This window comes from Oryzias latipes, chromosome 6 (assembly GCF_053564925.1).
Source record: "Oryzias latipes strain Hd-rR chromosome 6, Olatipes_Hd-rR_3.1".
Taxonomy (NCBI): Eukaryota; Metazoa; Chordata; class Actinopteri; order Beloniformes; family Adrianichthyidae; genus Oryzias; species Oryzias latipes.
Genome location: NC_136242.1, coordinates 14,118,220 through 14,190,308, shown reverse-complemented (window position 1 = coordinate 14,190,308; position 72,089 = coordinate 14,118,220). Strand labels below are relative to the sequence as shown.

Below are 72,089 nucleotides of genomic sequence, written 5' to 3'. Positions count from 1 at the left end.
ATGGACCCGTGGACTGATTTGATAAGGTAAACATATACCAACAAATTTCATGAGCATTAACCCGTTGCCAACTTGGATTTAAAACCCACTCCAATCATCTTTTGATCTATTCCAAAAGTGTTCCCAGTGGTCTTTGAATTATGATTAGGCCGTTTTCTGGCAAAGGTCGGACAAAGAAAACGAAGCCGTACATGGACCTATATTTGTCTGCTCCTATTTCACTATAATTTGAGTAAAGGAATGCTCAGAAATTTAATTTTACATTTCTTTGTTTATGTCCGCCATTGTGAGAAAAATGCCACAAGAACATGTTAAAACAACAGTGGGTCTATAAATTCAAGACTCAACTTATTTATTATCACCTTGAAAGGAAATACATTCAAGCAAGATGGGGTTAAATTAAGCAGAGGTTTTTAGGGAAAAAAATAAATCTGCCCTTTGAGTGTTTTTCATAGCCTTTCATTTAAAAATGGCTGTAGAGGAGGAGTGAATGTCAAATACATCTTGGTGCTTATGCTAGCATCTTGGGGGATTTTCAGTTGTGACCTACGCTGACCTCGGAAAAAGTCAAACCGTACCACAGTGGGTCCTGAAACCAGCCAAGAGAAGCAGGTTGGTGGGTCGGTCAGCACTTCTGCCTCACAGCGAGAAGAGAATCCTGGGTTGGATGTGGGCGACAGTTTGCATGTTTTGCACATACCTCGTAGGGCTTTTCTCAGGGTGCTCTAATTCCCTCACAGAGTCCAAAAACAAGCATTTTGGGATTATTGGAAATGTAAAATTGATCATTTTCCTTTTTTCCACCTACCTTGAGATTCTCTGTGGAAAAAAAGAAAGAGATACAGGGTCTGCCTCTTACTTGAAAATGGCTGGACTAGTTTAAAGCCTCACAATGACTCCAATGACTTAATTATTAATGTTAGTTAATTTATTAAAGGATAAATGGAACAACCTATATACATTTTATATTAAAATCAAAGCATTTCTGTTGTTTTTGCGTTATTATCTTTGGGATAATTGAGATTTTACATATAATAATATTGCAATAAAAGGTAAAAGTGCGGAGTTACTTTACTTTCATTTTTCAAAAAGAATAATATAAACACCATAATTTACCTTAGTAGCGTATTTATGGTTATTAAGGCCATTTTATTTAGTTCTGTATTTTTTGCACTATAAAACTATAAGGTGTACACTGTCTTTTTTTGAAAGAAAATTAAGGATTTAACGTGGCCTTATAGTGAAAATACAGTAAATCTGATGAATCATTTGATAAAGTGCACCTAAATTAAAAGATCCATGCGCGTTATTGTCAAAAAATGCAGAAAAACATGTTGCACCACATCTAAAAGCCTATCTGTGTTTGTCAAGCATGTGGCTGTTTCAGGCAGAATGCAGGGAACATGCATGCAATTTGGTGCATCATATGTGCTTGATCAGGACTGCAGATGCTGTTTTGCACCGATGTATTGCACGTTTTGAAAGGGATGCTGGAACAAACTGGCAAAACTTTACACGTCTGTAGCCAATTTTAAGGAGGAGACATTTTTGGTTAATTGTAGTAGTTTTTTTTTGCCTCTCATGGAAGCCCCAAAGTGCTTTTAGTCACAGTTTTATTCACTTATGCACACACACATCATTCACACACTGATGATGGCTCTGCTGCCAAACACTGGCAACAACCTATAACCACCAGGAGCAATAATGGAACAAATTCACACTAGGAGAGCACATCTTTTCTGCTCATTCAAACATTTACGATTCCTTAGGCCAAGAATAATACGGTGCCATATATCTAGCTTTGCATAGCTGCATGGTGGTGCAGGGGTTAGTGCTCTTGCCTCACAGGCCCTGGTTCAAATCCTGGGCTGCTGCACTCTGGGGAAGCAGACTTTGAGAGGTTTCATCAGTGCCTGTACCTCATTTTTATCTCTCTCATTATTGACCATCATTAGCTTTATATTGTACAAGTAAAACAGTTAAGTACACTTCTTTTTAACAGTAAAAAAAACGGCTTTAATTTTGCAGCCTATACATGCAAGTATGAGCTTTACTTATATATAATTCAAATAACTTCTTTGTGTCAGCTAACACTGAAACTGTAGGAATAAGTGAAACTGTTAAGAACATTTTCAATCTTAGAAAAAAAGTTCCTTTATGTTTCTTTTATACGAAAAACAAATACATAGGAACTAAAAATAAATGTGTTTAAAAAGTTTCCTTTCCTTCAGGTATTAGTGAGATGGTCACATATGTAGACTATAATTACATAGTTTTTGACACATGGAATTTTTTGCTTGGAGCAAAACTTGAGGAATAGTATTGTGTCTCCATGACTTGATGCTTTGACTACTTGTGTTAACTTGGCAGTCAAACATGTGGGGGCAACTTTGGACAACAGTCAAGTTTTAGAAAAAAGATTGCCCAATTTGTCAAAACAAGCTTTTTATCCTAAAAATATATTTATATATTTTGTCTTCACGAAATTGAAAATGTATATCCAGTTTGACTCATAAGATCTGCATCAAATTAATCATTATACAAACATTTTGTAAGCTACTTTTTTATGTCTGCTTAAATATTTTTCAGGCTAACATTGCAGCTCAGATAAAAATGTCAAAAACGCCAATGCAGACGGCTTTTGAACTTATTGGAATTCCAACAGCAGCCATGGATTCAAGCTGCAGAGACAGGCCCACAGGTCCTGACTGAATACAAATTAGCACCCAAAAAATTAAATAAACAAAAAGAAAAAAGCAATCAAAGTAAGATGGGTGCTGTTGGGTCCTTGAGTAAACTTCTAGAAACAGGATTTGGCACATCCCAATCCATTCCACTCATCATTCAAGAGGTGGGTCCTGCAAAAAAACGGCAGAGTACTCACTTCTTTTTAAGCTCACAGCAACTATAAAACCTCTGTTTTACTGCAGAAATAACCTAAAAAGCACAGCGTGCAATAAACCTGCATGCATAGTAAAGATGCCTCTGCACTCTGACAGAATTACTTTGACAAATAAACACGCCATGAGGAAGCATTCTCTGGACTCATAATGGCATCTTTGTTGATTCTTCGATGATTCTTTTCGAATTGTGAGTTTTTCAAAACAAAACAAGGATGTAATCAGAAAACAGCATTTAGATATAAGACATATCTCTCAAAAAGCACTTACCAGACATGAGTCATGGACATGTTTACAGGCAAAAATAATCTCTGTATCAAGTAGTGAGGATGTCATTATGGTCTATTATGAGGTTAAGAAATCTGTTTATGTTTTTAGATACCATCTGCAAATTTAAGTTAATCAATATTTAGAAATTTTAGGAAAGGTACACAGAGGATTGTGAGGGAGGTGAACCATGCAGAATAGAGCCTCCATGGAATACTGCGGACCAGATCAGTTCACCCTAAAATATAACCCTGGACATTCTCATTAGACCAACCAGCACCTACAAAACCATGGCACTAAAAAAAGACAGTTTCTAATCTGAGATCAAAGCAAAAGCCAGAAATGAGGGAATCTGTGGGGCAGAATACTCCAGCGCAATGCCCCAATGGATGCACCACCCTTGGGTGAGCTCAAACTGCAAAATGCATGGCAGATTTAGGAAAACCACTGTAAGAAACTCTCAAGAAAAATAGGAAAAACAGTTTGAATTAAAGTCTTAAGCCAAAGGCCTCACTTAACACATTTTTTCAGTGAAAAAGTAAACATAATGTATGAAAACCAGTGCAACTACCTGAAAACAATACTATTAAGAGTCTTGTTTTTCCAACTGGGATTTAGAAGTGAGAAGGAAAAAAAAACCTCATATAGTGGACGGCTGTGGTAGCAAGGGCTTATATCCACATTTTGTTAAAGGAATCAGAACTGTTGGGACGGGCTATTTAATGTGGATTCAAGCCTGAAAATATGTGGTGCTGCTCTTGGAGATGGTTGAGTCCGCTGCTTCAGGAATACTGAATTGATCTGTGTCTGCCACTTTTTCAGACCATAGAGAAGAAGAAGTCCATGCAGAGGCAACCATGAAGCTCTTCTTTTCCACTAACATTATTCTACAGATGAAGAACGAAGGAAAACAACTTTTTAGACCCGCTGTTTTCTTTCTTTTATTTGAACCTTTTAACTGTGGAACGAAATGGCAGTATTTTTCCACATCCTGCATGATCTAACTTTGTCGTTGCTTTTCAATGATCCCTGTCGTTTCTGGATCATTCGGTATCCCAAAAACTCAGAAAAGTACTTCACTGAAAAGTCCAGTAGACTTTTCTCCCCCTGGTCTTATTCTCTGTCACCTTAAGTCACAGTAAAGGTCAAATTACTTTTAAAAATATTTGTTCCGACTTGTTTGTAATTATTTTTTTTAATGCCCACTTTGATGATTATTGTGTTTTTCCTGTTTTTAACATGTTCTTGTGGCGTTTTTTGATGATGGATGACATATAGTAATAAAAATTAAGCTAAAAATTCCCATTTCTGAGATGTTCTTAATTCAAATCATTAGCTGCAGTTACATGGACAAAAGTAATTGAAATAAACGGCGGGTCAGAATAAGAATACGTTATGTAAACACGCCATTCAGAATAGTCTGCCCGATCAGACATGTTCAGATCATGATTTCCTTCCGATCGAGCTTGGTGGGTTATGCTGATTGTTGATTCAATCGTGGTGCATATAAACAGTTTATTCCGATTGTGAGTCACTACTGCGCTGGTTTAGCTCATGCGTAAACGTTGTGGCACTCCAGAGGAAGCTTTGGAGTGCAAACATGACTAGCCGGCTACTCCACGCGAGCAAACCACGTCTCTGAGCAGAGCACTCGGTCATGCAGCCCGCTGGCCGCCGGACTCAAGAGAACCATTTTTCCCCCAAAAACCATGTCTGCAACCAGAGGAGCGACTTTGAGACGGTGTGTGAGCAAACGGAGGCGGCTTTTCAAGGCAGAAATGCCACTTATCGCAGTCCTGAGAAATCATGTAAACAATCATGTGAATTCATGTTTCCAATCGTGTCCAGAGAAAATAATGCTGATGATATTTCCATATATTTAAGTGCAGCCAAGATGCACTTTGAGGAATTGACCGCATGGATTTTTTTAACTACATCCACGGCTAAATGTTGTTGGCACCTGTTAGCCTAATTCTAATCCTTCTTCTGGCTCCGTTATGCCAAGGAAAAAACACTGGCTGCACTCATAAAAAAACAAAAAAAGTATGAGCACCTAATAATAATCATAAAAATGATAAAAGCACGTTTAGAACATCATCTCGCTCTATGCCGCAGCTTTGTTTGTTTACAACAGAACTCGCTATTTAACGGCCGTTTCAGGTATTTTTAGAGTGATTTATTCCGACTGACAGTCTGGCATATTTAAACGTTTTTTATAATTGGATGAAGTTTTCTGGGCCCGTGTCCAAAGTTGAATGTTCGAATGCAATCTTTGATCCGATCAAAGATATTTTGCACATGTAAGTGCAGCTACTCTAAGTCAGGAGCAGATGAAAAGAGGCCATCGGAAAAAGCATTTAGTTGTGACATAGAAGTTACTATGGCAGGCCACAGGCTCCCTGCTCCGCTCTATTCTAATGCTTCCACTTGCAAACAAATGGATTCACATACACCTTCATTTTTCTCATCTAAGCTGGCATCTGGCTCTAAACTGTACGAAACTGTACGGCTGGTTAGCTCCACCATTTTTGTTGCCTCAGAAATGTTAGGTGGGGGCTGTGAGGGGTTGTAAGCTAGTGGGAGAGACTTTAAACAAAGGAAGGAGCAGGCTTACATCACACAAACTGTCCTACCTGCAACTCAGTGGTGAATTTCCGTATGAATCACTGCAGCTCGGAAGAAGCTATGTCCTAGAAAATGAGTGTTTTTTCCGCCTTGAAGCTGCACGATCATGGATAAAATTTTACTGGGAAAAACCTTAGAACAGATCAAAAGATGATCGGAGTGGGTCTTTACGTGACGGAAAGAAAGACAGGAGTCTTCCAACATGGCCGAGCCTGGTCGGGCCATATTTATAACATCCCTTGTGGGCCGCCCTTTTTTCCCCGGGGTTCCCCCCTCCTGGGCGGGGGCGGCGGGCCCCTGCCTTGCTCCTACCTGGACCAACCGTGGGCCGGGTGGGTGGCTGCCTGGAGTGCGGAGCGGGTCTCCCTTGGGGGGTCCTGGCTCGTACCTGGGGTCGGGGCGGGGGGATGCCCGGAACTCCTGGGTGGTGGTGGGGTGCTCGTCTGGGGCTGCGGGCGTCCCTCTCCGGTGGGGCCCTGCGTTGGGCTCTTCCGGCGCGGCGGGGGGCTGCTTTCCTGGCTGGGCTGGGGCGGCGCTCTCTTTCCCTCTGCGCCTCCCTGCTCTCTGGCTCTGGGGGCCTCGTGGCGGTCCGGCTGGCCCTGGCCTGGGTGGCGGTCTTGGTCGCCCGGGGGGCGGTTGTTCCCTGCCTGTTCCCGTGTGGCGTTGGGGGAATTCCGGCTGCCGCTGCTGCTGCGGCGGGGGTATGGGTGTGGGGGTGGCTGGGCGCTCCTCCTCCTTCTTTTCACATTCCACCATCCATTTTAGAAGAACATAAACACTCACCTGAGCACAGGTGTTAGCTCACCTTTGCACTAATAGTTTGCATGATTGAATGAATGAAAGATTTCACACTAGTTGGTTTAAAGGCATAGGTATGCGTTCGTGAACACTATCTGTTTTGTGTGCATGTTGACATGTGGACATTTTTGCGGCTAGCAGGTGTGTTGATAATTTTTGAGTGTGTGTGAACAGGCCCCGCCCTTTTTGTACTACATTTGAACCGTACCGTAACGATAAACAACCAGTAAACCTGTCTGCTCTATGCTGCTTCATGGTCTTACCCCCCTTCCCCTCCTATTATCACCCTCCTACCCCCCCCTCTCTCTAACGTCCCTCTCTCTTCTTCCCCTCTTTCCTTTTCCGTCCGGTCCAACACCAAAGATTTTCAAACATGATTGAAATTAATAAATTTTGGCCTCAATTACAAAAGGGGTTTATTCAGACATACCTTTGGTTTGTCTGAAGATGAATAACCCCTCTTGTTAAAATAAAATATGTCCAACACAAGAGGCCCTCAGCTCTCATCTGTTTGCCCAGCTGTTGGACAGGACAAGTTAAAAAAAAAAAAAAAAAAAGAAAGACAGGAGTCTGATTAACACTGTTTGTGAATTTGAATTTAGCAAAGTCATGTGACCACCCAGAATGTTCTAATAATTTGGATAATTGTGATGTGGAAAAACAACAGTGGGCAGAACTTTACGAAACTAAAATGTGAATGGATTTGACATTAATTCTGGTTTACTTGTTTCTTTGTAAACAAATTTAATTTATACTTGATTATTTTGCAAGAAATATAAGGAATCGGAAACAATTCATCTGCACTGTTCAGTATCAGGTATTTATCTCTGAGTCACACTGGCTGAAGTTTTGGCAAAAGATGTCCTGGATCGATTATAGATCAGTTAGTCGAATCAAATTGGATCATTCAAAATGAAAGAATTGTATCAGCAACCACAATTTATTCTATAAATCGCACCGTTACACCCATAATAATTGTTTTTAATGAATATAATGTGACTTGAAGCATTCCTGCTAAAAAGTCTATTTATGATTATGAGCAATTACATCATCTAGAAGATGGCATCATCTTATTTTATCTTTTTTTTTCTGTATTTTCTAATCAATGGATCACTTTATATTTGAAGTGGGTTTGATATATTTGTGTTTTGCAATTTTTTTACTATAACATTCAACTATTTAGAAGGCTTGAAATAAATCAATAAAATAGGATCAAAGTTCTTGGTGTTTCACAAGCAGCATCGTCTGGCTTTGCCCATGTTTTTTTTTGTGGACATGCTGGTTTGTCCTCAATATGTCACTTTCTGTACCATCAGTGGCACAGCAAACCATGTGGACCAGACCCAGTGTTGTGGGTTTTCTTTCAGTAGAAATCATGCAAATTTGAAGAAACACATCGTTCAAATAGCATTGTATTTATAGTATTTTGCATTGATAAAAGTCTGCTTTCGTTATTTTGTTTTTTTTCTGTTACCATTTTCAAAAGTGGTCGTAAATTGAATTAGTTAACTCTCTGAACACTTGCTGTGCAAGTTGGCCATATTACACTTCAACTCACCCTTATTGGAGTTAGAATTTAATCCGGTCAACAGGAAACATGGGCGTCAGAAAATGCTCTGTGGAGTTTTGCACTGCAGTCTGTCCTCAAAACCTCATCTATTTTAGAAAAACACACCAAAAAACACAGTCACATTTAAAACTGGGAGTAAAAGAGCCTTCATTTTGCTTTGGAATGAAAAGAAATACTCTTTTCTATAGTTCATTAACAACAAGTTGAAGTTTGACGCACGCATATGTACATGTGATGTATGCATTATCAGTTAAGACCACAGAAGGAGTCTGTTTTCCAGTCTATTGTCCGCAGAAGTCTGTTTGAGTTACTGGTGCTATGTCTTTGGTGGGTGGGCAGCATTTTTGCAGACCTGGCCGTGTGCCAACTTTTGGTTCCAGTCATTATCTGGGCTTGTGTCTGTTGATGGCCACATGCTTGTAATGAATAGGCAGCTCTTTTCCATTAAAATAATACCCTCATCAAGTGAGCTCCTGTCAGCGGAGCCGCAACTGTGCCCAGCTGAGCTCCAGGCCTGAAAGCAGTCCACAGACTGTGGGGCCAAAGACAGGAATCTTTCATTGTTTCACAGAAATCAGCTCGTTAAGAAACTCAAAGAGGCAGAAAGATGTCTGAAATAAAGACCTGATTGGTAGAAATGAGTTAGACAGTGTTGTACTATTCTGTATTTTTTACTAATGAACTAAGAGTGGAAAAAAACAAATAAAAAAATAAAAACAAAGGCCTCCTGGCTGAAAGAAAAAAGGGTTAATGGGTGCTACTGAAAGAAAATATGCATCATTTTCATTCTTGAGGGGATTAGACATTTTCTCCATATCAACCTGGGGATGACTTCTGGAGATTGACTTTTGACACAAGACGCTGGCATTTCTGTGTGTTATGTCTGTTTGGAGGGCATCATCATCAATTTGGACATTAGAAAAGTTAAAAAGTGTGACTACTATCACAATGATTCATTTTAAGTCCCACAGTCCCACAGTCATTTCAAGTCCCACTGTGATCACTTTTTGATCTATTTTGGAAGTGTTCCCTGTGGTCTTTTAATTTTGATTGTGCCGATTTTAGCCAAAATGAAAAAAATCTTTCTTTTACTAATAGTAATAATATTATTAATAATATTTTTCGATTTATAAGAATAATGGGACTATTGACAAGGAGTAATCCTGCTCCCATTCCCCATCTGTTTCCTGCTAGCTCACAACCCCAACCTACCGACAAGCGTTTTCTAACTTTGTCTGCTCCTTATTCACAACAGTTTGAATTACAAAAACTCATTAATGCAATTTTGTGCCAAGTTTTCTTTATAAATTTGTTTAAATGTATCAGAAAAACACCACAAGAACATGTTAAAAACTCGATTTTCATGGAGTGGGCCTTGGTTGCTGCATCAATTTTCTTTAAACGTATGGCAAGGCTCTGAAAGATAAGAAAGGTTTAAGAGGAGGTCAGGAAAACCTTAGCTCAGATCTTTATTAAATCCACCGACAAATCCTGAGATTAGCCCAGTCCCTTGTTTTCCAGAAGTCTGCTCCCACCGAGTGAGAATGCAGGAGGCAGATTCAGGAACTTTGCCAGAGTTCCAAGCCACTGAGCTGAATGGCAGAGGGGGCACGTGCATTCACGTGTGTTTGTGCAAGTGTGGCTCCACGTGCTCGTGCGTCTGTGTCAGTGCCTGCAGGAGTGGATGACACAGTAACGGAGGGGCTGTTAGGAAGTCTGGAGCTCACAAATGCTGAGTTCTGACCAAAACATTCCAATGGTCGCTCAGGACTTTCTCGCCACCAAAATGCAGGCCACTTTCCCACTGTGACCCCTCCATACATAATATATACTTTGGAAGCGGTCGTCCCTGGTGGGTTTATTAAACCTCTTTTGATATTTACATGGCGTGCCGAGTTGCTCCGTACACAGAGTCAGTATGGTCAGAATGTGATATTCCCTCCCTAGAATAAACACTGCAAAGTCACTTGACCACAAATGAAGTCAATGGCATTTGATATGGAGTTATGGTAAAAACATTTGAGGATAGAAATTAAAGTCAGTGGAGTGTGACTAAGAAATTCAATTATGACATTTTGACAGAACCTTTTCCATTCTCCATGCTCCCCTCCTCCTCTACCTGTTGCTCTCATGAAGTGTCTTTAACGCTGTGCTTCCTGTGCTATTCACCCTGGGGGAAATGGGGCATCGGAGTGATGACAGTGAGCAAGAATCACAGGGAATGCTGGGACAGCGCTGAATCTGTGTGAGCACACTCCTGCGCCCATTTAAAGAAGGCTTCTTTCAACTCTGAAACCAGGATCACGGAGAGAAAACACATTAGCAAAATAGGCAGAAAGTCGAGACACAAAAGGCAAATGATTTATTATAGCTTTCAGCAGAAATACCAGTGTTGGAGTGCAGGCCCTCAGGTGCTTTCCTGGCAGTGTAGAAGAACATAATAGAGTTAGTGCTGAGAGATGCACTGGAATGAGGTTCCTGGGAGTCTTTGGCAGAAGGTAAGCAGAGAGCTTGTTGTTAGCCCTCCTCGCAGGTGGGAATTTCATGCAAAGTTGGAGGGAAGGTACAACAACCAAACTGCCAAGAGTGCTCCGTTTGTTTCACTAAGCATTACGTATTCAAGGCCTACAGGCTGCAGCTTTTTTGGCTCTTTCCCAATATCAGACTGCCATCTTTACAATACAATTCTATCACTTGAGGGGAAAATAAAGGGTGAGAGATTGTCCACTCAAAAAGTTCCCCACGATCTCTTAAATATAATGCATTGGTAGGTTTTCTTTGTGTTCCAAGATCAGATCAGCAAAACAAATTCAAGAAAGTTAAACATTTATAAAACTGGCAAAAGATATATGATGAATCAGCAAACCCAAAAGTATTTAAAAATTAAGATTTTGTGGCATTCACTATAACCTTGAGGCTACAAGTGTGAGCTACATGTTTGTAACAACGATTCAATTCATCTAATTTGTGGTTGCCGATACGATTCATAATCAAAATCAAAATAGATTCAGTTTGAGCGTTCGGTTTGATCTGATTCACTGACTTAAAATTGATTCAGGACATCTTTAGCCAAAACATCAACCAGTGTGACTCAGAGACAAAAACCTGGTACTGAACAGAAGAGGGTGAGGTTTTCCAGAATATTTGTATTTCTTGCAAGATAATCAAGTGTAAATTAAATATGTCTACAAACAAAGAATTAATGTCAAATTCATTCACATTTTAGTTTCCTGAAGTTCAGCCCACTGTTGTTTTTTCACATCACAATAATACAACAAACTCTAGAAAAAAGTACAAGATGGAATAAGGTAATATCAAAAACAACAAAAAAGTGGTGTATTTTAGTGCACACATCATCATAAACTCTTTTTTTTTAACTTTTGTCATAAATAGGGAGCACTGAACTATAACATGCATTAAGCCAAAGAGCAAAAGAGTCAGATAAGTCCATCTGTCAGTCAGAATATTAATGGCGTTCACATTCATTCTTGAACTAGTTTGTATCCAGCTACACTCTAGCCATGTTACAGGTGCTAGCTGCATTCGTGTATTCACAATACTGCGACCACGCTAACTCCCAACCTTGTTAAAAACACATAAAAAAATACAGTCTGATCTAACATCTACATGTTAGCCAAGTTAGTGCATTTACATTACCTGTAACTCCCAATCTTGTTTGCAACCTGGAAAAAAAAGGACAGACTGACATTTTGACAGAGTGCCATGTACCTCTCAAAATCACTATGTGCTGAGCATGTGCTTACCAGATGGTGTACACACTGGACTGTCGCAACCCGATACTAGGGCGTGTCCACCACGTACATTTGGAAGAGTCTTGGTGCGAAATGTCAAACTGGTGCAAACCTGGTGAATCTTGTTCCAGGCTTTTTCTTTCACAGCTCTATTCCAATATATGACTGACTTGGTGTCGCAGAATTCCGGTTGGGCACAAAAAACAATTATTAATTTCTCCTCCGTGATCAATTTCCAGTTGTCCACTTCTGTGAATTGAGGGGAACGCCATCCATTCATACTTCACTGCCAAATCCAAGTCCCTCATTTGTCAAAGTTCAACCAGGTTCAACCGGGCCCCTGCCTTGCTCCTACCTGGACCAACCCTGGGCCGGGTGGGTGGCTGCCTGGAGTGCGGAGCGGGTCTCCCTTGGGGGGTCCTGGCTCGTACCTGGGGTCGGGGCGGGGGGATGCCCGGAACTCCTGGGTGGTGGTGGGGTGCTCGTCTGGGGCTGTGGGCGTCCCTCTCCGGTGGGGCCCTGCGTTGGGCTCTTCCGGCGCGGCGGGGGGCTGCTTTCCTGGCTGGGCTGGGGCGGCGCTCTCTTTCCCTCTGCGCCTCCCTGCTCTCTGGCTCTGGGGGCCTCGCGGCGGTCCGGCTGGCCCTGGCCTGGGTGGCGGTCTTGGTCGCCCGGGGGGCGGTTGTTCCCTGCCTGTTCCCGTGTGGCGTTGGGGGAATTCCGGCTGCCGCTGCTGCTGCGGCGGGGGTATGGGTGTGGGGGTGGCTGGGCGCTCCTCCTCCTTCTTTTCACATTCCACCATCCATTTTAGAAGAACATAAACACTCACCTGAGCACAGGTGTTAGCTCACCTTTGCACTAATAGTTTGCATGATTGAATGAATGAAAGATTTCACACTAGTTGGTTTAAAGGCATAGGTATGCGTTCGTGAACACTATCTGTTTTGTGTGCATGTTGACATGTGGACATTTTTGCGGCTAGCAGGTGTGTTGATAATATTTGAGTGTGTGTGAACAGGCCCCGCCCTTTTTGTACTACATTTGAACCGTACCGTAACGATAAACAACCAGTAAACCTGTCTGCTCTATGCTGCTTCATGGTCTTACCCCCCTTCCCCTCCTATTATCACCCTCCTACCCCCCCCTCTCTCTAACGTCCCTCTCTCTTCTTCCCCTCTTTCCTTTTCCGTCCGGTCCAACACCAAAGATTTTCAAACATGATTGAAATTAATTAATTTTGGCCTCAATTACAAAAGGGGTTTATTCAGACATACCTTTGGTTTGTCTGAAGATGAATAACCCCTCTTGTTAAAATAAAATATGTCCAACACAAGAGGCCCTCAGCTCTCATCTGTTTGCCTAGCTGTTGGACAGGACAAGTTAAAAAAAAAAAAAAAAAAAAAAAAAAAAAAAAAAAGTTCAACCAGGTTTAACGTTCAATGTTTTTGTGCCGGGAGCCCGAAAACAGTCGCACAATCTAGCATAGCGACGTTTGAATGCAAGAGTTTGAAATGCTTTTATTGTGTTGCAGCTTGAGAGTTGGGCATTGGAGGAGTCAGAACTCCTTAGAAAGATAATATAAGTGAAACTATAAGATTTAAACAACACTTTATTACTGTTTTTTTAACATTGTGCCATGATTTTTAATTTAAAAAAAAAACTGTAAACATCATTATTATTGTTCTGTACTGTATATTCTTACAGGCCAATGAAATGTTTCTAAGTTGCCTTTTTTTTTACAGTATCACTAAAGCCACATTTAGTGTTTTCTATAGAATGGAAAATGACATCACTTTTTTTGATACAGCCAAGTACAGTTGTCAACAACCCAAATTATTGGTGGGGTTGACTAAACAAACCAGGGCTTTTGTTTGGCTTCTGCCATAGAAGCTCAGATGCCAACTCGTATGTGATGTCTGCAGCTGGGTCTGTGTATTTTCTCAATGTAAATCCCAGAGGGGGTCTGGCTCAGAGAGCGCTGTGATGAAAATAAACAGGACTTTATTTGCTTGCATTTTGTTGTCATCTCATGTTTGGTGAGTGCGTAAGGCTTACAGAGCTTCCCCCTCTAAGTTGCTGCTCATTGACAGGATCACGCATCTCTTCCGTGTATTTATTTTCACGTGTACTTCACTTAAGTCCCGCTACTGTTCTGAGATTTGCAGCTTGAAGGAAAAGCAAATATTTAACTAAAACTTTCAAAATTATTTTCCACCCCTCTTAATGGACCACACACACACACACGCACAGTCACACCGCAACACACACACACACATGCTCTTAGAGTTCTGCTTTTCCTTAAACCACATCCTGAATATCCTTCCTCAGGGGAGAAGATTTACTCTGCGGTTGTCCTTCAGGTAAACCATGAGAGCCTTAAACTGAAGCCTGTACACTCAATTTTGACTTTGTTTACAGAGAGCTAGATACTGTAGAAAAAACAGGTTTGTGTTCAGTCATAAGGTAACATTTGTAATTTTGCAAAAACGTTAGGCTCGAGTTGAAAACACTGCGATTTTTTGTTCTGACACTTTCTTTTTTTAGTACTAAAGACAAACAAAAGGAAATATAGGAGTGATCTAGTGCTCAGGGTGTTCTTACACTGTATATATTTTGGCTGGCTCCGCTGGGGCCTTAGGAAGGGGTTTGTGGGAGCTTCAAGAGCACAACCAAGGCTAGGATACTAGAAGAGGCAACGGGTTAATACAAGCTCTGCACATGATCCATATTAACTGTACCCACTTGGCCTCTGTCATTGTGGCTTGAGTCAGCTGTGCAAGCGGAACGCATGAAGTGAAAAACTAACTCGCACAGCCTTGGTCAGTCGCAATGTTCAATAAAATTGCAGACCATGTCAACAAACTGTACTTACTTTCTATCGACCTCCTGCAATTCAGAGTTTGATTGTGGTTGTATAATTTTAAACTTGCTGGCATGTATCTGGAGGGAACCGGCGGACATGTTTGCCAAAGAAACTGCAAGTCAACACTTTCGGTTTCCTTCAAATTGGCTCTGAATTTCAAAAACTGAATCTTTTCTTTGTTATTTTGAAACAACAGTAGCTGCACAGAAAAACCAAACCCTAGAACATGTCAAGAAAAAAATGTACTTGCCTGATCACACACAGGTTTACTTATACTGTATTCTTCTGAGGCCATCATGGCCAACTAGCAGTTCTACTTTGGTGATTTCTTTTGTCTATTCCATTAAAATTAATCAACCATAAAAGGAAAAATGTTGTTTTTGATTGGAAATTTTTTAATGTAAAACTCCAGATTTAGGTGGTTTGTTTAGTTTTCTTTAAGATCTAATGCTGAGTTCCTTAAATTATTTAAACAGCTTGTTTTTTTGCTTTCAGTTCATTCCCTCATAAAGCTTGTAAGAGTGTGATTTAAATCCTCTATTTGTCACTTTTTGATTTACTGTGTGTCAAAGTCTTGTCTTGCTTGAGTTTTTTTTTAGCTTTAGGCCTGGTTATTTTGTTTTATTTTTACTTACATGTATGCTTTGTTATGAAATTATTGAGGTTTGCCTCGTCAAGCCGTCAAGGGTTCCCTTTAACCATGCAAAATTCTCTATCCATTCATCTGTTTTCTTTACTTTCTGTGTCCCTGTAGTGTTGCTGGAGCCTATCCTGTCAACTGTTGGGCTTAAGGTGGAGTGCACCCTTTAACTCTGCCACTGAGCACACAATCACTAATTTTGAGTACTGAATGAACCCACAAAGCAAGTTTGGCCCAAGTGTTTGGACTGTGAGAGGAAGCAAGAGTGCTCAGAGAAAACCCACGGGGTAAGGTCACAGCTGGGATTTTAGCCAGGGTTTCTCGCTGTGAGGTGTGAACGCTAAGCAGTGCGTCACCTAGCAGCCCCACAAAATCAACCAAAAAACACTCTAACATTATGAAAAAATTGTAAAAACCTCTACAATTTACACCAAAGGAAAAATGAGAGTAACCATTGGATGGGGAGAACATGTCAATTCCACACAGAAAGGTACAAGCCAAGATTTGAACCAGGGCCTTTTCAAGAGAGAGTGCTAACCACTACACCACCATGTAGCCCTCTTTAATGTCCTTAGGTTCCTGGAAATCCTCACATATGTTGAAAATATTAATAAATATCTCAACATATGGTTAATGTTCCATAAACAGTTTTGCTGAAAAACACCACCAAAACATCAGAGCATGCCAAATAAACACTGTTGTTGTTCCTCTGCGCTCTGACCGTCAGCCTCCCACAAAACAGGGCTTCAGGGGTTGCTGAACTTGTGGCCAGGGCCACACTGCACTTTGGTGACCACATGTGTCATAGATCAGCCAGGTCCCCTGATGCTGAAGCGCTGTGTCCAGAAGTGGACTGAAAAAGGAAAGCTTCCTGAGGTCAGGGAAGTGTGGTGCACTGCACTGGCTCTCAAAAAAAACTAGTTTGTTTTTCCTAAAGAAAGGTTGAGGTTTGGAGGTTTCAGTTCGTCACCCCCACATGACACCACCTCCACATTTGTACAATGGAAGCCTTTCGGCTTATGCTTTGTGACCTTTTGGAGTTCAGCACAAGGTGGTGATTGGCAGAAAACAAGTTTCTTCGAGAACTGAGTTTTGATTTGACTGGGAGCTCAGAACCATTGTGAAAAAAGGTTTTAAATTACTAAAAATAATACTGTATTAATAACTCCTTACTGTTATTTCTATATAGTTGGGTAAAGCTGATGCAATGGCACCATCTATTCTTTATTGGTTGTGATCTCATTTGATTTCAGGGCACTTTCTTTCCACTAAACTCTTAAAAGATATAACTAAAACAAATGAACTGTTTAGTCATAAAACATCCATTACTCGTTTCACTTTATGAGGTAGTGGATAACACGCTTCTGGTCGCTATTAAATCTACGACGAGACGTGCAAAAATAAGGCTTAAACTGGGAAGTTTTGCTTCCCAGAATGTAATCTTAGGTGTGAGTGTGCTCTCCTAACCTGGGGAAAGTCTGGTCTTAAAAATAGATAAAACCCGTTGGGTGTAATGGTCAGCAGCGGTCAGTAATGGCCTGTGGTTTGGCACAATCCGCCCCATGTTACACAGCTTTTCCTGTCCACACACACAGCGTATAATAAAAACTTCCTCAACAGATTGGAAACCACTCCTCCCTCTCGTCTCATTCTTTATTTCCTTCTCGCCTTCCTTTCAGCTTTTCCCATTCTCTATCTCAATCCCTCCCTCTGCATACTGACCTTCCCAGACTCGCCTAGGTCTTTATATTTCAGGGTTTGAGGCAACATCTGAAACAAAAGCAAAATTATGGGTCTGGTTTGGCTGGAGAAAAGCGCAGTGACCCCGACATGTGGTTTTCGTAGGCCAGTCTAGAGAGAGGTGAGGTGGGGAGAAGAATTTGTGTAAATCTAGCTACATATTTGGGAGAAAACCTTGACCACGGCTAATTTGAAAGTGTCATTAGTTAAAGGGAGGTGGGGGGATCTAAATTTGTACTGGGATTAAAATCAGATGCTATTGAAGTTTGTTTTGCCTGTTTTGTTGTTCTGCAAACTCACAACTTGTCAGTTTGAACATTTTGTCACCTTCTCCAGTCATCAAAACATTCTTGAACTTTCTATGACTTCAGCAGTTTGCTGCACTGCACTGAAGGATGGCAACATTTGAAATAAATCCAATCATTTGAAGAATCTCTATTTCAAAAATAGGAGGTTCCTAAATACCTGTTTTTAAATGGTAGCACAAACTGCATTTTTAGTGACACAATCATGTTTTTAACCTGTTCTTGTAGCATTGTTCTCACGATGGCGAACATAAATAAAGAAATTAAAGATTAAAACTGTGCAATAGGTTTTGGGAATCAGGACCAGATGAAATAAATGCTGCTGGAAAAAGCCTGTAGTTGTTGCATAAAATCTACAATCAGCGGGCCACAAGCTCCCTGCTCCGCTCGATTCTGACACTTCCGCTTCGCTTGTAGAGCTGGCATATGGCTCAGAACTACCTCCAATATTGCTAGCTATTTTTGTTGCACCACTAATGTTAGATTTGGGTTTTTAGGGGGCTTTAAGCTAGCGGGAGAGAGTGCAAACAATGGGATGATGGGAAATGAAGGCTGGGTGACTCCATGCCAACAGTCCTGCCTACAATGCAGAGGCACATTTTCTAATCACCTACTGCTGCTCTGCAGAACTGACACAGGTTTATGGATTTTGGGAAAAATTTCATAATCATAATTAAAAGACCAATGGGAATGCTTTTACAATATATCAAAATATGATTGGTGTGGGACTTTAAATCAAAGTACATGACATGACACCCTAATGTTGGGGGATTCTCCAGGACAAAGGAGAATGCTATATTTTGAGACATCACACAGACAGATTATTCTAAAACTCACAGTTTCATCCTGTGTGAGACTTTCCTACAGTGGCTATCCTTCACACTGTGTGGTCTGGAACCCTATTTAGAACTAGTGGGTTACCACTGTACAATTAAGTGAGCCATGTTTCACAGCAGCACCAGAAAGTTAAATTCCTGTTGACAGAGCAGACCTTCTCATGTTTACTGCTCCCATACTGCAATCCGTGCAATCACACTAAAGTCACCTTAGGGTTGATTAAATTACACAGAGAACAGAATTACTCATAAGATACAAGTACATTAGCAGAGGACACTTTGTTCCACTGAATATTAGAAACAAAGAAAAATAGTTTCATTTCTTGGCTTGAGACAATTGACACAAGTTAATGAGTGGGATCACTAATAGTTATTTTTCTGTGAACATCTTAATATACATTGATCTGTAGTTATCCTTACTTGAGCTCTAATGTGTATTTCAATACCTTTTAAAAACTTTTACTTAAAAAAAAATCATCCCTCTATTTTCCATACCTTTTAATAAAATTCATTGGAGATTACTTATTTCCAGCTACTGTGATCAGCATATTAAGTGATTTTACTCAGGGTTTTCAGGAAATCCCCTGTTTTTAGGGTTATATGCAAATTTGACATCGAACTATAATACAAAAACTGGACCCAGTCAGAACTTTTGAGCAGGAAGACTTCCAGACAGACAAAAACAAAAGGAGGGCAGGCTGTACAATGGCCAAACTAACCACAAGAGCTTACTGGCAAAAGCAGAGCAGAAAAATCACTATGAAAGCTTGACTGTTTTAATGAAGGAAAACTTGGACAAAAGGCATAGCATAAAAGCATAAATCAGTTGGGTGTCAAATGTGCAGATGTGATGGATTGAGTTAAACTCCCTAGTTTTAGAGTAGCTGTAAAATGTTTTGTCATCACATTAGTCGCCACAAGTCTTAACTAGACCTAATACGTCATGTTTAACTTAACGCGCAAGTTATTAAAGATTTCATATAATAAACAGGATAAATGTCAACAAAGACACATAATTATAATGCAATTTTAATAATTATAGTATAGAAATTTGTATAAAAAACAACTTTTTTTTGTTTAAACTCAAATTGTTTTTGAGGCTAAGCTATATCTTTTATTAATTGTTTTTGTACACATTTCCTGTTGGACCGGATGGAAAAGAGAAAAAGAAGGAGAGAGTGGAGGATAAGGGTACAAAAGAAGGGTGTTGAAAAAGTTGGAGGATAATTAAGAAGTTGGAGGGGCTATAATTACAAAGGAACAACATGCTGGAGGTTTATCATTATTACTGTCATGTGTTGATGCTGGTCAAAAGGGCGGTACATGTCCACAGACACTCACATCTTACAAACACACCTGTTGGTTCCAAAGACCTTTACACACAAACATGCCCACGTGTACACAATACAACTACAACTGTCACACACATACTTATGCATACAAGAAAACACAGATCAAGCATTTGTCATTCCATACATATGTGTGCAAAGGTGAGCTGGCACCTGTGCTCAGGTTAGTGTCCGTGTTGTACTGTGGTGGATGATGTAATGTTAAAAAAAGGGGAGTGCCTTGTCATCCCCACACCAAGACCCCCACCGAAGCAGCACTGGCAGCCAGGGCCCCCAGACACCTGCACCGAGATCGAGGGTGTACGCTTGCTGAACAACCCAGACCAGGGCCAGAAGGACTGCCACAGGGGTCCCCAGCGTCAGAGGGCAGGGAGACAGGGGCATGAAGAGTGCAAGCCCCAGCCAGAGAACAACCAGAGAGCCCAGAACAAGGCTCCACCCTCCGAAGAGCCCCCGCCCCCCCAGCCCCAAATGAGCACCCCAACCCCAGTCATAAACCAGGGCCCCCAAGGGAGACCTGCCTCACACTCCAGCCAATCACCCACCCACCCTGTTCAATTCAATTCAATTCAATTTTATTTGTATAGCCCAAACTCACAACAACAGTCGTTTCGAAGGGCTTCGTATCGGTGATTGAAAAAGTGAAACATGAACTCAAAAGGATCATGAATACATAGAATTCAATAGGAAAATACTAAATTGAACTAACAAACTGACTAAGCTTAACTGGCATCCCTGCCCTTAGACCCCCCTTCGCGGTACCCCGGGGGTAGTCCATAAAATTTAAAGACTACGCTTTTTGTGATAATGAAGACTCTGGGTTACTTTTGCCTATAACTGACTTTGTTTTAACTACCGTCCACTATTACAAGTACTGCTCCTGGTGTTCATTAAGGATAGAATTGAAGCCTGGACATTAAAAGAAATGGGGAAGTTACCTGAAGCAGTGGATCATTGAAACTACAATTGGTTTGATTATGACTGGAGGAAACAGAAAACACCTAAATATAATCTAAACACCACAAAGCCTAACAACAAACCGAGTTAAAATGGCACCAAAGCTTTTTTCTTTTTTTTTCTTCTTTTTTTTTTTTAACTTGTCCTGTCCAACAGCTGGGCAGGCAGATGAGAGCTGAGTGCCTCTTGTGTTGGACATATTTTACTTTAACAATAGGGGTTATTAATCTTCAGACAAACCAAAGGTATGTCTGAATAAACCCCTTTTGTAATTGAGGCCAAACTTTATTAATTTCAACCATGTTTGAAAATCTTTGGTGTTGGACCGGACGGAAAAGGAAAGAAGGGATGAAGAAAGAAGGATTTTAGAGATAGGGGGGGGGGGGGGGGGGGGGGGGTTAGGAGGGTGACGATAGGAGGGGAGGGGGGATAAGACTATGAAGCAGCATAAAGCAAAAAGTTTACTGCTTGTTTATCCTTACGGTAAGGTTCAAATGTAGTACAAAAAGGGCGGGGCCTGTCCACACACACACTCAAAGGTTATCAACACACTAGATGCTAGATGCAAAAATGTCCAAATATCAACATGTACACAAAACAGATAGTGTTCACACACACATACTCATGCCTTAAAACCAACTAGTGTGAAATATTTCATTCATTCTATCACGCAAACTATTAGTGCAAAGGTGAGCTAACACCTGTGCTCAGGTGAGTGTTTATGTTCTTTTAAAATGGATGGAGGAATGTGTAAAGAAGGAAGGAGAGTGCCCAGCCATCCCCACACCAAGACCCCCGCCGCAGGAGCAGCGGCAGCCGGAACCCCCCCAACGCCACATGGGAGCAGCAGGCAGGGAACAACCGCCCCCCCGGGAGACCAAATCCGCCACCCAGGCCAGAGCCAGCAGGACCGCCGCGAGGCCCCCAGAGCCAGAGAGCAGGGAGGCACGGGGGGAAAGAGAGCGCCGCCCCAACCTAACCAGAAGAGCAGCCCCCCGCCGCGCCGGGAGAGCCCAACGCAGGGCCCCACCGGAGAAGGGCGCCCACAGCCCCAGACGAGCACCCCATCACCACCCAGAAGTTCCGGGCACCCCCCGCCCCAACCCCAGGTACGAGCCAGGACCCCCCAAGGGAGACCCGCTCCGCACTCCAGGCATCCACCCACCTGGCCCATGGTTGGTCCAGGGAGGAGCAAGGCAGGGGCCCGCCACCCCCGCCCAGGAGGGGGGCACCCCGGGGAAAAAGGGGGCCCACAAGGGGTGTTGTAAATATGGCCCGACCAGGCTCGGCCACAGTTGGAAATTTGGCGGGGCACAGCGCTCAGGGGCAAGGACCCGAACCCACCCCCCAGGGACACGAACACCCCCGGCTCAGGTGTAATGTGAACCCCCTCCCCGCATGGAGAGAGCACCGCCGGGCCCAGGAAACCGGCACCCAAGGGACACGGCCGCCGTTGCCAAGAGCCCCGTACCCCCCACCAGGGAAGGGGTAGGGGACAGATGGTCCTAGGTCCCACCTTCCTTGCAAAATGTGTGTGCGTGTGTTTGAGAGGATGTGTGTGTGCATGTGTGTGTGTTTATGTTGGGATGTATATATTGAGGGGGGAGGGGTGTGTGTACTAAGGGGGGTGCAGTTAAAATTGGCGGGTAGGGCACTAATGGGACAACACCTGATTACTCACAGTGACCAAACTAACCAAAGCTTTTTTCTAGAGGTGTAAGTCAAAATCCTTGAAGACTCCAGTAGTTCAAAATGATAACTGATAGATCACTTTGTAAGTAATGACTAGTCAAAAAAACCTGTCTTATAATGTATTGCTTTGTCTTCTAAACCTTATTAAGAAATCTGTTGACTTGACTTAAATTTGATTGATTGTTTTGATTTTTTTTTTTTAAGTGTTGTAGTTAAGGCAATAAAAAAAATCTAGCCACAGGGGTTGCAAGCCAGTTACTTCTGTGCCGGTCCCAAGCCCGGATAAATAGAGAGGGTTGCGCCAGGAAGGGCATCCGGCGTAAAAATTGCCAAAATAACCATGCGAATCATCCACAACACTTTAGACATACCGGATCGGTCGAGGCCCGGGTTAACAACGACCGCCACCGATGCTGTTAACCTACAGGGTGTCGGTGGAAATTTGACTACTGTTGGTCGAAGAAAGAGGGGAGGCAGAAGGGTCCGTGGCCAGAGAGAGAAGGGAAAAGGCAGGAACATAGGTTTGAGAATAGGGACTCTTAACGTTGGCACAATGACAGGGAAAGGCAGAGAGCTGGCAGACATGATGGAGAGAAGGAAGGTAGATGTACTGTGTGTGCAGGAGACAAGGTGGAAGGGCAGCAAGGCACGTAGTATTGGAGGAGGATACAAACTGTTCTATCATGGTGTTGATAGGAAGAGAAACGGGGTAGGAGTGATTCTGAAGGGGGAGTTTGTAAACAGTGTTCTAGAGGTGAAAAGAGTCTCAGACAGGATGATGAGCCTAAAGTTAGAAATTGAAGGGGTGATGGTGAATGTAGTCAGTGGGTATGCGCCACAGGTTGGCTGTGAGTTAGAAGTGAAGGAGAGATTCTGGAGTGAGTTGGATGAGGTCATAGAGAGTAACCCCAGAGGAGAGAGAGTTGTTATTGGAGCAGACTTTAATGGGCATGTTGGTGAGGGCAACAGAGGTGATGAGGAGGTGATGGGCAGGTTTGGTGTGAAGGAAAGGAATCTGGAGGGACAGATGGTGGTGGACTTTGCAAAGAGGATGGAAATGGCTGTAGTCAACACTTACTTCCAGAAGAGAGAGGAACATAGAGTGACATACAGAAGTGGAGGTAGGAGTACTCAGGTGGACTACATCCTATGTAGACGAGGTCATTTGAGAGAGGTCAATGACTGCAAAGTGGTGGTAGGAGAGAGTGTAGCCAGACAGCACCGCATGGTGGTGTGTAAGATGACTCTGGAGGTCAGGAAGAAGAAGAGAGGGAAAACAGAAAAGAAGACCAAGTGGTGGAAGCTACAGAATGAAGGAACTTGTGAGGAATTTAGGCAGAAGTTGAGACAGGTCCTGGGTGGTCAGGATGAGCTTCCAGAGGACTGGGAAACTACAGCAGAGATAATCAGGGAAACAGGTAGGAAGGTGCTAGGTGTGTCATCTGGAAAGAGGAAAGACGGTAAAGAGACTTGGTGGTGGAATGAGGAAGTACAGGAATGCGTCCAGAGGAAGAGGTTGGCTAAAAGGAAGTGGGATGTAGAAAGGACTGAGGAAGGTAGACAGGAGTACAAGGAAGCGCAGCGTAGAGTGAAGAGAGAGGTGGCAAAGGCCAAACAGAAGGCTTACGATGAGCTATATGACAGGTTAGACACAAAGGAAGGAGAGAAGGACTTGTACAGGCTAGCCAGACAGAGAGACAGAGATGGGAAGGACGTGCAACAGATAAGGGTGATTAAGGACAGAGATGGAAAGGTGCTAACAACCCAAGAGAGTGTACAGAAAAGATGGAAGGAGTATTTTGAGGAGCTGATGAACGAGGAAAATGACAGGGAAAGAAGGGAGGAAGATGTGGTTGTTGTGGAGCAGGAAGTAGCAGAGATTGGAAAGGATGAGGTTAGGAAGGCTCTGAAAAGGATGAAGAGCGGAAAGGCCGTTGGTCCTGATGACCTACCTGTGGAGGTATGGAAGTGCTTAGGAGAGACAGCAGTGGAATTTCTAACAAGGTTGTTCAATAGGATTTTAGAGAGTGAGAAGATGCCTGAGGAATGGAGGAGAAGCGTTCTGGTTCCGATCTTTAAGAACAAGGGTGACACGCAGAACTGCAGCAACTATAGAGGAATAAAGTTGATGAGCCACACAATGAAGCTGTGGGAAAGAGTAGTGGAAGCCAGGCTTAGGAGGAAGGTGGAGATCTGTGAGCAGCAGTATGGTTTCATGCCCCGTAGGAGCACCACTGATGCCATTTTTGCTTTGAGAATGTTGATGGAAAAGTACAGAGAAGGTCGGAAGGAGCTGCATTGTGTGTTCGTAGATTTAGAGAAGGCGTATGACAGGGTGCCGAGGGAGGAGCTGTGGTACTGTATGAGGTCGTCTGGAGTGGCAGAGAAGTATGTCAGAGTAGTTCAGGACATGTATGAGAGAAGTATGACGGTGGTGAGATGTGCTGTAGGTCAGACAGAGGAGTTCAAGGTGGAGGTGGGACTACACCAAGGATCAGCTTTGAGTCCTTTTTTGTTTGCTATGCTGATGGACAGGCTGACAGACGAGGTAAGACAGGAATCTCCCTGGACAATGATGTTTGCGGATGACATTGTAATTTGCAGTGAGAGTAGAGAGCAGGTGGAGGAACAGCTAGAGAGGTGGAGGTTTGCTCTGGAAAGAAGAGAAGGTGCAGGAGTTTAAGTACTTGGGGTCAACAGTTCAGTGTGATGGGGAGTGTGGAAAAGAGGTGAAGAGGCGAGTGCAGGCAGGTTGGAGCGGGTGGAGGAAAGTGTCAGGAGTGTTGTGTGACAGAAGAGTGTCAGCAAGACTCAAAGGAAAGGTGTACAAGACTGTGGTGAGACCAGCTCTGCTCTATGGGTTAGAGACGGTAGCAGTGAGACAGAGACAAGAGGCTGAGATGGAGGTAGCGGAGATGAAGATGTTGAGGTTCTCCTTAGGAGTCACCAGGTTAGACAGGATAAGGAACGAGTACATCAGAGGGACGTCTCATGTTGCCTGTGTTAGCGACAAAGTCAGAGAAGCCAGACTGAGATGGTTTGGACATGTTCAGAGGAGGGATAGTGGATATATTGGTAGAAGGATGTTGGAGATGGAGCTGCCTGGCCGGAGGGCAAGAGGACGGCCAAAGAGGAGATATATGGATGTCTTAACAGAGGACATGAAGTTGGCTAATGTTAGGGTAGAAGATGTCCATGATAGAATGAGGTGGAAAAGGATGATTCGCTGTGGCGACCCCTGACGGGAAAAGCCGAAAGAGAAAGAAGAGTTAAGGCAATAAAAAATGTACAATTATTTATTAAACTCATTACAGAAATGATGAAATGTAAAGATAAAAAAACAGAAAATAAAACAAACAAAAAAGACAGTTAAATCTCATTTGCTTAATTAAACATAGTGATCATTAACTGAAGTCATGTACAGCTTGATTTATTGCTTGTAAAGGAGCGGGAAGATCCAAGCTTATATTATCCCGCCCCTAATGAGTCAAATTCATTTTATAGTTTTACACAGTTTTTTTAATTTGGTTCTGATCCAATAGATCCTTTTTTAAGTTACAAAATCCAGTGCCCAGTAATGATTGATTCTCTTCAGAAAACAGTCATTCGTGATTTCAGTAAACAGTAATGGTAACCGCTAGCAACCGAATATTTGGAGATTAAAAGGAACAATATGCGCAAGGCTGTTCACCACAGTTGCATTCTGAGAAGAAGCATGTCTAAATACGTGAATCCTGGCCAAGTAATTTCTCTGAGTTTCTTCACATTGCAGCATGTGAGATCAGCTGATAGTTCTGACTGGTCTGTTTTCTAAAACCGACCACTTTGGTATTATGGACTGAATACTGCAGGGCAACTTATTTTTAGGTAAACCTTTTTTTTTTAGTTTTTTTTTTTTTTTTTTACTTTCCGCATATTAAAAAGTTTAAATGTATTTTCAAACTTTGCTTCGAAATTGGATGTGTCATGGATGACTGGTGGTCACTGCCTACACTGGCTTCATCCTCCGTTTTGTGGCCAGAGCAATGAGCACTATCCATTACATGGCTAGTGACGTGTGTGGTCCGTGGACATGACAGTTCCATGTTGTCCAAAGCAAATATCAAGCCAAATCTACAATTTGAATAAAAAAAAAATTGTAAAAAAACACAAATTTTCACATTTTTCTACTTCTCTTTTTCCCAGTATGTGTGAATAATGGTGTCTATGTCTGCTTGTTTTTGGTACACTTTTATGTTCTATTGTAATTTGGCCCAAATGGATTTGTATCAAAATGCAATGAGGAAGTTACAGTCACACTCTATTATTATTATTGAAAAGATAATACAGATAAATAGAGTCTGTCACAAAAATCTTCATCAAAAGAGCTTCTTTAGTTGATGTTTCAAAGCTGGTAAATGCTACTCCTGGGACATTAGTAACACTGCTCTCAAACGTGGTATCCACAACACCAGCGAGACTCATTGTATTCCTTCTTCCATCCCACAGACAGACCAGGAGACAGTTACAGTAGTTTCTCCAGGCTACATTTCCACAGAAAAACCGACTCGTTACAAAGTGCAATGACGTCAATCTGGAATCTGTGAAATGCCAGATAGTCTGAGAATAGCGACAAAAATCATCTATGAGCACAAACAAATGTGAAGTAAAAACATAAAACATGAGCGTTTATCGGTCTCCTGCAGGCGGGACAGAAATGTGCCGGCAATTGTGGAAAACAAAGCATCCGTGCTGACCACGACCCTCCATTTGTGTCGCTCCGACTGGGAGACGGGGTCTGGGGTTGGAACCCACAAGACTCAAACAGAAATCACCACTGTTGCCTTAATGAGACACACTGACCAATTCAAAGCAACCTTCGGATTGCATTTCTGTGAGGGGAGGTGTTGCTTTCCTTTTATTATTGTTTTGTCTGTCTTTGATATCAGTTGGCCTTTAAATCTCATTGCAAACAGGTATTTGCAGAAAACTCAACACTGATTTGGGTAAACACGGGGAAGACAAGCTCTTCCCTTTGTTTGTCATATTAAGCTATAAATTGCTGGATCATCCACCAGGTGAACAACATGCATGAAATTGTTTCTCTCCCACAAAAATTCCTGCAGACCTGAAATCCCACTAAAGATGCTTTTCTTCCCAGGCACAGTAACTTGATCCTCTGTTTAATGGCTCGCTGTAGCCGGGGATTGAATGAACGGTTTCATTCCGCTGGGCTGTAACCAATTGTCCCAGTGACCACAACAAAGAACAAAAAAAAGAGGGAGGTTGAGACGAAACAGAATAACCCTGAGCTTAATGTGAATGGGGTAATCTTTAGATCAGCGACTTAGGGTGCCAGTGTGTCCTCAGGCTTAACCATCATTTAATTCCAACCTATTCTGAACTGTAACATCTGCTTCCCGCCCAACACAACCAGTTACAGGCTCTGTGATATGAAATCATTGCACAAACACAAACAGGATACTTTAACTTTGAACCAGTGTGGCTTCTCCAATTACTACACTCATCCAGAGCAATAAAAAGAAAGCTTGATCTACTTAATTCCTCCAGACACATGAGGAAACCAAAGAAGACATGACACGGGTGACTATGGGGACAACAGATGAAAGAAAAACAAAGACATAGTCCTTTTATAGAGTGGCGTTATGTTGACATGCTAGCTCTACAGGGTTAGTCTCTTGCCAAGCGGAGTATGAAAAAAAATAAAAGAAACATTTTGATAGATCTCCTTTGTGTGGTTACAGAAAACTCATTAGCAGTTGTAAGGCCACACATATTGTCCTCATGCCATTAATGGCAGACTGAAAGGCCGCCCACTTATGAATGTCACCGATGAGTTGTCCACTGCAATTCCTGGAACCCGAATTAACAACACAGACATGCACAAAGAAAAATGGAGTACAAAGCCGACAGGCTCGATGATGTCAAATTAAAACCAGGCAAACACATTGTTGTGATAACATATTAAAACTGCGCCTTTTGAGTTTATATACTCTATTCCCATTGAATGATGGATGAACAGCTTGGTAATTGATTCCCTGAATTTCTGCGCTGGGAAAATTGCAAAATTTAGAAGTTTGAGAATGTGACAATGGTTCACAGAAGCGACCTGAACTTTAACTGGGATCAAGATCTTCTAGAAATTAGGCTCATTTCATGTATTTTCAACCTTTATTTAATGTTTATCATATTTGAAAATAATCACTGACATTTAGATCCATAACACAATAATAATTTACATTTTTCCTTAAGAAGGCATCACACTACAGGATAATCTGGCCACTTTAAGATTGATTCCATTACAAAATATCCACAAATTGAAGTTCTGACCGTATTTGTAGCGCAACATTTCTTTTGACGCTTCGTTCACATTGGTAGTGTGGCACAAGTCCAAGAACACACTGAACGCTTTTAGTATATGGTGTTCACACTGGACTGTTGCTACCCAGTACTAGCACATGTACCAACAGTTGGAAGAGGCTCAGTGCGAAATATCTGAGTGTGGCAAATCGTGCAAATCTTACAGGCTTTTTCTTTCACAGCTTTGTTCTGATACATGAAAAACTTGGTGTCATTTAATTCCGGCTGAGGACAAACTGCAATTATTCATTTCTCCTCCATGATAAATTTTTGGTCAATGTTAAAATTGTTTCACTTGGAACGCGCTCAATGGATGCGCTTTGCATAAAGAGCTTGAAAACTGACTTAAAAACGTGCACAGCGATGCATGAATCTGAGAGTTTTGAATGCGGAAGCCCAAACGCATGTTTATGAGCGTTTACATACTTTTCATCGAAAGTGATTGGTTGAAAATGTGCTGCAGAGATTAGCGTGAACATAGCATCACACCCACCGTTTCCTGAAAATAACTAACAAAAAATATTTTTGCCTCCTGTATGACAACTATTGTGCGACAGTGCAAACTTTTGTAGTGTGTCTGGTCAACAGAATGTTCCAAACAAAAGTGGGGCAAACAGCCTGACTCCATCTGATTGCCATATTCACTGTCTTTCTTCATTTCCTCAGCAATGCCCTATCTAAAAAAATCCACCCATCCTCTGCTTCAAGCATGTGTCTCTGTTCTCCCTCAACTCTCTTAAATGTTGTCATTGCTGCCATTATTCAAGTGGTCTCACTGCATTTTTCTTTTTCACAGCATTTTTTATATTTTCCATGTATTGGGGTTACAATACTTAGTGCGTGTGATGAGCGAAGCTCCAATGAAGGTTTCACTAGAGTACTGATTTTCAGCCCAAGAGAAGTTTTGCAAAATGTAACCTCATTTTACATTCCTTCATGGATGGAATCTGTTAGTGTGCGGTGTAGTGTTTTATTCTCACAGACAGACTCCACACATCATACCAAAAAAGATGGTCAGAGGATGAGGTCATGTGACTTCATTAAACTAGTTATTTTGCTACTGGCTGACTCATTGATATCAAGTGATCCGCTGATTTAAGGACAGTTCTTTTGTTTCAAATGTTTGGAATGAGAAGGATGTAATTAAAACTTTTCAAAAAATTGATAAATTGGCGGGGCAAACAGGCTTTACAGTTATTGGGTTATCTTAATCCCTAAATCAATCACAAAGCACGTGATTGATGGTCAATATAAAAAAAATGTGTTGCTATTTATGTTATCAATGATATGGTGCCTCTGTCAGACTCCTCCCCCTCTCCTCTCCGCTTGGCTGCTGATTCATCCCAGCTGCGACCACTTACCTCTTCACCTCATCCGCCTTCTTAAGGAGCCTCAGGATCATCAGTCTTCGCCAGTCCGTTGCCCCTGATGGTTCATAGTTGGTCTTCATGTCAAGCTATAGGTTGTCACGCTACGTCAAGCCTGCGACTAAACTCTCTCTCTCTACTCACCTCTAGGAATCCATTACCACGAGTGGTCGCCCGAATCAGCTTCAGCCCGGATCCCCCATTCTGTCCTCTCCTGCGGTACCACCTCGAGCCTCTGCCGTTACCTTGGTTCTTCGGATCTCCACTTCCGACGCCAGCATCTTCCTACGGAGGGAACCACCAGTGACGCCACCAACATCTGCCTCACGTCTGGGACCTCCCTCAAGTCCTGCTCACCCTCTGCCTACTGATCCTCTGATTAAATCCCTTACCTGCCACGCTCGTCTCGCGCTGTGTTTCTTCTGGGTTCCAGCATCTGGGTTCGAAAGTGTTCTGTAGCCATGACAATCAAAAGTAAAAAAAAACTGATGGGCTACCTGAAAAGTGTAGTATAAGTGGCACAAAAACATAACCTAGAAAAACCAAAAGGTTTTTAAATCTAAGCCCTGAGTTGAAGTGATGAGGACTTATTATGAGAACAACCTGGCTTCTTGTTTCCCCCTTGAACTAGCTCTGTTTATTTCTCTTTGGTAGATAATCAGGACCCCAGTTTGTCATTTAAACACTTTTATCTTTACTGCTTTATAGGCTCATATATTTACCAAAATTAGACCCCTTTGTGAGAACTATGCAGTTTATCCATATTAGTGATTTTGTGGTCGTGTTTTGAGCTGTGCCCTGTCAGTCATTTCAGTTTAATGCTAATAATCATCCACAGATGTTTTCATTTCAATCAATTGTCCTCAGACTATGTAAGTGTCCATTTTTCAGTTGGCCACTGTCTTGTCATCAACTCTGTTTTGTCCCCATATTCTTTTTCTATTGGCTTTGTGATATTTCTTTCTTAAATATTTAAGTCTCTGCCTACAACACTCCACAGGCCCAGACAACCGATAAAAACCCACAGCATCCAAATGGGTCAACCCCCTATGGGAGAATCTGTCAATCACATAGTTTGAATGGTCACTGTGAGACCACATACTTTTACTGAGGTATCTGGTCAGTTTTACAGAATAAATATTCTGGGGGGAAAATTAGGATCAGCAAGAACATGTTAAAAAAAAAGCTATTAGAGCACGAATGGTTACTCTGATTTAAATAAAATGACTGAGTAATAGCTGTTTATTTCTCAAAAAAAATCTGTGATTTTGACTTCTTGTGACCAGCAGATGCTTCCTATATGGAACGCGAAGGGGAGGGGTCACTCAGTCCAGTTCTCACAAAAATTCAATGGTTGACACATTGAACAGAAACACTTAGATAAATGATCTCATCATCATTAGCCCCTCAGTTTATTTGTATTCTTACCTGCAATGGAGGATCAAACATTTAGAGAAATGCAATCAAGGAAAAATGTTATAGCATGGAGGTCAATCTTTAAAAGCACCAAAATATCAGTTATATATTCTGTACTTTATGACAAGAACTTAAAACAAATGCTCTAAAATTCATATGACATAAAATACAGTTGCATAAAACAAGATTCTTGGGGCAATATATAGATGTAACCTTCTAAAAATGTTGACATTACCAATGCTCGATTATGTAACAGCCAAACTGCCACATTATTGTCATGTATTTCTTGGAAAGAAGATGTCTTTAAGGTCAGGAGTATTTTGAGCAGCCAGTGTACCATGGTTAAATGGTAAGACTAGTTTCCCGTCTTTCCCTGTGATATTTATCCACCTTAGCACTTTTGACGTCACAGTGCTGCCTGCAACAACAGAAAGGCTGCACAATGAATTTTCATGAGTACCAGCCTGAATCTCTGCTCCCTGATGTGATTGATCTGCTGTGTACTCTGGCTGCAGTTTGGAGTTCAGTAGCGGTTGTAAGTACTTGGACTTAAACTCTATAAGTTATGTATGGACACACTTTTATGCTCTGTATTTTTCTTTGGGAGGGGGAGGGGGGGTCTCTTTGTAATTGGTAAACTGTTTATCTCACTGAACTTTATATGAATTTTGATTTAGACAGAAGCACAGCAACAAAAACATGGTTCTAATCAAATATGCTAATAAGGAGCCGAACGTTTTGCTCCTTTGGTTTAAGGTCCCAACTGACTTGACTGTAAAGTTAACATCAGGCTGTTCCAGCATTTTCCTCTCGAACCTAATTCTTTGTTAGGCTGAAGTCAGAATCCCTGTAGAATGAAATTAAAAAAGAGAAGCATCCATTAAAAATATGGTGTTTTTCTTACTTGTAAGAAGTACAATGCATTTAGTTCTTGAGTGTATCTTATTGCCTGGTTATTATGTGGTGGTAACATTTCCGGAGTCATTGTCAAGGTCCCTGGCAGAGCAGTGTTGTGTAGTATGTGTCTGCCATCTGTTGGACTCCTCAGAAACATCAAGTGGCACATGGAGGTTCCATTTCACATTATGTTGGCAAATTATATTTATTTTACATGGCACTTGAAAAAAATGTGTGCAAACACCAGGCGTCTAGTCATAATGTATTTACTAGATCATCATGAATGTGAAATGTTCTCCAACCTAAATAGGAGTAGAACATTTCACAAAACTCTTATTGTTCTCTTTTTGTGTTAAAGTCGATGACCGACACTGATTTGTAAAATGGAGGAAAAAAGTAAAAAATCCCCAAATGCACTAAAAGAACTTTCTTATATCCTGTAACATGTGTTGCGGTGAGAGCTAGAGTTGGACGCCAGGAAAAAGAGGGAGTGGGTGAGTGCAGGAGCCGGCCGAGCACGTGCCTCCTGAGGTCCTCTGGTCTCATTTAGGGCCCAGCCTCATCCCCCAGGCTAGACTCCCATCCCATCAGCCCATACCCCATCTTCTCTCAGCCAGACACCACCATGACCGCTTGCATGGAGAGTCCTGACCACCGTTGTGCCACAAAAGAGTACACAAACAAACAGTGCAGGCACACACCGGTTTGCCATAACATCGACTCATCGAGCCCACTCGGTTTAGTCACACCAGAGGTCTCCAGTGCAAGCAGCACTCTCTTGGCTTTGCTTGGAGGATCTGACAGAAGAGATTTGCTCATTTGTCCACAAACGTTTGCTGGTTAGTACTGCAAGAGAACTGCTGCCCCAGTCTGACTTCAGAGCCAGTCATGCCTTGCCTGGGTAATGTCCTCCTACACACCCACAATATGGCTTTTTTCTGTTCCTATTTAGTTGTTTACGTCATTCCATTGTATTTACGGTGGATTTTACAATTCATAGATTAAAAGATAAAATAATTATGTAGATTTATTTTTAACTGTTCTAGAAAAAAAATGAACTGATTTTGTAATATTTGTGTAAATAAGTGCATTTTTTATCTTTTCATTATCTAAATATTAGCCACAAATTTCTGTCTTTGGCAGTAATAAAAGTTAGATATACAGAAATTATAATACAGAAAAAAACACTTTCTGTGTTTTTTATTGGTGCTTCCAATGAAGTTTCACACAGTAAAAGATTTAGAAAATATATCATGAAGAGTTGTGAAGTTAACACGCATCAAAACAATATTTCTTTGCCCTTTTTATGTGAACCAAAAGGTTGACCCGCTGGCTTGTATTTCCTCTTAAGCGGAAATCCTCCTTCCAGTTGAGCCTTTAAATCCATCACAAAGGAGGATCTGAGCCACTGATGCCTGTGGCCCTCCTCTATTGTCTTTGAAGTTTTTTGGTGACCTCACCATGTCTGCCAGTGCTATTGAAACATGTGTGATGAAAAGAGACATTCTGGTTCATTTATTAATGTAATTTGAATTACAGTTACCATATTTTCCAAACTATAATGTGCACTTAAAAGATTTAGTTCTTTTCTTAAAAGGACATTGCGCCTTATATATAAAATAATTCTGGTTGTGTTTGATGATGTCGAAGGAACACAGTACCTTGTCAAAATGTTTGGTTGGGTGTGTGAAAAGTGAATATTCATTCATTCATTCGTTCATTCATTCATGTGAATATGGTAGCATGACTAACATGTAGCGGTGTTGGACTGTTTTACTAACAAGGTTTGAAGTAAGCATATTCACTGTAACGTTTTTTTTAGCAGTCTCAGTCTGATTTTTATATCTTGAAAACAATGTCTATCAGTGTTGTCAATATATACCGTATCAAGGTACGGTATATATAGACAACACCGTAGCAAACCTTATAACGCACATTAGGAGTGTCACTCTGTCACTCTGTGCTTTGAAACCAGGAGCCTGTGCTTCCTTCATCAGTTAAGTGCTTGAGGCAGTTTCATTCAAATTAAACACCTGCACGGGATGATAATTATTCCTCGCGATTACTTTCCTCGATGTATCAGGATGTTTTCCGGACGCTTCTGAGTCAGCTGATAGCATGTGATGCAGGGGCATGAACTTCGGTTGGCAGCAGTTCAGGAACCGGTGGAAATAGCTGTGAAATATTTTTTAGCAGCCGGCAAGGAAGCCGATGGGCCGGCGTGCTCTTCATCTCTGCTCCACTCCTCCATTGCAGCCCCTTCTTTGGAAATGTCTCTTACAAGCTTCTTGAGTGGAACGTTTGTGATGAACCAAAAGAGCCCCGTGACTGAAAAAAATCTGCAAATACATGAATACGAGAATATTGAAAATATGTGGGGAACACTGTACTAACCAGGTTGGGAGTTAAAGTACTGGTAGTCAGAGTAATATTTGTTTTTCGCCATCAGTCTGTTTATGAGTTGCAAACAGTGACTGTATAATATAACTGAATGAATCACATGTGACGTTACCCATGGAAAATGCCTGGCTTCTGGTTACGACCCATTCAATTGTCACTTTTCTACAATAGATAAGCCGTGATTGGTCCGTCTACATTTCTATGGCAACCACTCTCCAGTCAGAAGTGATCATGTTAGAAGGCCACACCCCTTCCACAGAAAGCAGGCTCAGGAGAATCTGCCAATCAAACTCTTCGAACGTTCAACACCAAGCATCCTACTTTTATTGAGGCATCTGAATGGTCAGTTTATACCTTGAATTACTTGTGCCATAGCAAAAGTACCTTGAAAAAAAAAAATTCTTAATAGAAGTCAATGGGATTTTGGCTTCATTGGACCAGTGGGTAGTTCCTATTTGGAACGTGACGGGTTGCTCATTCCAGTTTTCATTTACTGTTAATGGTTGCAAACAATAGCCGCGGTTACATGGGCAAAATATCTTGATCAGATCAATGGTCGGGTTAAAATTCAACCGTGCACATGGGCACAGAAAACCTTTTTCCGATTAGAACAAACGTTTACATGGGTCACACTTTCAGTCAGAATAAATCATTGTGGCATGCGCAGTAGTGTTGAAAATACCGGAAAGAGGAAATGAGTCCCACAGTAAACAAACTTTGGTCTCATATACATTTAAGCAGCAGCTCGGTAATATACAAGAAGATCTTCCAAATGTCCTGTTATTAATGTAATGAATATTATGAAGTGCCTGTTCGCTACTCATTTTAATTTTAATCCGTGTGGTCAGTGCTTTTTTGTGGAAGAACGGAGCTGGAAGAAGCCAGTGTTAGGAGAGGCTAACAAGCGCTCACAACTTTTTATGGACACAAAATCCAGGACTATGCGGGAATCATTTGCAGCAATCTGAACCTTGGCTGCACGTAAATGTGTGGGAATAATATCAGCCTTTATTTTGTCGGGGCACAACTGGAAACACAATTCCACGTGATTGTTTGAACGGTTTCTAAGGACTGAGCGGCATTCTGCCATGAAAAGTTCGCACACTGCCCCAAAGCCGCTGTGTGTGCTGGAGGTCCAAGCTCTTCCCGGACATTCACGGTTCTCCTGAAGCCAGCAGCCGCTAACCCAGAGCGGCAGGTCGGTTCGCAGTCCGAATTCTCACAAATAACAAAACGCACACGTAACAAAACACCGTCCCCTCAAACACATATTAATAAATCCGGCTGCTCTGCTCAGAGAGGTTCACTCGGTCCACTGGCACCCGAGTCCGAACGCAGAGCTCGGGTGCCGGGTCCAGACGTGCGTGGGCACGAAGCGCTCTTCCCCCGCTTCCCCCTCGTGAGGGGTGAAAGAGAGGGGAGAGCCAGCGGGACAAGAGCGGAGCGGCGCTTTGCACGGGGCATCCGCAAAGTAGCTGGTCAATCCCGTATGCGCTCCAAAGCTATCTCTCAGCGAAACATCGTCTATGCATGACTTAAACCAGAGCAGTAGTGACACACGATCGGAATGAACCGTTAACATGCCCACCTATCTCGATCGGAAAGAAATTTTGATCCGAACGAGTCTGACTATTCCGAACGGCACGTTTACATGACCCATTTTTCTTCCAATCAGGCGTTCTTTCAGATTACTTTTGCCCATGTAAACGCGGCTAATGTTGGGAGTTGCAGGTATTGTGATTACGCTCATGCATCTAACACGTTGCGCTGTTAGACTATTTTATGTTACTAACAAGGTTGGGAGTTGGCGTAGTCACTGTAACTTTTTTTTGCGGTATCAGTCTGTTTTTTTCACGTGTTGCAACAAGGTTAGCACTAACAGGTATGGTAAATATGCAAGCGCGGCTAATGCTTCCAATGTCCAACGTGTAGCGCATTACAAGCGTTGCTGTGAACGCAGTTAATAAAGTCTAACTGACGTACGAACTTATCGCAGGATCTCGCTTCGAGTTCCCCTTATAGTTCGGTGTGCTTTACATATGGCATATTTAAAAATATACCATTCAGAACCCAATGTGCCCCATTGTACAGATACGCTACTTTTTTTTAAAATAGTGTTTGATCTTACCTCATTCCCCTTTGGACTGATTTCCAGAGTTTTTGGAAACATGACCTTTTCACCATGTCCAGAACTGACCACGAAAAAAATATAAATGAATAATGGGAGCGTAGGCCACAATGACTGTGCTTCTGTGTGTTCAGGAAGCAGGAGCTTCATACTTCTACATCATCTGGGGGCATTTGGAGGGCAAACTGATGAGAGTCTTAACCACCAGATATCATTGGGTGCAGAAACAAACAGAACGTTGGAACGCTGGAAACTGACATTCCACCAACCACCCCGAACAAAAGTAAAATAGTTGAGATAATTTTTTTCACATGTGCCCGCTTGTTCTCTAATATTGACATGTGTGAGTTATCTGAATCTAGTTTCCTGTTATGACACTTGAGGGAATTGCAAAATTCACAAGGTTTTTCATGGTCATGGTACAGAATACAGTGAAATCCTCCCCTCTTTCTGCCTATCCATCAAATAATCTGTTTGTCTGCAGTGCTTTTCTAAAGAGACCTGATGTCAAGACATGGATTATTATACTTTTGGATCAACATTCACATATGAAGGGCATCACTATTGTTACGTTGCATTGGCGCAATATGTCAGCATTTCAAGAAAAAGCTTATTTATTTATCTCTGTGTAAAATGAGTTACAGCATGAATCTGGGGCAACTTGCAATAACAGAACCAAGAGGGTAGACTTTTAACCCTTGTGCTACCCTAGGCACTTTAACATTGGGAGTTGGGTCATCTAGACCCACTAGACAGTGCTCTGAACCTTTTTTCTTCAATGATTTGTGAACCTCACTGGTGTCCATGGATTACATGAAATCTTTCCACCTTTATCCACCTTTGTCATGGTAGGGAGAACACGTCAATGTAAGGGTGGGGTCATCTAAGATAGCACAAGGGTTAAAGAATCATGGTTCAAAAAAGCTGCTATTGAGGAAAAGTAAGAGCAATGGGAGTCAAAAGTCTTTGACATTAGCATATTTTTTCAATGAATCAGAAGTTCTTACCTATCAATAAATAAATTGGGTTGACAAAAAAAAACTTACAAAAAAGTGAAAGAGGTTTTGCAGCACAATGATCACACTTAGATTATGACATTTGCAAATTTAATGAGCATTGATGATAACTTACACACTAAGTGACTACATGCAAATGACAAGTGTTCTAAATAATGTTGTGTTTATATTATAGGAGCAATTCTTTAATACACAGAATGTACATTGAAAGAAAGATGGACTTTTTAGCAGCAAAGACAACATCTTTATGAGAGAAATGCTTACAAAAAACCCTCATGTGTTGATGCCACTATATGCAAAATAATGTAAAATAATGTAAAAAGGTCTGAACGTTTAAGATATTTAATAATAGCATTAACTATTTGTTTTCCTAAATTGACCAACATCCTCTGAATTTTTAATAAAAATAAAGTTTACAACTCTAATCAGAAATAATCCCTTAAACTTAACAACCACAAGTAAAATTTCCAAAATAATAGCAATAACTCAACATTGACGTGCATTGTGTTTTTTGTAAAAACTCTCTCCAGTCCCATTTTGCAAGTCAAGTCTAGAGTTTTTGGGGACAAGTCCAAGTCAATTCTTAAGTCATTAGCTTTAATTTCAACTTAAGTCTTGAGTTTTAAAACACAATTTTTGGTTACACATGAATAGGAAGTTTGTGTTTCTGTATTCTTGGTGTAAAATTGTTGTAAAGAATGCTTTTATCTGAAGACCCGGCAGTGCTGTCCTAGATGTAAAATAAAAAAAACAAACAAATGGATTTTGTTCACGTGTACCATCAAGTCCTAAGTCACGTTTAATGTCTCTGCCTGTAAGACCTACGTGCAACTCAAGTCCAATTCTCAATCTCTTCAGTTAATTCTGGAGAGATCTCCTAAAACCAGAATGCTGACACAAAAACGTGAACGTTGATGATGTTTTGACCACCGTCACCGTGAGAAGACAGGTTCCGCATGGACAGTTTTAGTACAGTTTCCACTGGACCGACCAAAGGCTTCACTTGGCGAACAACACCTGAAAGAGACAGAGTACACATAAAATGAGATGTGACTTTAGCAGGAGACTCTGGGCTTTGGTATCAAAAGCAAGATGACAGTGTTGAGTCTAAACTAAGCCAGAGATTTTTTCTTTGAGGGCCCAGTTATAGTTAAGTTTCCCAAACTGCATTGGGTTGTCTGGGGTGTTAAGGTTGAGCTTCTTCTCCATTAGAGACAGTAGCTGCCCAAATTGTTAAATTTCCTGCTGTGGGCCTATATTGGGGATTGCACAGGAGGTATATTTATAAAAGTCCCCGGACTGCCAGAGCCTAACCTGGCTACTGTTGGGTGAAGGCAGGGTACACCAAAAAGGCCCTTCTCGCTGAGAGGCGAAAGCACTAACCACTGCTCTACCGTGCAGCCCAACAAAGGTTACCAGACCTTAACTAAATGGTGTATACTTGTATAGCGCCTTTCTTCCTACAAGGACAAAGCGCTTTACAGTCACAGACCCATTCACCCAGTCACACACACATTCACTCACACATTCACACACTGATGGCGGCTCCGCTGCCAAACACAGGCGCCTGCCTACCACCAGAGGCAAGGTGGGGTTCAGTGTCTTGCCCAAGGACACTTCGACTCATGGGCGTGCAAGGCGGGAATCGAACCTACAATCTTATGATCATGGGTCGACTGCCCTACCGCTGCACCACAGCCGCCCCAACTACCATCAAAACGTCCTCCAATTTTGCTAGTGGACCCCTGAGGTGCCTCCAGGCCAGCTGAAAGACATAGTCCCCCCAGGGTGTCCTGAGTCTTCTCCAAGGCTTCCTCCTGGTGGAACATGCCCAGAAAAACTTCCCAGGGAGGCATTGAGGTGATTCCCCAGCCACCTCATCTGGCTTCTATTGATGTGGAGGAGCAGCAGCTCTACATCAAACTCCTCCTGAGTGAACCAGCTCTGCTTTAAACCTGCAAGTGCCCATCCACCCTGAGGACAAAACCAATTTCAACCCCCTGTACCCGGGATCTTATCCTTCAGGTTGACAAAGGTGAGGGAGGAACCTAAGATTAGCCAGTAAATTGAGAGCTTTTCTTTTTAGCTCCGCTCCATCTTCATTACAATTGCCCTCATCAACTGATCTAAAAACATTTTCCATCTCCAGGATATCAGCTCTGTGTTACTTCAAACAGGCCCTGATAAAACACTGAGTAGTCAGGAATATGAAAAATCATAAAATACTTTTTTCTTTGTTTATTTGATTCTATTAAAGACATTTTGATAAGAATGACGGTACCGCGATTTAGCTGCAGCTACAGCTCTATTTTAGGGAAAAGTCCCGGTCCTTTAACCGTCTCCACCAATCATTCTTGGAGGCTTAATCATACGTCATCAGTCTGACCAATCAGAAGTCATTAAAGTCTTCACTTCCTTGTTCAGATTCTGCTCATAAAGTCATTCAGTTCCAACAAAAATACCAGCTAAAGCTTGTCTTTAGCGCAGTAGCTTTCCGCGGGATCCGGTGTCAAAAAGTGAACAAAACAATGAAGCTCATTGTTTGCGTTCGGCGGATGTTTACACTACATCTCCCATGATGCATTGGGTTAAAGTGACAGCGTCTCAGCACACAATAAGTCTTTCTTGTTAAACGTCTTGAAACAACAACAAACACACAAAAAACAGTTTTTAAATCTTTTAACTTAACTTTTATTAGATATTTTAGAAAAAACAGCTGCAACTTCAGCTTTTTCTGCCACAATTATCACAAAAATGTATGTGAGATTGTGGAGGGACTGTACATCAAACTACAAACTATGAGTTTCTCCTTTTTTTTAAATTTTTGGATGCTGGTGTGCCGCAGGATTTTTATCAAGGTTAAAGTGTGCCGTGGCTCAAAAAAAGGTTGAAGAACACTGGCTTAGACTGCCGAATTGTCTCACTTCTAACAGGCTGCACACAAGAAGCATGCTAGGAGCACACACTTTTCACTTGAACAGCTCCAACTGGCTCCTTGCCCAGTGCTCAGGATTTGTGGGAGTTGAAAAAATGAACACTCTGTACGAAACCCCTTTATCACCCTTACTTATTAACCTTACAGGTTGTATGGGTGTTTGCTATGACCAGTTTCTCATAACATGGCAATAAAATGATGCAAAAAATATGCGATTGAAAATTTGAGCTCTAGGGGCATACTGTCAGTCTGTGACCTTGTTATTTTTGCCCATTTTTCATTTGCAGACAGCCCGTATCAACCCTTAAGGGCAGTTGTGACAAAGGCTTTATGTCTCATACTTTTGGTAAAAATTCTCAATCAGGTCCCAAGGCTTTGCTTTGGTCAGTATTCCCAAGTCAAGATCTGGACAAAAATCCAAATCTGGTGAGAAATATTTCAGCAAATTCCAACCTTCATGTCTCTTCTTGTCTTTGTCTCAATTCTAAAATGTCAAGTCCGTGAGAAAGAATCTCAAGTTAATCTCTGCCTGTCAGACATATTTACAACTCACTTCCATGTCTCAAATCCAAGTCCCTAATTTTGGTCCTGTTTTAGGATTAACCAGATTGACACTTGATTTAGACCCCCCTTCCCCCCTTGAGTCATAACAAAAAATCTCAAACAAAGCAGCAAGTATTTTTTCAGGGGTTTGTAGTTCATGAAATACATGCCAAAGGTATTTTCTAAATACGTCCCCTAATAATATTCACTTGTGTCACTATATCTGCTGGAGAATTCAGATGGTAAAACAGATGAAGGATAAACAGACAGCAACAACGAATGATTGTATTTCCTTGGAATTCATTGGTTGCTCTTTCGAAGAGAATGTGCGATTACAGAGAGAGAAGTCAGTGTTTATGCAGGCTGTCAGCAGACCCTTTTTCTGCCTGGGCTTGGTGACATTTCAGCTCTGGCTTGTTCAAACAGCTATCATCAGGGTTTACTGAGGGTACACAACCACCTTTGACCATCTTCTTCCTATTTACTTGGGTTTCTGTTTGAGTCATTAGTCGGATGACTCAAGAACTGAACTCATCCCGCTGAGGGATAATTGTTTCACTCAGTCTAAATTACAAAGCTTCTCCGTATAGAAGTCATGTTTAGGTCCGACTCCAATCATCCTCTGCTCATTCTCAGTGTTTTTTTATTTAATCACGATCATTTTTAGTCAAAATCAACGCTAACACAGCTATCATGTAACGGCGTTGGACTGTTTTTTTTTTTTACGTTACTAACAAGGTTGGGAGTCAGCGTAGTCACATGAACGTGTGTTTTACCAGGATCAGTCTGTTTTTTTGTGTTGCAAACAAGGTTGGGAGTTACAGGCCTGTGAATACGCTAACGTAGCATCTAACGCGGAAAACATGTAGCATGTTTCGAACGCTTTCTGGAGTTACTGTAAATTTAGTTAATAAAGTCTGACTGACTTATTTCTGACTCATTTGTCTCGCTTAAAGTCTAATTTGTTTAATCTATTGTAAAAGCATTCCCAGTGGTCTTTTAATTACGATTATGCCGTTTTTAGCAAAAAAACAAAACAAAAAAACCTGTGTCGTTTTCTAGGACATAGTTTCTGCAGAGCTGCAATAGTTCAATAGAAATTAACATCTGGGTTTTGTGCAGGACTGTTGGCGTAGAGTAAACCGGTCTTCATTTCCCATCATCCCTTTGTTTACACTTTCTCTTGCTATTACAGACATTCACACCCCCAACCTAACATTACCGTTGCAACAAAAATGGCGACATAGATTGATCTAGTCGTCAACAAATGGATGTAGCGGATTAGAGCAGGGAGAACAAGGAGCTGTAGTAGCTTCTATATCTATGTCCATTATTTGTCTCAGAAAGTACTCAGAAATGCAATTTTCATTTAATTTTCCTTTATGTACTGTATGTCTTCAATCATGAGAAAAATTATGCAAAAACATGTTAAAAACACAATTTTCATTGGAGTGGGTCTCTAAAGAGGTCTTTCATTTTAAGAGATTTGATGATTCATTAGGATACTGGTGTTGTATGATGGCAGATCTTCCAGTCACTTATTCCTGTTTTTCCCCTCTCTTTGCTTCCTGTGGGGGCCTGGTGTTAGTGGCACCCTTACTGTGGCCTGCAAGGGTAAATGAGTCCCATGTGTTTGATGGAGAGGAGCAGTCGTAGTCACGCTATACCAAAATGAAGGCTTTGCTCCAGGAATCCATCTTTAACTCCAGGAAGGACAAGCCCTTCAAAAAAGAAAAGAAATCAAAACTGTTGGCTCTCTTCTCATTGTCACTTTATTTGGCTTTTTTTTTTACCCTTTTCTGAGTTTGACATGACCAGATGTCAATATGGCAATTACGAGGCCCCCTTCTTGTTTTGGTACTCTGTTGCATGGTGACTCTAAAAGTCTTCACACACTGGGGATTTCATCGCTTCCAAACGATCAATCGCACGAGAAGAAAATGTAACTGGAGCATAAATCATCCCAATATTAATGAAGCAAATGTGATGGGAAAAATACAGAACCTCAAGTTCCAAAACGATTTTACTAGACTGGATTTAGGGTTTAGGTTAAATAGCTCTGGGTTCATTATTTGTCCTTTGCACTAGCTCAAGTGGTTACATTTAGGAAAAAAAACTGTATGTGTGGCTTCCATCTAATGAGGACAAAACACTTTTTAATCAGGATCATTTGAGTTTTCTTCTAAAACTTTTCAAGCCAATTCTGTGAAAAGAAGCTAAACAACGTAACCGCAAAACACGACACTTAAAACAAAGGCACACATTTCAACTGTGCCAAAATCAAGCACAGGCTTCAAAAGACGACAGTATGTGGAATGTGTCTAAGGCCTATTAGTGTTTTGTGAATTTGTTCTGCGGTCTAATTAGGGTAATAAGTGTTCTCACAGGAACAGAAAGTCTGTTATAGCTAAAGATTTTCTTTGAGCTTGTGGTAGAAAATCAATCTAACCACCAAAAACATGTTTTACAGGGTGTGATAACAGAGCTTTGCCCCTTAAAAGATTTTGTGTAGTGTAAAGTGATGTGGAAATGAAAAGATTTTTAGTAAAAAAAAAACTTTTAAGAAAGTTTTAAAGTTTTGCTTTTTTGGGGTCTGCAACCTTTAACACAAAGACCTATTCTGGTTGATTTCTCACTGACCAAAACCCAGTTGGAGACGCAAAGTCTTGTTTGAACCTTTAGAAAGAAAGTATTATTGTTACCATCATGATAGTTAAATAAACTATTGTTTTTCTTTTTACATGAATAAACTTCTGAAAGTAGCTACTATGTAACTCTACTCACAGTGAACCCAAGGAGAAAGGCCAACAACCACATACCTTGTTGGCTCATTCCCTCACATACCTGAGATTCTTATAAATAACTAAGGGGGGAATTTTTCAAACCTGTCAGCTGATTTGGTGGCAAAATCATATCAGATGGCAGATCTGATCTTCCAGTTTCCAGTTTACTGCTACTGTGTGCAAAGATAACCTAACAATTTCAACAACTATCATCACACAAGCTGCCATTCTCAACAGCAGCCCCCATCAATTAGAAAAGACTATAGACAAATGCATCTGTGAAGCATGGACTCTCCCACCAAACAAGTTGAGGAAACTGCTTGTCTGCAGTTTTCCTACGTCACAACTGCAAGGTTTGTGACACTGAAGGGTAACTTGTTAACTGCAATTTCTGGCTTTTCTGGTTTTTAACCTCCCAGCTAGCAAAGGTAGATCACAAAACTAAAAGGAAAGGGTTTAACACCAAAAAACAAATCAAAAGTATGCAATGGCCTCACCACAGGATGTTAATAGCACACCAGTTGCTATGTAATGCATACTCACTGTGGTAAAATCATTGGTGACTGTCCAAGAGCAGTGAACGTCTGTGCTGCTGCTTTTAAGCAGGTCTTGTTTTGTCATTTTCCACTGAAACGAAGTCTGTTTTTCACAGGTGTACAAAAGTTTTTTCTTGTATTGATGGTAAGACTAAAACTCCAGAAAGTAACTAAAAGAAGTTCCTAGTTAGCTGAATTGTTGTTGACTTAATCGATAAATTGCTTTATATGCCTAAGATCCAACTAGATCTATCTGATTCAGGCATTCAGATCGATATACAAATATTTATAAAATATTTTCAAAATGAAATAAGTTTTTTTTTTCAATCTTGGAAAAAAAACATTTGGATTGAGGTACAGTAGGTTTACTTTACTATAAAATAAAAACAACAAAGAGCATCACAGTGGACAAAACACATGTGATGGCAGCAAAAAATGATGAAGCATCATTCCAGTCAAATGTGTGGCAACACTTGGAATTTAGTAAAGACTTTAGACCAGGGTGCTCATTACCCCAATTGCGATCGACTGGTCGATCTTCAAGGATATTACGGTAAATCGCAGGCCAGCAAAGATGAATAATCAAATAAATAAAAATATATTTTTAAAAAATCCGTCAGTAAATCAAAATCCTCACCGATAAGTACGGGACTTGATTGACATGCAGAACGGCCAATCGAACATACTGATAACATCTGATAACATCAAACATCTGATACATACGTCACTGCACATGCATGTTTCAATACACTGAGCGCAAATTCTGTCTGTCATCAGTAAGTCGCTACCCCCCCCCACGGCATGTCCCCGGCATATTTAATTTACATTGATTATCTTGCAAGATGATCACATCCTGGATCGATTTTAGGTCAGTGAATCTGATCAAATCGGATGGTTCAAAATAAACAAATACTAACTATGAATCTTATCATCAACCACTAATTATGATGTTCAAATGAATCGTTAGACCCCTATTTTTAGTAAAACATCAAATGTCACTCCCAGCATTCTTTCAAAATAACTCATTGTGGCTTCATGTAATATACTCCTCTAGTCACTTAACACAACAACATGACTAACAGTTTCCAAGGGGAGTACACAGACCCCTTGGGGATATGTGATTACAGTCTTCAGACTGGTACATGGACAGTTGGTCAGGTCAAAACGTCCAAACACAACCCTGACTGCTCCAAAGAATGGCCAGGATCCATGCACAGCACGGTAAGGCAGGAGTACATTGTTTTAAGGTCAATTAACGGTGAGTCATCTTTACTGATCTTTCAAGCAGCCCATCCATTGTTGGATGGTGCCACTGACTGGGCAGTGACATCATTAAAAACTGGCCTCAGGGACATGGGTCTGTTCTTTTCTTGGGTATTATGGTTTAACAGTTGTGGGCTGGAGCAGCTGAGATGACATAACATGCACCATTATCTTTACCACAACCTTTACACTGCATTACAAGTAACCTTTCAAAGCCATACCCAGGAGGCATAAAATAGACCTGAGTGTACAGTAACTGGAAAAGACATGAGACAGAAAACAGCTTTTCTTAGATTTCTGGACCCTTGGAAATAGAGTAAACAACACATTATTTTAATAAGTTTTGACATCCTTTCCTTTCAATTTATAGCATTTCACATTGAGGGAATGGATTAAATCAGCATTGGGTTTGTAACTTTAACAGTTAACCAAACAGAACTAGATTTTCCAGTAAACATGGGGTTTAAAAGCATGTAGTAATGATAAGTATAAATTAAACCTATAACCAGACGAAAAGAGATAAGTGCCATATGTTGAGTTATGTAGACAGTTTTATAAGGAGCAATATGTCCACACTGTGTAATTGTCTCTGTGAGGATGACATTTGTGCCTTACTGTCTTCCTGTCGTTGCATTTGACTGAGGGGGACCACCCAGTTAGAGTGTTGTGTGTTTGATTGTGAGGTTGTTGGGTGGAGAAGACCCTGTTTTGATTAGTCGTACAAATCTCCAGACAAGGATTCCACATGGGCTTGGCGCTCTCTTGTGGGGCCGACACAGCCTTCTTGTGATTCATGTAAGTGACAGCCACTCATACCACAGATAGCTTTTTCTCTGCTTATCTCTATGGCTACCTTCACCTACTTTCCGATGAATCCACAAACTCGGAACCTGTCACGTCTCTCACTGAAGAACTACATTCCACCAGCCACTGCTGAGTGCTGAACTGACCACTGCGGCTACCTGCACACAGACAAAACGTCCCATTCCCTCTTTTCTGTTCTGACTGTCAACACCAGCGCAGAAGATATTTATTCTGTGGGCTGAATATAAACCGCAAAAGCATATTTCCACCTGCACATGAAAAGTGAATGGAATTTAGACGTGGCATCTTAGATTTACAACTCCTTTGGAGGATGGGCATGAATCATGAATGGAGGACACTGTATTATCGTCTTTTCCAGGGAGATGGGATTAAGTACTTTGGTTTTCTCTGCACACCCTTCTACACACACGCGCACTCACAGGATGATAACACCAATGCTAAGTGGTAAGATAGAGTCATTTCCTGACAAATAATTACTCTTGAAGAAGGTTAATTTAAAAAGAATTCAGCAGATGGTTTATCCTGGGATGACTGTTTGATTCCACAGCACTGATTGTACTGTTCATTACACTTTAAAAAGAGGATTAGCAAAAAACGTAGCATTTAATCACCATAAAAGGACCTTTTTCATAAAAATGCTCAACACAAGTCGGAGTGGTTTAATTCTTTGCAAACAGACGTAGAAGATCAGCCTGAATGAATTTCATAAAGAGAAAAATCAAACAAAGCTATTGAAAACGATTCATTGAAAACTGTACTTTTCATTGAAAGACTCATCCATCCACCTACGGACTGTCAGAATCAATAGTTCTAAGATCTGCTTTATGAAAACCACCGACCCACTTAGAATGCCAACGTTTTATTCATAGGGGTTAGGCCTGCACAATATACCGCAAATTTATCGTTATCGCAATATCCAGCTCTGCAATATGCATATCGCAAAAGACGGAGAATATCGCAATAAATCGCAAACCCAAAATGTGTTAAAACAATCTTATGGCAGCTTGAAGCATTTAACGAATCAAATAAATCCCTTTATGCTTTGACCAATCAGATGGACGCCTTCCCATTGTTGACCAATCAGATGGAGGCCTATTATGTTAGATGTTTGTCCCCCATGTCAATGAGGGTCATTTGGAGTATAATTTTTAAACTGTTGCAATGAAATGGGAATGATGTTTTTGTTTATTTTTCTATTTGTTTATTTACCGCAAATTTATCGTTATCGCAATATTGATCACTAATATCGCATATCGCAAGTTTTCCTCATATCGTGCAGCCCTAATAAGGGTGTAACAATTCATTTTAACAACGATTTGACTCATATCGTAATTTGTTGTTGTTGATACGATTCATAGCTGAAGTTGGTTGATTTTGAACAATCCGATTCACTGACTTAAAATTGATTCAGGACATCTTTAGCCAAAACTTCAACCAGTGTGACTCAGAGATAAATATCTTGGTACTGAACAGTGCCGGTGAAGTTTTCCAGATTCCTGGTATTTCTTGCAAGATAATCAAGTGTAAATTAAATATGTGTACAAACAAGTAAATAATAATGAACGTTTTAGTTTCCTAAAGTTCCTTAACATTAATAGAACATTATACCACACTGTATGGTCATGTATCTTGTCCACTGTGATGTCACTAAGTCATTTTTATGTCAGAGTAGAATAAGCCTACTGTGCCTCGATCCAAATGGTATTTTCCAGTATGAACATAATCGATTTATTTATTCTAAAGGGATTTCATAATGGTAGAGGTCTATTCGATGTGATTAGCAACTCGCCTCAGATAGATCACTCTGGTACGATTGCAGGAATGTAAACCGATTCATCGAATAAGTTGATTAGTCATTACAACCCATATTGATAAAGCATGAGCAAGCCGTTAGTGTTTGCTGTTATGATGTTGTAAAGATGCCTCAAACCTCACTGTTTGATTGTTCCCTATAATTGCAGTTCTGCTCAGTGTTTCAAAGGAACCTGTAAGCAATTGATTGATCATGTTGTGAAAGCTCCAAGGGACGTCAGTCATGGTTGTCATCCACATGTAGCTGTGCTGGTAAAAGCAACGGGTGACCAAGAGTAGTGTTGCTGTCATATCCCGTGTATTTCTGTGTGTTTTGAAACAGCAAGTCAACGGAGCAGAACCACTGAATTATAAATGCTTGAAATTCAGCCACAGAATTTGATGAGTTCCAATGGTCTCTTTTGTCAAGTCGAGTTCACATGCTTGTTCATAACTGGAGTCTCAAAGTCTGCTGCCATTCACATCCTAAGTTATAACACCACAGTTGGAGACGCTGGAGATAATGGAAACTAAGCTTCCTTCTGTGACACGTCAGCGAGGCTCGCACAATAGTTACGCAACAGAAGCGCCTGCTGGCCAAAGCACCAGTGGCAGAAGCCGCTCAATGGACGCCTAACTTTACAGCAAGCAGTCAGTGAGCGAAAGACTTTGTCACACAGGGACGCAGTGTAGAGAAGCGATGGGTAACTGGTGCTCAAGTACAAGAGCTGCATCTAATAAGCATCTGAAGGGTTTGAGAGAGAAGTGGCTCCTCGCAAACAAGCCTTTTATGTGGTCGTCGGTTTAAGTGCTCTAATGCTCGGCGAGACACTGAGGCCTAGCTTGGGGAAATGGAACAATACATTCAACCACATGAAGCACAGGGCCCAGGATTACTTCTGCACATATTTTCTCTCCCTTTCTGTCATTGACTTAAAGCGCTGTGCCTCACTGAGTCTGCAGTTGCATTCTGTGCACACAGATAACCCTTGCAAATGAACACTGCTATTAGTAGGTAATTTAACCTAAATGCCCTCTGTTTGCCTTCACACAGACATTCAAAGGTAATGATGCATTACAAAATGTTGCTCATCTTTCATGCAGAAATGCACCATTGTTCATTCCAATGAAAGCATACTATTACAGGACAGAACATAATTATAACAACCTCTTCAGAGGTTTTTGTGGATTTATTACAACCTGTATGACAGTTTCTCCCATGTCTTTGTGTGAATTTGGATATGTTTGATAAGCACACATCTGTTTCTGCAACTGTTTGAGGGAAGAACACTTGCGTGAGCCCGCAATCCAGGCTTAACCAGCAACAGCCACACACTCTGGTCCACAACCCCTTGTACTCCCCTCTGTTCAGACTTTAAGACAGATGTGCATGCCGAGGGCCTATCCCTTCATCCATCGTTTTGATGAAGAAGAAGACGTTTTGTGGTCCAGTAGCACTTTTTTTTGCAAAGGAATTTTAATTTCCGTCCTACTTATTTCTTGCTAGATCTAGATGGATGTAAATGGCAGCCACAATGAGAGCTGCTTGATGTTTCTTCAATGCTAAGTGGATTTTCTTTTTTTTTCTTTTAGCGTAAAAGGCTACACCATCCTTCATGTTTCAAAGTGCAGAAATATTCTCACAATCCCTTGTGGTTGCAACATTCTGACGCTACGTACACACCAGGCTTGTGTGGCGCGTTTAAAGACATGCTAAACGTTTTGTTTTTTTTTTGCTTGCTTTTTTGCATATAGTTTTTACGCTGGTCTGCCTAAAGCCCTAAAACGGACTTAAAAAACTTGCGTAGCGACATGTGAAAATGTGCATGTACGTGTGTTTACATAGACTTTTCATTGGAAGCGGAAGCTCAAATTCATGTTTCCAAGCTCAGTGTAAACGCAAGATAAGCAAAAATTGATCAAACAAGACAAGATAAGCAAACCTTTGTGGTTGTTTCTGCGTATATTTATAATGAAAGATTCAAATTTGTAAAATCTGCAACATTTAATGTTTATAGGAAGATTGCATGCAAAGCAAAAATAATTAAAAATGTCATTACATTTGATGACTTGCAGTTTTAGTACTACAGATCTAAATTTAACCACGGAGCCGTGTTTTCTCTTAGTCCTGTGTTAAAAGGCCAGTGCTGGTTTTTACACTATTTCAGTAAAACATGGTAAGAGTCAGCCAGAACTCAACAAAAACAAAATGTTTTGACAGACCCAACATTTTTTCAACCTCAGGCTGCAGCCGCCCTCATCCTCCCTCAGCCAAGCCTCTGTTCATCTCAGCAGCACCAGATAAAAATGGCTGCCACCCAAAAAGGCACTGTAGACATTTTCCTTTCCTACCTCTGCAGAATGGCTGTTAGTGCACAGGTAGTGATAAGGAATATAATTCAAATCTTTAAAATAACCACTTTGTTCAAATGTGTATTTTTGGTGGTTCTGTCCTGGAAAAATGACACAGGCTCTTTTATTTTGGCTAAACATGTTATAATCATAATTAAAAGACCACTGGAAACGCTATTATGATAGATCAAAAGATGATCGGAGTGGGACTTTATTATTATTGCAGGAAGTCATTAATCCATTGGCTATGAAAAAGCCAATCAACTGGTTCTTGGCGTAATCCAAATTCTGTTGAAAATGTGAAAGTGTAAAACCTAAAGGGTATTTTTTTAAACTGCTTTTTTACAGCTGTCTTTGTAAAGAGGTGCTCACCCAGGAACCGTCCACTCTCCACTCGTTTGATGATGTCAAAGGCATTCTCCACGTTACCCTCCAGGATGTCGAATCTGACATCGTATCCACCAAACTGATAGGAACTGTAAACTGGAACTGTGGTTCTCAGAAAAACGATCTCTGCAGGAAAACATAAAGACAAAAAAACAAATAAAAAAAGATTATTCAAGCTGAACCACTAATAATTTGGAGAATCATCTATCGTGACTCAACTGCAACTTTGCAAATTTGGATAATAATGGACTGTAATGATGTCTCAAACATTTTTTGTTTCCATCACACATGAATTGTCCACTGTGATGACACTTGATTGTTTTTACTTTATAGTAAAATAATCATTCAATCCAACAGGTATTTGCCTAGATTGGTCTTAAATGGATTTATTTTATTTTACAATTTTAATGGTATAGGTCAATTCAATTAACAACTTATCTCAGACAGATCGATCTGGTTGGATAAATTGATTCATCAAATAATCATAAGACCCCTAAGTTTTCTGATTAGTCAGGTATCCTGCTAAAGCAAGAGGGTAAATCTTCATGTGGTGTGGTCAGCCAGAAAAGGGTTATTAATTTGTTTGAAAACTTAATTGTTCAATGACAGTGTTTGCAGTTGCAGCTGTGTTCTGGATGGATGAGGGGTCCATTTTCCTATGGGACTTTGATTAAATGTATTTGTGGTAACATTTGATTTGATTGATTTGACTTGAACTAAGATGACGAGGTTCCAGAAAGTTTGATCAGAATCAAGCCAAGTTTGAATTTACCACCTGGACAGGAGTGAGCCCTTCTTAGTGGAGAGCTCAGATTTAGGGATTCACCATGGCAACAGATAAAAAAATATGTCAGATAATGTGAGCTGCATTACCAATGATCTAACAGCAAACGTTACATGCTTTTTTTAATTAAAAACAACTGGAGTAATTGTCCATAAAAAATTCAAAAGGAACATTACAGTTTTTGCAAACATTTCAAGTCCCTTTGTATGTTTTTAGCTTAAAAGTTGAATAGTTACATCTCTTTTACATTAATTCAAGTAAATAAAGTGTCAAAGTACAACTTTCTTGTACAGCCAGTGTTCTTGATCTCGTCATTCAAAACTCTGAAGTTGACATTTTTCCAGAGTGGCAAACTTCAGTTTTAAAGGGCCTATATATCATGCTATTCTTAGGCCTTTCAGAGTAAACTATATCCATATGTATGATATAGCCAAAGAAGGACTTCCACTTACCCTCTGGTTTTACAAACTCCCTGAAGGTAGGCAGTGAAATGAAGGTATGGGACACCGAGTGAATGGGATCCAGAACACACGCGATGTCGTTGGGCTGGCAGGATTTCGAGCAGCGAATGGTGTCAGAGCCTTGAATCCTCGCCGATCTAAAGATGACAAACCAAAGATACGCTTCCACAAAATTCAGGGGATCACTAGCATACACGACCTCTGACCTTTAGGCATTGTCCGTCTAAAGCCTCCAAAGTGAAAACGCTTTTGGTTAAAAGCCCTCAATAGGGCCTCCTTGAGTTTAGCTCGGAGCATAATTAAAACGCAATGGGGGGCCCCCCACCAATAGCTGCTCCACAAACAGTCTGAACTGGACGACAGGGGTGCTGGATACAACACTCAGCATCAAAAATAATCAAACTCTGTGTGGTTTGGAGGAATAATAAATCAACAATGGCCAGAACGCATGCCACATGCCACAGCCAGACTTCATAACTTGTGGAGACTCGCGCTGACATTGATTCTTTTCTGATGGCCTATTTCAAGCTGTGTGTAAAATGAATTACTACACCCACAAAGAATGATCCATAACCTGCTCAGGAAAATATTTGGATTTGCCGAGCATCCCCAGCTTCGCGTCTGATAATCTCTTGAAGAGGATTTATGTGGCAGGGGAGTGTTCTAAAAGACTCCTAAATTGTGAGCAACATGACTAGACAACTCCCCAGCCTCTCCCCAGGGCAGCTCTCATCCTATTATTTAGGGCTTTGTTTATTCCACAGACTAATCAGTGACAGGTTGGAGAGAATGGAGGGCCTCATCTGGCTCCTAAAACTAATGCCACCTGGAGCATCACTTCTCAAGGTCTTGTAGTGTTTTGAAGGAATAACAACCTCAGCGATCAGCATTTTATCTTTAGCAAGATAAGAATGAATTAAACGTGATCTTTAGCAAACCCACGGGTTTTTTTTTCCACGGAGAGGACAAGTCTGTATATGGTTATATTGGGTTAAAAAAACAACCAAGGGGCCTTGCCACACAGCCACATGTGAGTCTCCTGTGCTCCTCTGGGGACTTATCTGCTGACCTCAAAGCCTTGGGCCCAGTTTAGGTTGCAGAGCTCCTTTCATGGATTGTGAGGAGAGAATCCCCTGACAAAAAAAAAAGTCAAGCCGCCATTGGGTAGGGGCTTGTAATTAGCGATTAACGGGTGGGTCCAAGTTTTACTTTGGCCCTGGCCAAACCCACAAAATGTTCTTCTAGTTTATAATACCACGACCTGAGCGGCAGAAAGACCAGACAGGGGCTCCAGAGAATAAGGTGAAGCTGCTGATGCAGAAGGAGAAAATAAACATTTCCTCTTATGTCATTTTCAAAGCGGAGTGGTAGGTGAGGCGTCGATGGTTAGCGGCTAAAAAACTACATCTTTTGTGTGTGAATCCATCCATGCAAGCATGCATCTGTGAATCCACAATGCACATGAGCACCTCTTCTTCATGTCCTCACATGGCCCAACCCACAAGGAAAACCCCAATACTCTGACCAGAAAGAAAAACAGCCTTTTGGATGAAAGTGGCCTGGTCAAGCTTTGGGCTTTATGTTTTTTTGGTAATCATTATTTATAGTCTGCACATTGATAACGCCCCAACACAAACAGTGCAGGGCATCAGTCATTTTGTGTGCGGTGATGTTGCTGGACCGCAAATTGTTCAGACCACCGGCCAGAGCCCAGAGCCCCATAACTCAATGTCAGAGAGGAGGAAAAAACTCCTGCGTACTGCTGTGCTTTTAGTTTAAGGAAATCCTTGTGAGGAACTATTCTGATTGGCCTGATAGCTCAGTACAGAAGGAACCTGGTTCATCTGACTTTACAGTTATTAAAAGCCACAGCCTTATATTTTAACCAACTATTTATACTTTCATGATTTGGGTCATCTGTCATCATCCTAAACACTAGGTTAAAAAAAATCTATGCATCAATTATTGAATTCAATGAGAGCCAAAGAAATGTGGATGAAAATTTTCTACTATTTAAAAATACAGATGTGCTGAATGGTCTTTGGCATTTGGGAAGTGCGACTAAACCATAGTTAATTTAGATGTATGGAGTTTTTTTAGCAATATTCTGTAAGGAATAACAATTAGGAACAATAGCCTAGAAGAAAAATACTAGAAAAGATTTCCAAATTTCAGTTTTAAGTCAATTTATTGAAAAAAGGGGGGCATCTTTTGCACATAAATTCTAAACAAGCCATTAGTATCAATTAAAAATGGAAAAATTAAGGTGGATCAAGTTTTAAGTCATTTTTCTTTTGTAAAACGGCATTTTTTTACACGAGAAAACTTCAAATATGAGTGTAAAAAATCATTATTACAAGGGATTCCAACTGTATGAGAAAAATGAAGGAAAACTGCTTGTCTGTGAGAAAGACTTTAAGGTCTTCACGGCATTTGATTCAACCAAAAAACAACTGTTCCACCTTAACCGTTCCAAACCAGTTTTAATGGAAAACTATTTATCTAATGCAGCTATAAAATGACAGATGCACTTTTCAGATGCACTTGGGCTCTTTGAATTTTATACCTTTGTCTAACCGAGGGCGCCACCTACAGTGGCGAATATAAAAATGCCTAACTGCTTCACCCAATGTTGTAAAGTGGTCCTTTAGAGATAAAATAAAACACTTTAATTCACGTAAAAAACAAAAAAATGCATGATTTAAACCAATTAATGCTGATTAAGGATAAAAAATATATTTTAAAATTTACGGATCAACAAATCAAGTATCAATTCCCATCAACAAGTCATTAAATGTTAAACTTCTTAAAATTCTTATGTTTTCTGCAAAAATCTTTTATTAGTGTGACAAATCCCCTCTTTAAGGAGTAGTTAGTTACTGTAAATCAAGGTAAGATTGTTTAGGTAGCTCTTCTGTAACAAAAACCAGCACTTTGGCCAGGTATGTGGAGAGTGTGCCGTAGCGTCGCAGCCTCATCTCTAGAGACAGCTCAAAGTCTTGTGCCTTCTTGATGAGTTTTGCCACTGACAACACCCCACCGGTGGGACTCTTCTCTGCCCTGAAGAAACCACCCTCGTTGCCAGCTGTGATAGCAATCTGGATGTCGTCACCAGCCACGCTTTGTGAGGGGCCCATGCGGAAGATGTTGGTCAAGACGGGAATGTCCGTAGTGAAGGTGAGGTAGTAGAAAGTTATTCTCACGGGCATGTTCAGGCACACGACAGAGTCCGTGCAAAGCAAGCGTTCGCATCGGCTGCAAAAAGAGGACAGCGGACAACAAGAAACACACGAGCCACAGACAGACAAAGAAAAGAGAGACAGGCTGTAAATTTTGCTTGCCGTGCATGGCATGCAGTGATAGGAACATTCTCTGTATCAAAATGTCAAGTTCCATGTGTGGAAACATGCAAGACGGTTGCTCGCGGTGACATAATTGAAACTGGAAAAATGTTTATGTGCGTTTGAGCACAAGAGAACATGCTGCAGCCAGATCAGCTGTCATTGAGTACACTGATCATGCAGGATCTTACATGAGGACTTAAAGTGCACTGTTATTAGATAAAACCTTCCTGTACAGTTACGGTCACGCAGGCCTTGTTCAAGCGGCCACTTCCAAATGAAAAGTCTATGTAAACACGCTCACACGCAGCTACGCAAGTTTCTATGACTGTTTTTGGGCTTTACATACAAAAAGTGCGGCCAGTGAATGTGCACTAAAACCTAAACCAGGTCGAAATTTTGACCAAATCAAGGACTCTAATTTGGCGGTGACCAATGGATGGTGTCCTTTTTAATTAATGGGGAAAAAAATTTGAAGCAAGATTGGTGAGATTTGCACTGCTTTAACATTTCACACCAAGCCTCTTCCAACTGTAGGTGGCAAACATGAGCTAATAAGCAGTAGAAAAATAAGCCCCTCCCTGTGTGTCCAGTGTGAACACCATGGGATAATTGCACATTCAAAAATGTACATTTACGGGGTTCCTGAACGAGTGTCACATGTATCCGTAGCTTAAGAGTTCATTCCTGTGTTAAGTATTTTAAAAAAGCCAGAAACTCACGTCTCCCCCACACGCTTGTAGTTATTCGGACAGTCGAAAGAGAGGCATCGAAATCCCCCCTGAATATTGAAGCAGCTCTCATTCGCCGTGCATGTGTGACTTCCTGCTGCACATTCGTCGATATCTGCAATAAAAAAATAGAATCTGTTCAACATCTTAAAAAAACATACCAATATTTAAAAGTTTGTAACAACACGTTGCTCGAATGACTTCCTACCCTGACAGCTGCGCCCATTTGTTGCTAAGGTGTAACCTTCAGCAGGACATATGCAGGTAAAGCTGCCAGGAGTGTTGCGACAGCGATAGGTGCAAATATGGCCTCCAGTGGGTAAGGCACACTCGTCTATGTCTATGGGGACAACAAACAGATTTTATGATGTCATTTTGGTGTCATTTGCTTTCATTTTTGTAAATCACAGTCTTATTTACCTTCGCACGTTAGGCCATCTATGTCACTGAGCTGGTAGCCACGGCGACAATAGCACTGATAGGAGCCGTACACATTGGCGCACTCTTGACTGCAGGGATTTGTCTCACACTCGTTCACATCTGGAAAGTGAAAGGACCATTGAAGGAACTATAATCACAACGCCTCCTTGTGGTCAAAGGAAAAATCCCGCCCCTTTAACTGTCTCCACCAATCATTCTTGGAGGCTTAATCACACGTCATCAGTCTGACCAATCAGAAGCGGTTACAGTCTTCACTTCCTTGTTCAGATTCTGCTCGTAAAGTCTCTCAGTTCCAACAAAACTATTAGCTAGAGCTCGTCTTCAGTGGTGTAGCTTTCCACGGGATCCGGTGTCAGACCGTGGAACAAGTGAACAAAACAATGAAGCTCAGAGATGCTAATCTCTCTGCGTTCGGCGGCTCTTCACACTCCCATGATGCATTGGGTTAAAGTGACAGCGTCTCAGAGCACAATGTGTCTTAGTTGTTAAACGTCTTGAAACCCCAACGAATACACATCAAATAGATTTTAAATCTTCTAACTTAACTTTTATTACATCTTTTAGGTGAAAACAGCTGCAACTTCCAGCTTTTTCTGCCACAATTATCACAAAAATGTATGTGAGATTGTGGAAGGACTGTAGATCAATACAGACTATGAGTTTCTCCTTTTTTTGAATTTTTGGATGCTGGTGTGTGCCGCGGGATTTTAGTCAAGGTTAAAGTGTGCCATGGCTCAAAAAAGGTTGAAAAACACTGCCCTACATTAACTCCCTAACTCCCTTACCATCACAATTCCTGCCATCATTGGCCAGCTTGAAGCCGGAGGTGCAGCTACACTTGTATGACCCAAGAGTGTTTTCACATTTGTGAGCGCACAAGCGGCCAGGATAGTACCTGCACTCATTAACATCTGAAAAGAAAAGAAGGAAAAACAGAACAAACTTTCAAGCATTTAGAGAAAAAGGTATTCGGCTAATGGACAAGCAACACAAGAGCTGCAAACCTTCACAGGTCCGAGAGATGCTGTTGAAGTTGTAGCCTGTTGCGCATTCACAGCGGTAGGAGCCCACTTGGTTGATACAAGCGTGGCCTGGACACACTTCTTCAGAGCCTTTACACTCATCAATGTCTGAGCAGAGAACAAAAAAACACATCCTCGCATTTTTGCTAACCACTAAATGCTTCACATTCACAGCCGTGTGAATAAAGATTCATCATTTTTGGAATTTCACAATACAAATCCATTAAATATGAGGTTTGCAAAAACATTTAAATAATTGCTTGATGTTTTTGGCATAAGAGGAGAAAATCTGTTCCATTTCCATTAAATATTCTGGAAAATGTAAAATTCCCCTAATATGTTAGCATTCCATTATGACACTATGACCGGGTTGCTAGCTGGAATATTTCACCATAATTTTTTTCTATACAAATGTGGTTATATGAAACGTAATTTCTGCTTTATTCAAATTTGCCTGTTGGAAAATTTTCCAGACTTTGCAAAATTTCAGTTCTATATGCCCTCTAGAGGTTGATGTGGGGAAGTTTTTTCCTGGGGAGAAAAGTTGGCTGCAATTGTTCATGAATGATTTTGAAATCAAAGTGTCAAACTGATTTGCAGCAACAGTTGATTGTCTAGGGTGACTGCTAATGTCTGAAAAAAAGATTGTTTAATGTTACGTTTACATCAAACAAAAATATCAAAAATATTGGCTATGTCTGAATTCCCTCCCTACTCCCTAACTAAAAAAGGGTGGGACTATCTAGTGCCTTCGATTTTAAAAACTATTTGGACACCGGGCTTGCTACCTTTTTTTTTTTAATTGCAAATATGATGTCATTCATTTTTTAAAGTAAAAACCTAATAAATATGAACATTTTACAAAGACTTCTTATGAATCCAGTGTGTTGAAACTTGATGAAAACTTGGATGATGTGCAAGAAAGAAATGTAAAAGTAATTTTTCACACGAATATTGGAGTTGTAGATTCAGAAACCCCCCAAAAATGGAAAAACACTGTATAATGCACTAAGTAGTGAAGGAATTTGGACAAAACCAAAAAAATAAAAAGTAACTCAGCAGTCATGAACAGTAGAATGATTTTCCTGATTTTCATTCATACCAACACAGCGTGACCCGTCTTCACTTAGGTGATATCCTCGACCGCAGTTCACCGAATTTCTCTGACAGGAGTACGAGCCCAAAGAGTTGACGCAGATCTGGCCCCGATGACATGGGTTTGTCAGGGTCACACATTCATTGATATCTAAAAACACAATAAAGGTTATTATTAGCCAAAACACAACATATTATTTTTCTCTAAAGCAAAGCTTGAGTTTAGTGAAAGAGTAATGATATGGAGGTCTTCAGGTCTTTACTAACAACATGAAGTCAATTCTCTCAGGAATGTGGAAAACATTTGCAGGTCTTAGCATGTTCACCAGAGGCTGACACCTAAAAATGTTGTTTTAAAACAGCTTTGGTTATATATATATACATATATATAAAAAGTCAGAGGGTGCAATAAGAAAACAATGAAAGGAAAAAAACAAGAAAATTACAATTTGTTTTGACAGAAGAAGAAAACTTTTTGAGTGGTCTTGTGATATTATTGCTGTGACGGGTCTTACCTATGCAGTTTCCAAGGGCGTCCTGAATGAAACCATTGTCACACTTAGCCTTGGGGACGCAGCGGAACGAGCCCTGGGTGTTCTGGCAGTTGAACTGCGGCCCGCAGTTGTGGATGCCAGTCTCACACTCATCAATATCTGGATGGAGCCACAGAACAAAGTGAGACTAAGCAAAATGTCAGGTCTGTCGATACAAGCAGAAATATGGAGGATAAGTGAGAGACCCACGTCCATAAAAATAGTGTTTTTAACATGTTCTTGTGGAGCTTTTCTCATGATACAGTATATAGAGAAAATGAAACCTGAAATTGGATATTTTTAGATTTCTTTATTGAAATCACAGCCTCTCAGCCGATGAAAAAACAGCATTTGAAAAAGTTTGTAAGTGGGATGTAGATGCTACGACGGCATGCCACAAGCTCCTTTCCGATGCATCCCTTTCTGGATGAATAAAACCACCTTTTTTTTTCCTTATCTGAGCTGAAATCTGGCTTAAAACTGCACGGCTAGATAGCTGCAATGTTGCTTGCCATTTTTGTTGCACAGATAGGTTGGGGTTGTGAGGGACTGTAAGCTAGTGAGAGAGCATGTAAACAGATGGATGATGGGAAGGGGGGTCGGCTTATTCTGCGCCAGCAGCGCCGGCCACAACTCAGAGGAGAATCTCTGATGAACTACTGCCGCTCTTTCTATGTTCTAGAAAAGAACACGTTTTTTTTTCATTTTGGTTAAAAGCGGCATAATCATAATTAAAAAAACCACTGGGAACACTTTGAAAATAGATCAAAAGATGATCGAAGACAGTCCTGTTAGCTGTTACACATTTCAATGTGCGTGATGTGTTTTCAGAATTTGACTTATTCCCTTATTAGCTGAGCTGCACTCACTCCTGCACTTGTGAACCATTCAATGGTTTAACCTCCTAATCCAACCCCTGATAATCTGAGTGTCAAGCAGGCAGGCCATTTTAGAGCCGTTAGTGTGATCTGACCCTGGATTTGAACCCTCGAGCTCCCACTTTGCCAATAACTGGGTGAGTGCTTCCCTGCACAAAGGGGTCAGAATCACTGACCTTTGCAGTTGTTGCTGTCGGTGAGTTCATAGCCGGTCCCACAGCTGACCTCTCTCTGGCACCGGAACGAGCCTTCGGTGTTGATGCAGCGCTCGCCGGCCCGGCAGTCGCTGAGACCCATCAAACACTCGTTGATGTCTGAGGTGGAGGAAACGAGAGGACAGGAAACAGGACAATCAAACCTCTGCAACACAAAAATGCATAAATATTGTCATACCTCAGTACTAGGCTTTTAGGATATTGAATACAGGGTTAATTTCATCTATTTTTATGTGTCTGTACTTTGTCAAATCTGCTTACCAATGAAGGTAAATAGGAACATGAAAAATTACCATCACAGTTCTTTCCGTCAGAGTTGAGTCTGTAGCCCTTCACACAGGCACAAGTGTTGTTCTTCAAACACAGATGAGCACACTTCCCTGATGAGCAGCACACAACAATACCTATTTGGTGACTTTTATGGCAGTTAAAATGGAAGAACTTCGAGAACCCCAATTCTCTGATTAGCGCACATTACCTTCACATTCACCGCTCAGCACTGAATTATCTCCATTGCTGCTGCTTTCATCCATATTTAGCGCTGTCGGAGGGAAATGATAAGACAATCAATCCATTTCTAAAATGCTTCTGCTCAATATTGCTATAATCCAATAACTGCTTTCCAATCAGTAAAATAGCTTCAAATATTGATTCATTTGACACAAGTACTGTTTTGTTTTGTTCCTGAGCAAAACATTTCCCAATAAAAGAAATCACATCAATCCTTTATGGTAATATTTTTAGACAGAATGTTTCATCCTTATGCTGATTCATGAGTTCCTTCCATAAAAATACCCACCTTTTCTGCCTTCACTTGCATTCAGCTCCACAGCAAATAAAGGTTTTAGGCAAATCCTATATGTGCCCGTTAGGGGGCAGTGCAGCACAGCATTTGTTGGGGGGATCTCTTCCTTCTAAATGCTTTGCATTGTTGATGCAAATGCATTGTTTATGGACTCACATTTAGGATCCACAGGATTTTTGCTTCCTGATGCTTCTTCCAAGCAGCAGGTCTGGGACACCACGCTGCACTGGTGGCTCACAGGGAGGTTTTTGTCGCAGGGTAAGCTCATTTCTTTCATGACCTTTCCCAGAAGACAACAGTCGCAGCACATCTGCCAAAACAGAACAAAACATTGTATCCAAGAGCTCACGTTCCATCAAAAACGAAGACAATGCAGGTGCAGCAGAAGGTCAATATAGCAGATCTAGTGGATCATCTTTTTTTTTTTAAATTAGATTTTAAGTCCTCCTTGGTTTTCTAAACCTGCTTAATGCTGGTCGGGTCAGTCTACCCAGCTACTGAAGGGTGAAGGAGGACAGCTTGCCATTCCATTGTAAGGCCACACAATCACACATTCACACCTATGGGGCAACTTAGAGTTACCAATGAAATGGGAATGCCCATAGAAAACCTTCACATGCACAAGAGGGAAGTGCAAAACCCACACAGAAAGGACCCTTTTCGCTGTGAGGTGAGAGTAAAAACCATTACAACACCATGCAGCTCCAAATCAGACATCATACCTTTCTTGACTAAGCCAGAAGGCATGTTTATTCACGGAATTTGTCAAATGAATGTGTCAAAATATTTTTTTCCAGAGAAAAATCCCTCAAATCTTGTAATATTGTACATTGTAAAGTTTCCGTCAAATGTCAGGGTATTCTAGAAGCTACAGTAAAAAAAAAATCGGTTGTTACAAATCAGTTGTAACACTAACACATGCTGCATTTGAGGCACTTTTAACCGCTTAACTTAACACATCAACTACTTAAAAACTATGAAGATAATAGATTCCAATTTTAACATTGACAGCAACCCTCTATGGTATCACATTGCTCTCTTCTTCAATCTGAAATCTATGGCATTTTATCAGTTATTATCAGTGCATTAAGAAGCAAATAGAGCAGGTAGAGGTGAGATGCTACAACAAACATTCCAATCCGTCAAGCCCTCCAAACCTGTGGATATCCCAACTGGGCATTAACCAGATCCCAACATATAGGAAAACAAGACAAGAAGGAACAAGAGCCGAAAGGGAACAGTATTTCAATTCCCTATATCTCAGGCCTGTCTGAAAAACTAAAAAGGATTTTCAGACAAAATAACATCCCAGTTCATCTCAAACCAGTTAATACTCTCAGACAAAAACTGGCTCATCCAAAGGACAAAATTCCTAGCTACAGAGTAATGTTGTGTACTCTATCCACTGCAAAGAGAACTGCAATGAACAGTATATAGGAGAAACCAAACAACCTTTACACAAGCGGCTTTACCAACATCGCAGAGCCAACCCAAGTGGACCTGAGTCTGCAGTGCACCTCCACCTGAAGGCCACAAACCACTCGTTCGAGGACAGTGTAGTCCGAATTCTAGCCAGAGAGAAAGGATGGTTTGAGCGAGGAGTGAAAGAAACCATCTTTGTCAAGAAGGATAAACCTTCTCTTAATAAGAATGGTGGTCTCAGATTTATTCTTCTATCCATCTACGGCAGTGTTCTGAAACCCAAACAAACCGAACCAGTTCCACCTGGGTAGTTAATAGCTGAAAGAGATGACCAGTTTGGGGAGGGAGTCACTGGCTCCCCAACCCCCAGCTGAGGACAAAGGACTCTTAACGACCTGAAACCATGTAGGCTAAGTTGACAATACCATCCAGTTTCAGGTCTGACTCCTCCCCCATGAGCGCATATATTCCAGCTCTTCGACCAGCTAATTCAGAATGGACAAAGCCTCTTGGATAAGAGGTGAAACGTCTTCTAACTTTAAAACTAAGTCCAGATGACAGCCCCTGAACCTACCACTATGGAACCAACCTTGATGAATGAGAGTCTTCATAGACATTCCAAGCTGAAACAGAAACTATTTTGCTATGAGTGTGCTTCTTTGGTCTTACCCTGTCCTAGATTGAGCAGCTCCGGGATCAAAAAAAAAATATCAGACGTTTAGAAAAGATCCCTCAAGCACGTTTCAGAGTGCTGAGGAAATGACTGATGCTATCTTTAAATTCATTCATACATTTGTTTTCCTCAAGACTTCCTTCCAATAATGAGGAAGGAATTTATTTTAAAGTTATTAAATTATTATGCAATAAATCTCTAGACAAAAAAAGGAATTGCCTCATTTTCTATACTCTACAGGAGCCACATAGCCCATTTAGACGTCCTTCTATTCATACTTCCATGTAAACAATATTTCTCAGACCTATTAAACTTCTGTAATACGTAACACCTTTAGGTTATTTTTTTTCCTAATCTCAAAGCCCATGAAAAAACAATGTATAAGGAAAATGAGCAAACAATGTTTGACTTATTGAATATGAATATGTCTGTTTTCACAGCAAAATACTCTACATCCTGAGCAGAAAAACATAATGTGTGAATCCAGTTGGACAGTGAGTAATAATTCCAAGACGGCTTGTAATTTTTGTTTTTAGAGTTTTAGAAGCAAAATTATATTCACAAAAATTATGTTAAGCCCGGTTTACATTTTGAGCAAAATAAAAATTGGTTAAAGAAACCAAAACATCCAACAAACTAGAATACTTCAAAGTAAGAGGCTGGGAGCAGGAGTATCAAGGGATGCAAATAAATTGCATTAAAAAAAGATTTATCTATCTATCTATCTATCTATCTATCTATCTATCTATCTATCTATCTATCTATCTATCTATCTATCTATCTATCTATCTATCTATCTATCTATCTATCTATCTATCTATCTATCTATCTATCTATCTATCTATCTATCTATCTATCTATCTATCTATCTATCTATCTATCTATCTATCTATCTGTCTGTCTGTCTGTCTGTCTGTCTGTCTGTCTGTCTGTCTGTCTGTCTGTCTGTCTGTCTGTCTGTCTGTCCGTCTGTCCGTCCTTTTAATTGTGAGCTTGAGAATCAGAATTGAACCTGTTCAGCTGTGATAACAATTTCTTATTCTCTGACACAGGAGCACAAATCTATTGTTCTATCCATCACCAATAATCAGGCTCAGATCGTACTGCAAATGACATTTTCTTCCCATTCTGACTATTGTTTTGAACTTTGAGCACAATATTCCGACCTTCCGACCTTCTAACTGCGTGTTTGTCATGAAATTGACCAATTAAACAAATTAATTGCATTTTTTTTTCTAAACTTGTCCTGTCCAACAGCTGGGCAAACAGATGAGAGCTGAAGGCCTCTTATGATGGACATATTTTACTTTAACAACATGGGTTATCAATCTTCTGACACACCACAGCTATGTCCGAATAAACCCCTTTTGTAACCGAGACCAAACTTTATTTATTTTAATCGTATTTGAAAATATTTTGTGTTGGAAAGGAGGGAAGAAAAGAGGGGGGAAAGGATAAGAGGGTGATTAGGGGGGGGGGGTAAAATCATGAAGCAGCATAAAGCAACAAGTTGTTGGATGTTTATCATTACGGTCAGGTTCAGATGTAATACCAATCTAGAAGGGGCGGGGCCTGTCCACACACACACTAAAATGTCATAAACATACCCGTTGGCTGCAAAAATGTCCACATGTCAACATGTACACAATACAAATATCGTTCACACGCATACTTATGCCTTCAAACCAACTAGTGGGAAATATTTCATCCAATCACGCAAAATATTAGTTCAAAGGTGAGCTAACACCTGTGCTCAGGTGAGTGTTTATGTTTTTCTAAAATGGATGGTGGAATGTGAAAAGAAGGACAGAGAGTTCCCAGTCATCCCCACACCAAGACACCCGCCGCAGCAGCCGCGGGAGCCAGAACCCCTCCAACATCCGCACGGTAGCAGATAGAGAACAGCCGCCCCCCCAGGCGATCACACCTGCCACCCAGGCCAGGGCCAGCAGGACCGCCACGGGGGCCCCAGAGCCAGAGAGCGGGGAGGCATGGGGGGGACAGAGAGTGCAAGCTCCAGCCCAACCAGGAGAGCAGCCCCCCCGCCGATCAGGGAGATCCCAACGCAGTGCCCCACCCCAGAAGACTGCCCACAGACCCAGACGAGCACCCAATCACCACCCAGGAGTTCTGGGCATCCCCCCGCCCCATCCCCAGGTACGAGTCAGGACCCCCCAAGGGAGACCACCCACCCCGCTCCAGGCAGCCACCCATCCGGCCCACGGTTGGTCCAGGAAGGAGCAAGGCAGGGGCCAGCCGCCACCGCCCAGGTGAAGAGGGGGTCCACAAGAGGTGTTGTAAACATGGCCCGACCAGGCTCACCCACAGTTGGAAATTCGGCGAGGCCCAGTGCTCAGGGGCAATGACCAGAACCCACACCACAGGGACTCGGACACCCCCCAGCTCAGGTGGGATTTGAACCCTGGCTCTTGGACTTGCCAGAAAGCTCAGGGATCCCTCTCCCTGCGTGGAGAGAGGGCCGCCGGGCCCAGGAAGCCAGCACCGAGGGAACACGGCCGACGTTGCCAAGGGCCCAGTACCCCCTAATAGAGCTTGACTGAGCAGTGTTGATTATTTTTCAAAAAATAAGTTTAAAGGCAAGCCATCACCTGTACACTACCTGATAACTACAACATGTTCAAGATAGACAACTTGGAGCATAAGCCAGTTTGCATGCCATTCTTTTGAAATCATTGATGAAGTGTGGACATAAGATGAAAGCAAAACAGACATAGAGGGTTTGAATGAGAGAAGGGGAAAATAGCATTAGCGCAGAGTGATTTGTTTGGTTTATTGCGAAAGAATTAAAAGCAAGGGCTGGGGTGTTTGACAGTTGTTTCATGAAAGAACAAGCCTCGTCCTGCTTGTGGCACACAAACAGAAAAACACAGAGATTCACAGAAATCCTCCTGGTAATCACTCAAATCAAACAGAGAAGAGTGAAAAACAGCACGATTAGGCGGAGAAATACATTTTTTTAGTAAAAACTACAAGTTTTTTAGCTTGAGAAGCACAAACACACCTTTGTAGTCTTGGTCTCACAGGTGTTGTTGAATAAGGAGTCACAGACTCCCTGATCTTTAGCCAGGTTGATTCCAGTCCTGCACATGTTGTCCTCCAGCGCCGCTGTGCAGCACTGCTCCTGCACTATCCTGGCCAAAGAAAACAAAAAGGAAAGAACAAAAAACAGCAAAAGAGAAAGAAAGTTGATGAGTTTCATCTTTAGTTTTTTTTTTCAATTTTATTATTTATTTTTTACATTGGAGGGGTTATGAATCTTTTGACACCAGAGAAAAATCCCTACCTGCACAAGACTTGATAACGAAATAGGCCCATTTCCCAATAATGATAAATAATTTGGTGCATGAGAAGTCAGAGGTGCATTTCAGTCTTTCTGAGAGGTTTGAAGCTTTTTAAATCTTTAGTTTTGACAGTCCAGATCACCAGAATGTAAATGCTGTATGAGCATGAAGTCTATATAAAGCATTAAAAAATAGCACATTACAATTTAAAAAATTACAAAACACAGATTTATCAAACCCATTTTAGATTTTAGGTAAAACATTGATGAGAAAAAAAAGAAAAATAAATCCTGAAACAAAAGAGTGGAAGTAGAATTAAACTCTTGGCTGAATGCTCAGTAAATTCCATCAAGGTTGCAGTGATTTTCAATGTTCCATCACTTCATTTGGGTTAAGTTGTGCTCCTCAAGTTTTCACCTCTTTAAAATTTCCATTCTTTGATTTGGAGTGGGGTTTGTAAAATACCAATAAAGGAAAACCCGCCTGCAAAGTCCAATACATCTTTCAATTAGTTTACTTAGACATAAAGTTTGATCTACGATAAGACAGTTAAAAAGAAGCACAAAGAAAAGAAACTGTCTGAAAAATGAACTAAAAAATCAAGTAAGTTTATTTGCTAGTTAGAATCATTTTTGTCTTACTGTGATTTTATAAGACATACAGTATAAAAGCCCACCCCCACCGTGGATCTGTGACGTCAGGGCACACACCTCCTTTGCAAAACCTTTTATGGCCACAGTCCTGCTCCTGCTTTCCCTTTTCCCCAACAGCTTTTCTTTTTCTTCCAGCAATCATTCTGATTTCCTGTTATTGCCTCTCCATCCTCCCTCTATGTTGCGTTTCACCTCAAAGGTATTTCCTGGGTTTTAACACCCCCCCCCCCCCCCCCCCCCCTTTCGCCAGACTCACAGTTCTTCACCCACCAAGCACACCCCCTAAAATCCCCTCTTCCTCTCTCTCATTCCCCCCTTTTAACTGTAATTCACACAAATAAGGCCATGGTAAATGTGTTTGCCATCAGAGATCACAGCGGCACAGATTTCTGGCTTTGGGGGCCTGAACCTGCAGCACAACACCTTCTAAGGATTTCTGTCAGGCCCATTACTACTCCATCAGCGTTAGCGTTTCCGGCTCCTGAAGTGAATATAGTGACCAGAGATTTATGGGTGTGAGCTAAAGCAAGATCAAAACCACTTACAGACATTTTCCAGGTTTGCAGTCAAGGCCACACCTTCAGAGTTTGCTTGAAAGTGAAGGATTGTGAGAAAGGGCCAACGCGCACCTGCTTACCTGCATGTGATTGATGCAGAAATAAGAGGAAGTGAAGCGCAGTCTTTGTTTTCATTTCCGTGCTTCTGCCCATCTTTGCAGCAGTCATCGATCGGAATGTCTTCTGCTCCTGTACAATCATAGTAAATGGTGTTTAAAGTCCCATTCCGATCATCTCTTTATCTATTTTAAAAGTGTTCCTATTGGCCTTTTAAGTATGATTATGCCATTTTTAAGCATAGAACACAGTTTGTGCAGAGCAGGAGGATTTTTGGAAATTCACCTCTGAGTTGTGGGCGGAACCCTAGGTGAGGAGTAAGCCCACCCCATTTCCCATCATCAATTTGTTTAAACGCTCTCCCGCTAGCTCACAAGTCCGACCTAACATTAGCGGTGCAACAAAAATGGCAGCAATTATGGAGCTGTCCAACCGCACAGTTTTAAGCCACATAGTTCAGACGACAAGAACGAAGACATTTATAGATCTATTTGTCTGTCAGTGGAAGCATCAGAATAGAGCGGAGCAGAGAGCTTGTGGCTTGCAGTAGTAGCTTCTACGTCACACCTACTAACTTTTTCCAACAGCACCTTTTTTACTTCTAGGTTTAGATTCACAAATCAAAGATTAGATTCAATATATATTTTTTCTGTGATTATAAATAAATTCCCATCTTCAAAAAGTTCCTTTTTATTGGTTTATGAGAAGTAGGTTTTCATTTAAGAAGTCATATTGAACAACACTGGAACATTTTATTAGAGATTTTTACAATAAAGACAGAAAAAATATTAGATTGCTTAAAATATATTAAAAATTCATTTGAAGAACAATATATCCCAAAAAATTGACTTGATAAATAATTTATTGGTTTGATGAACTGTGTGCAATCCCAACCCACGATTCATCTGTAAAAGCACACTCTTGCTTTGAGCTGATAATAATTTCCTCAGAAGGAAAAAAGAAAAATGATCTAAATAAAGACTTTTTAAATCTTCTCTCAAAAAAACTTTAAAATATGCAGAGTAAATCATTTTCAAAACTGATCTCTGATGATTAATACGGTTTGTCAAACCCAAGTTAACGAAAATATGTGTTTCTGTCTTTGCGTCAGGACATCAACCATCTCTGTGGACGATTCTGTCTGTGGATTAGAGAGCAGGGAATGCCATAACTCTGTAAACAAACACATCAAGCACATTTCCTCGCCTGTGGTTTGCATGGTCTGCCAAACGTGAAATAACTTTGGCAGATTGATTACTTTATCTGCTCTTTAAAACCAGCCTCATCACGCCAAACCTTTTTCTAACAGTCAGTCCACTGGGACAAACTTCACAGAACAGACGAAGCAAAAGTTTTTGCTCAGTAAACACTTGCAAGGGTTTTTGGGGATTAGGTATTGCGAAACGGGTTGAACAAATCCTTTTGTTCGAGACACGGCGTCTGCACTCAGATTTCTGGCAGGGCTAAGAAAGCTTAAAAAATAAATTAGATTAAGTGGGGAGGACAAGTGTCTGGAAGAGAAGTCTCCTGGGTTTTACAGGTTGGCTGCTTTTTCCTAGAGGGAGGAATTTTATAATGAATATTAAATCTACAAAAGCAAAAGCAGGAATATTTGACACCACAAATCAATGCTCTATCACCACAGTGAAAGTCTAATTAGAAGGACTTGGTTATATTACGTTTCTTCATCAACTAAGTCTGTAAAAAATCATTTTTTAACACAAAATTAAAGTTTAACAGAAGTAACTGTAATTATTTAGAGGAAGCTGCAGGAAAACAAACCCTACAATTACACCACTCTGACTACTACTGGTATACCTATAAGTATGGATTCATCGCCGCGTTAGCTGACTCACTGCTGGCTTTACTGGCCAGAAAGTAGCTGCTTTTAAAAGCTCGTAAAAGCTCTTATAGACCTTCCATAAAGTGTTTCTGTTTGAAAGGTGAAAACATTCATCTCTCTGGTTTACAGAAAACTCCAAATGCCAAAACCAAATGTCAAACTTTATTGTTTTGATCATCTTGGTCAAAGCAGAGCGTTCTTGTGGAGATGTTTGAAGGCGTCCATCAAACCTTTCCACCAAACAATTCCTTGCTTTTTTTCTGTGAAATGCGACATGACAGCAGCAGCTGGTGATTAGTCTGCTCTGAAGAGCTTTCCCAGCAGCAGACTAAACTGAAATAACAGAGGAGCTTTAAAGCTGCATGACTTCTTGTTTTTTATCAGTGGAACCAAACCAGGCTCAGCCAGCCTCTGGCTTGCTGCCCCCGGGTCCTTAGTCCTGGTGATGCATCGGCTGTCTGGAGGAGATGTTTTTCCACTGTGGATTCTGCTGATTTTGAGGGATATCCTGACTTTGGCAGTCCAGCACATGGCTTGACTGCTAAACATCTCAGGTAAACAAAGCTGGATGCAACAGAAGAGTTTTGTTTATTTTCTTCTGACAAAGATAGAGTGATTGGATGAAACTGATCTCAATTTTAAAATTTTTTTTAAATGAAAATAAAAGCACACCTTTGAAAAAAATGGCTTAACCTTGGTGGCCCTGCTGTGGGTCTTTAAGCGTGCATAGCAATTATTTATGTAGACTGTGCCATTATTCGGAGACAGTAGTCTTTCCCTTTTTGACATCAGGATGTCACAACCCACTAGGGTGCCTGGCCTTTGACTTGCAGGGCAGGAAGCAAAGACAGCACAGTCAGTGGGAGCCCTGGCTTTCACAGCTTGTGTGGGAAAGCACTTAAACACTTTCTGTGTGATGTGATGTGATGCCTCATTTTACCACTTTACAGATCAAAGTGCGCCTAGGTTGTGGCATAAACAAAGGTGGTGCATGCTACAGCCTGACAGGAATCTGGAATTTTCTTCTCTCACAGAAGTTCCAAAAAGTAATGTTTGTGTCACTTAATGAATAAGGAAGAGGAAAAAATGGGAGAGTCATATTAACTGGAAAATGTGCCTTTCAGCATTTAAAGCCTCGGGAAATAACAGATTCCTGTAGATTTATGAGATGATTAACGTAATGAAAAGTAGTGTGCTTATCTTCTTTAATCACATGTCCTAACAAGTTTCTAATTTATCATTTCCTCATTTTTTCCCCTCCTTAGCAAAAAATGATTTATAGGAGGTATTTAAGTTAAAAAAACAAGTTGCCATTACGCACGAGATACCCCAAAAAACGCAATGGGGACTTACCTTGACCAAGCAGAGCGCCGATCAGAGCGCAGAGGAGCGCAGCGCGCAGCGCCATTCAGAGCAGATTCCGCAAACAGCTGCGAAGTAGAAAAAAAACTGCAACCACAGTTTGCTGGGTAAAAGCGGGTTTTGGGAGCGAGCGGCTGCTGCTGCTTAGGAGAAAGAAGAGGGAAAGAGGTGGAAGTGATGGAGCAGGGAGTCGCAGTTGGAGCGTGACTAGTAGTGAGGGGGGCGGGCAGACATCATTTGATACAATCTTCCGTCCTTTTAACCTGAAATACCTTAAAATTATCTCAAATTTGAATCTCTTTAGAAGATTTCAGAAACATTTCAGTAGCTCTCTATTTACATCTTTATCTCGTAATGAGCGCCCCTCTAACAGAAGTTAAAATAACTCACCAATTCCCGATTTTATTATTTTTCTCATTTCCAGATTTCTTGACTTCAGACAGAGGCAGGTTTTGTCAGGGGTCAACAAGCTTTTAAAGAGCCATTAGGATCGATTTTTCACTAACAACAAAGCCTCAACGTATTTAGAAAAATATGACACTGAAGGTGGACAAGTTAACAAAAAAAAAGGTATTTTGTCATAAGTGATTAAAAAAATAGTTTATTTTACGGTTTGTGGTGCAT

General features: G+C 41.1%; 1 protein-coding gene across 2 annotated transcripts; it reads right to left on the bottom strand.

Annotated features, from left to right (window-relative positions):
* Window positions 1–37,948: 37,948 nt before the first annotated feature.
* On the bottom strand, window positions 37,949–71,680 carry fbln1 (fibulin 1). 2 transcript variants are annotated; one of them, XM_011475891.4, is made up of 17 exons: window positions 71,457–71,677; window positions 68,284–68,392; window positions 66,714–66,843; window positions 61,753–61,906; window positions 61,270–61,332; window positions 61,085–61,171; window positions 60,753–60,890; window positions 59,681–59,818; window positions 59,173–59,316; window positions 58,053–58,178; window positions 57,834–57,959; window positions 57,028–57,147; window positions 56,816–56,947; window positions 56,599–56,722; window positions 52,527–52,672; window positions 51,276–51,416; window positions 37,949–38,892 (listed from the first exon to the last, which is right to left on the bottom strand). In XM_011475891.4, exons 1-17 carry the CDS (start codon window positions 71,509–71,511, stop codon window positions 38,753–38,755), a joined length of 2,073 nt encoding a protein of 690 aa, XP_011474193.1. In that variant the 5' UTR covers window positions 71,512–71,677; the 3' UTR covers window positions 37,949–38,752. The 2 variants fall into 2 exon arrangements, with proteins under 2 accessions (XP_011474193.1, XP_011474195.1); XM_011475893.3 differs by lacking the exons at window positions 37,949–38,892; window positions 51,276–51,416; window positions 52,527–52,672 and adding an exon at window positions 54,705–55,790 and having other exon boundaries at window positions 71,457–71,680.
* Window positions 71,681–72,089: the final 409 nt, after the last annotated feature.

Bases quoted from the DNA above. Each gene is read 5' to 3' on its own strand.
- fbln1 (XM_011475891.4), bottom strand. From the start codon at position 71,511: ATGGCGCTGCGCGCTGCGCTCCTCTGCGCTCTGATCGGCGCTCTGCTT. The intron at 68,393-71,456 runs GTAAGTCCCCAT...ATGATTGTACAG, and splicing joins CGGCGCTCTGCTTGGTCAAG to GAGCAGAAGACATTCCGATC. The intron at 59,819-60,752 runs GTCAGTGATTCT...GGCTCCATCCAG, and splicing joins CGACAGCAACAACTGCAAAG to ATATTGATGAGTGTGAGACT.